The 72,089-nt window shown below is 41.0% G+C and overlaps 1 protein-coding gene across 1 annotated transcript; it reads left to right on the top strand.

Moving 5' to 3' along the window:
* The first annotated feature begins 26,435 nt into the window (after window positions 1-26,435).
* On the top strand, window positions 26,436-59,238 carry LOC120022247 (ubiquinol-cytochrome-c reductase complex assembly factor 1-like). Its single transcript, XM_038966133.1, has 4 exons — window positions 26,436-26,657; window positions 53,576-53,653; window positions 53,932-54,045; window positions 59,104-59,238. The coding sequence occupies exons 1-4, from the start codon at window positions 26,436-26,438 to the stop codon at window positions 59,236-59,238; spliced, it is 549 nt and encodes a 182-aa protein (XP_038822061.1).
* The last annotated feature ends 12,851 nt before the right edge of the window (window positions 59,239-72,089 follow it).

Genomic DNA, 72,089 nt, shown 5'->3' with positions numbered 1-72,089 from the left:
TAAGCCATTTTGCCACAACTTTGGAAGTATGCTTGGTGTCATTGTCCATTTGGAAGACCCATTTGCGACAATGCTTTTAAACTCGTTTTTCAACCACTACACAAATGTCTTGTTAACAAACTATAGTTTTGGCTAGTCGGTTAGGACATCTACTTTGTGCATGACACAAGTCATTTTTCCAACAATTGTTTACAGACAGATTATTTCACTTATAATTCCCTGTATCACAATTCCAGTGGGTCAGAAGTTTACATACACTAAATTGACTGTGCCTTTAAACAGCTTGGAAAATTCCAGAAAATTATGTCATGGCTTTAGAAGCCTCTGATAGGCTAATTGACATCATTTGAGTGAATTGGAGGGGTACCTGTGGATGTATTTCAAGGCCTACCTTCAAACTCAGTGCCTCTTTGCTTGACATCATGGGGAAATCAGCCAAGACCTCAGGAAACAAATTGTATACCTCCAAGTCCGGTTCATCCTTGGGAGCAATTTCCAAACGCCTGAAGGTACCACGTTCATCTGTACAAACAATAGTACGCAAGTATAAACACCATGGGACCACGCGTTATGCCACCTTAACAATCTAATTGGACTGTATTCTATCTACGTCCATGGTCTTGGCTAATGTCATGTCTAGGGCTTTCCTAGTTTGCGGGGTGTTGCTTAGGGTACTATCCTAAGTTGATAACTATATGATAAGTCTACAGCTGTAAGGCACTAGTTTTGGGCAGTCTACAGGGATGACCTATGGACTTCTGAGAAAACTGGTGAGTGCTGTAGCTGTAGAGTTAAAGGCCTCAAAATAAATGTTCAACTTTACTAAGGCTGGTATTTTGCTCGGACCCTTAAGTGATCCTAGCATAAATCCTAATTGGATGTTCCGTTGTGCATGTGCGTTTATGCTTACGCAAGTGCACATGTCAAGGGAAGTAAACCAAGTATCCTGGCAGACTACAACTTGTTCAGAATGAGTCTGACGTAGTCAGGTAATTTTCAGGTCAATGCCTGGAGGTCAGTCAGAATTGGTGTCGAGGGAGTCTGTAGTGGTTTTACTACCAGTCACTGTCTTCCACTATTTTAGTGGCGGTAGGTATGAAGAAGTATACTTCATAGCTATGTTATCCACGGAGGAGCTAACCTCATGACGGAAGTACTCTAAGTATTAGACCAGTCGTACGTGGTGTGATCGTGGTTCATGACTTCTAATAACTTTTCTCCTGAACGGAGGGTTCTATTTATTAGTGGCGTGTGTAACCTTTGAAAGAGTGCAATGGAGATTCCCTTCCGCGTCCTGCACTCTGAGTGACTATGTTGCTATTATCAATAGCAATTTAACTTGTGTGGTTACTAATCCTCTTACTGAGTGTTGCTGGACTGACTGTGGTATTGGTACAAAATCTCTATGTTAACCAAGGGGTTTTCAAATTTCACATCAGTGGGGTAGAGAGAGGAAAAAGGGGGGAAGAGGTATTTATGACTGTCATAAACCTACCCACAGGCCAACGTCATGACACATACAAGTATTAGGCACCATTTTAAAGACAGATTTCTCATTAATCCAGCCACAGTGTCTGATTTCAAAAAGGCTTTACAGCGAAAGCTCCACAAACGATTGTTAGGTCACCACCAAGTCACAGAAAAACACAGCAATTTTTCCAGCCAAAGAGTTGTCAAAAAAAGCAGAAATATAGATAAAATTAATCACTAACCTTTGATGATCTTCATCAGATGACACTCATAGGACTTCATGTTACACAATACATGTATGTTTTGTTCGATAAAGTGAATATTTATATCCAAAAATCTAATTTTACATTGGCGTGTTATGTTCAGTAGTTCCAAAACATGCGGTGATTTTGCAGAGAGCCACATCAATTCACAGAAATACTCATAATAAATATTGCTAATAGATAAAACTATTATACATGGAACTTTAGATACACTTCTCCTTAACTTCTCTAGGATAGGGGGCAGCATTTTCACTTTTGGATATATAGCGTTCCCAATTTCAACTTCCTTCTACTCATCCCCAGAATATAAGATATGCATATTATTAGTAGATTTGGATAGAAAACACTCTGAAGTTTCTAAAACTGTTTGAATCATGTCTGTAAGTATAACAGAATTTATGTAGCAGGCAAAACCCCGAGGACTAACCATTCAGATTATTATTATTTTTATGTCACTGTCTGTTCAATGAGTTTTCATTGGGAAGCCAGATTTCTAATCACCCTGTTCTCAGTTCCTACTGCTTCCACTGGATGTCACCAGTCTTAGGAAATAGGTTGAGGTTATTAATTTGTGCAATGAAGAAGAAGGCCATCAGGAAGCAGTGTAACGTCATGTGTACTGTTTGAGAGTTGCGCAAGCCTAAAAAAAGTAGCGGTAGTTTGTTGCTCTCCTGTACTGAAAACAGATATACCCGTCTTCAATTTGATCGATTATTAACTTTAACAAATACCTTAAGTTGTATTACAAAAGTAGTTTGAAATGTTTTGGCAAAGTTTAGAGGTCATTTTTTAAAATATTTTGTAGTGACGTTGTTCAAAAATGGAGCTGTTTTTTTCTGGATCAAACGCTCCAAATAAATGGACAATTTGGACATATATGGATGGAATTAATCGAACAAAAGGACCATTTGTGATGTTTATGGGACATATTGGAGTGCCAACAAAAGAATCTCGTCAAAGGTAATGCATGTTTTATATTTTATATCTGCGTTTTGAGTAGCGCCGGCAGGGTTGAAATATGCTACTCTCTTTTTGTTGACATTGTGCTATCATCAGATAATAGCATCTTATGCCTTCGCCGAAAAGCCTTTTTGAAATCTGACATGTTGGCTGGATTCACAATAAGTGTAGCTTAAATTTGGTATCTTACATGTGTGATTTAACTTCTACTTGGTCACAATCCCGGATCCGGGAGCACCCCCATCAGTAAAAAAGCTGACTAGCATAGCCTAGCATAGGGTCACAAGTAAATACTAGCATCTAAATATCATTAAATCACAAGTCCAAGACACCAGATGAAAGATACACATCTTGTGAATCCAGCCATCATTTCTGATTTTTAAAATGTTTTACAGGGAAGACACAATATGTAAATCTATTAGCTAACCACGATAGCAAAAGACACAACTTTTTTTCCCACCATTTTTTTCCTGCATAGGTAGCTATCACAATTTCGACCAAATAAAGATATAAATAGTCACTAACCAAGAAACAACTTCATCAGATGACAGTCTGATAACATATGTATTGTATAGCATATGTTTTGTTAGAAAAATGTACATATTTCAGGTATAAATCATAGTTTACCATTGCAACCACCATCACAACTCTCACCAAAGCAACTAGAATAACTACAGAGACCAACGTGAATGACCTAAATACTCATCATAAAACATTTATGAAAAATACACAGCGTACAGCAAATGAAAGACAAAGATCTTGTGAATCCAGCCAATATTTCAGATTTTTTAAGTGTTTTACAGCGAAAACACAATATAGCATTATATTAGCTTACTACAATAGCCAACCACACAACAGCATTGATTCAAGCCAACAATAGCGATAACGAATAAACCAGCAAAAGATATTATTTTTTTCACTAACCTTCTCAAACTTCTTCAGATGACAGTCCTATAACATCATATTACACAATACATATAGAGTTTGTTCGAAAATGTGCATATTTAGCGGCACAAATCGTGGTTATACAATGAGAATAGTAGCCAAAATGCAAACAAAATGTCAGGAGAAATCTTGGGAGAGGCACCTAATCTAATCAGTAACTAATCATAAACTTGACAAAAAAATACAGGTTGGACAGCAAATGAAAGATACATTATTTCTTAATGCAACCGCTGTGTTAGATTTTTAAAATTAACGTTACTACGACATACAGCGTGCGTTAAAGCGAGACCGCACCGAAATTAATGGCGGAACAGTAGTTTCACATTTTTCAACAGAACAACGAATTAACCTGTTTGGGCTGCAGGGGCAGTACTGAGTAGCCGGATAAAAGGTGCCATTTTTCAAACGGCCTCGTACTCAATTCTTGCTCGTACAATATGCATATTATTATTACTATTGGATAGAAAACACTCTAGTTTCTAAAACCGTTTGAATTATATCTGTGAGTAAAACAGAACTCCTTTTGCAGCAAACTTCCTGACAGGAAGTGGAAAATCTGAAATCGATGCTCTCTTCTAGGGCCTGCCTATTAAAGTCCTTGATATTTATTCGTTTAGATGCACTTCATACGTCTTCCACTAGATGTCGACAAGCAGTGAGAGAAGAAATGGAGTGTGTAACTTGATCTGGGCTCGAATAAATGCTCTTTGTATGACATGTCACCAGTTTCCTGTTGTCTGGAGAGCGCGTCAAGGGACCTGGATTTGCCTTCTGATAAGCTGTCGTTATGGACGACTAATATCTCCGGCTTTGATTTTATTTGATACATGTGACAATATCATCGTAAAGTATGTTTTTTCAATATAGTTTAATCAGATTATTGAAATTTTTTCGGGAGTTTTGCCGTGTTCCGTTCTCTTCCGTTTGTTGATGATGGAGAGATTCGCGCCACTTGGCAAGTGTGCTTGCTAAATCGAGAGGGAAAAAGGCCGTTCTAAAACCAAACAACGATTATTCCCGACAAAGGACCCCTTGTACAACATTCTGATGAAAGATCAGCAAAAGTAGGACCCATTTTATGATGTTATTTCATATATCTGTCGTACATGTGAACTAGTCGTTTGCGGCCAGGTTTTGGGTACTCTCTCGCCATAACTTAAACTGCATATCGTAATGAAGTTATTTTTAGAATTCTAACACGGCGATTGCATTAAGAACTAGTGTATCTATCATTTCATATACAACATGTATTTTTTAGTTATGTTTATGAATCGTTATTTGGTCAGAATATGTGTGTCAGAAAAAGTGTCAGAAAAATATCCGGATGTTGTGGGAAAAAGATGCTACATTAGCACAATGTATAACCACTGATTTCAGCTCTAAATATGCACATTTTCGAAAAAAACATAAGTGTATGTATAACCTGATGTTATAGGACTGTCATCTGATGAAGCTTATCAAGGTTAGTCAAAAATTATATATCTTTTGCTGGTTTGTTACGATCGCTAACTTTTGCTACTGGGGAATGGCTTGTGTTTCTGGCTATTGTGGTAAGCTAATATAACGCTATATTGTGTTTTCGCTGTAAAACACTTAAGAAATCGGAAATATTGGCTGGATTCACAAGATGCCTGTCTTTCATTTGCTGTACACTATGTATTTTTCAGAAATGTTTTATGATGAGTATTTAGGTATTTGACGTTGGTGTCTGTAATTATTCTGGCTGCTTTCGGTGCAATTTCTGATTGTAGCTGCAATGTAAACTATGATTTATACCTGAAATATGCACATTTTTCGAACAAAACATAGATTTATTGAATAACATGTTATAAGACTGTCATCTGATGAAGTTGTTTGTTGGTTAGTTTGGTTGGTTCTTGGTTAGTTAGGTTGGCTTTGTGCATGCTACCTGTGCTGTGAAAAATGTCTGTCCTTTTTTGTATTTGGTGGTGAGCTAACATAAATATACGTGCTGTTTTCGCTGTAAAACATTTTAAAAATCGGACATGTTGGCTGGATTCACAAGATGTGTACCTTTCATTTGCTGTATTGGACTTGTTAATGTGTGAAAGTTAAATATTTCAAAAAAATATATTTTGAATTTCGTGCCCTGCACTTGAAGTGGCTGTTGTCATATTGTGGCCGGCCTGGGCTTGCAGCCCAAAGAAGTTAACATCATAAATACTTCTTACTTTTTGATGAGCTCCCATCAGAATCTTGGGCAAGTTGTCCTTTGTCCAGAGGAATCGTTGCTCGGTTGTAGATTGTCGCCTTCAACTTTGGAATTAGCAGTAAACATTAGCCATGTGGCGAAGACGTGTCCAAATCACCATAACGCAGCACAAATAAAATACCGAAAATCGCAATATACTGATATAACTCGGTTTAAAATAACAACATTGATGTCTTTAACACCTATATCGAATAAAATCAGAGCCGGATATATCTAAGGGCTATAACGGGAGCTTTCTAGAACGCCATCCTGAGGTCTGTCTTGCGTCATGGCGAATGAAGGAAAGACTGGACCCCACGTTCCCAGTCCATTTATATGGCCTCAGATCTGCCTAGCAACTCCATTCCAATTCTCACTATTTGCTGACATCCAGGGGAAGGCGTATGCAGTGCATCTCAACCAATAGAAGACATGCAAATTAATAAACTGACCTCAGAACAGCCTGGCTGATTTCAGATCTCTCACTTGCTGACAGGAAGATTGCTCCAACTCGAGTTCTGTTTTACTCACAGATATAATTCAAACGGTTTTAGAAACTAGAGAGTGTTTTCTATCCAATAGTAATAATAATATGAATATTGTACGAGCAAGAATTGAGTACGAGGCAGTTTAATTTGGGAACGAATTTTTTACCAAGTGAAAACAGCACCCCCTATTGAGAAAAGGTTAATGAAAGTTTGATTTTATATCGTTTTTCTGAATTTGGCGCTCTACATTTCCCCTGGATATTGGCCGGTGGGACGCTACCGTCCCACATATCCCAGAGAGGTTAATGCAACCGCTGTGTCAGATTTCAAAAAAACTTTGCGGATAAAGCATAATCTGAGTACGGCGCTCAGAGCCCAAAACAGCCAAAGAAATATCCGCCATAATGTGCAGTCAACATTAGTCAGAAATAGCATTATAAATATTCACTTACCTTTGATTATCTTCATCAGAATGCACTCCCAGGAATCCCAGTTCCGCAATAAATGTTTGATTTGTTCGATAAAGTTCATAATTAATGTCAACACCTCCTTTTGTTAGGGTGTTTAGTAAACAAATCGAAACTCACGAGGCGCGGGCAAGTCCAGCGGAAATGTCGGACGAAAATTCCAAAAAGTTATATTACTGGTCGTAGAAACATATGAAACGATGAATAGAATCAATCTTTAGGATGTTTTTATCATAAATGTTCAATAATGTCCCAACCGGAGAATTCCTTTGTCTGTAGAAAAGCAATGGAACGAGGGGTAACTTTATTATGACCGCGCGTGTCCAGCCCGTGGCTGTTGGCAGACCTCTGACTCCCTCTCCCCCTTCTCCCGAAATCCTCTAGGTTATATCAGCTGTGTTGGTGAACCTCTCCCGCATCTGAACTGCCTGACACAGAGGGCACAGTATGATCATAGGTGAGCGTTCACTTGGTTGGGTCAAAAGGAAGTATTATTAAAGATGCTTTACATTGAAATACAGATAGAGATGTAGTAGTCCCAGAGTTAATGATCCAAGGTCAGTTTTTCATTTCACCTCCTGATGATTATCATGACTGACCGTGTTAGAATAAAAAAACAAGGCATAATCATGCTCTCTCTCTGTTTCTCATCTGCAGGTATGTTTTGATGTGAGAGAAGGAAGCCAGTCCCGTCATCGCAACCTCACACGCTCTTAAAACCTTTTGTCAATAGGGGGGAGCTGTTTTCACTTTGGAAAAAATCGTGCACAAATTAAACTGCCTCGTACTCTATTCTAGCTCGTACAATATGCATATTATTATTACTATTGGATAGAAAACACTCAAGTTTCTAAAACCGTTTGAATTATATCTGTGAGTAAAACAGAACTCATTTTGCAGCAAACTTCCTGACAGGAAGTGAAAAATCTGAAATCGAGGCTCTGTTCCAGGGCCTTCCTATTAATTTGCCTGAAATCTATGGATATACATGCACTTCATACGCCTTCCACTAGATGTCAACAGGCAGTGGGAGGTGGAATGGGGTGTCTAGCTTGATCTGAGGTCGAACAAGAGCTTTTGGAATGACGTGTCTGGAAATTTCATTGTCTTCGAAGGCGCGAGAAGGAACCCCAGATTGCCTTCTGAAAAGCTTTCGGTATACACGGTAGATATCTCCGGCTCTGATTTTATTTGACAGATGTGATAAAAACATCATAAAGTAGTTTTTTTCAACCGAGTTGTATCAGTTTATTGAACGTTTATTGCGAGTTTTGGAATTTTCTTTTCTTTGCGTCAGGTGAAGTTGGGCACGTTTGCGCCACATGGCTAGCTATGGTTGCTAATTCGACAGGAGAAGAGGACATTCTAAAACCAAACAACGATTATTCTGGACCAAGGACTCCTTGTACAAGATTCTGATGGAAGCTCAGCAAAAGTAGGAACCATTTATGATGTTATTTCGTATTTCTGTGGAAAATGTTTAGCCCTTATTGCGGGCGCTGTCTCGCTATAACGTAAGCTGTTTGTTATGGTAAAGTTATTTTTAAAAATCTAACACGGCGATTGCATTAAGAACTAGTGTATCTTTCATTTGCTGTCCAACATGTATTTTTTAGTAAAGTTTATGATGACTTATTTGGTCAGATTAGGTGAGTGTCAGAAATATATCCGGACATTCTGGGAAAAAGTTTCTACATTTTCACAATGTATAACCACGGTTTTCAGCTCTAAATATGCACATTTTCGAACAAAACATAAATGTTTTGTGTAACATGATGTTATAAGACTGTCATCTGATGAAGTTGGTCAAGGTTAGTGATTTATTTTATATTTATTGCTGGTTTTTGCGAATGCTATCTTTGCGGTGAATGAATGCGGTTGTGTGTTTAGCTATTGTGGTAAGCTAATATAATGCTATATTGTGTTTTCGCTGTAAAACACTTTAAAAAAATCGGAAATATTGGCTGGATTCACAAGATGTTTATCTTTCATTTGCTGTACACCATGTATTTTTCATAAATGTTTTATGATGAGTATTTAGGTATTTCACGTTGCTCTCTGTAATTATTCTGGCTGCTTTGGTGATATTTTTTATGGTAGCTGCAATGTAAAACTATGATTTATACCTCAAATATGCACATTTTCGAACAAAACATAGATTTATTGTATAACATGTTATAAGACTGTCATCTGATGAAGTTGTTTCTTGGTTAGTGACTAATTATATCTCTATTTGGTCGGTTTTGTGATAGCTACCTATGCGGTAAAAAAATGGTGAAAATATGCGGTTGAGTCTTTTGCTATTGTGGTTAGCTAATAGAAATACATAGTGTTTTCGCTGTAAAACATTTTAAAAATCGGAAATGATGGCTGGATTCACAAGATGTGTATCTTTCATTTGCTGTATTGGACTTGTGATTTCATGATATTTATATGCTAGTATTTACTTGTGGCGCTATGCTAGGCTATGCTAGTCAGCTTTATACTGATGAGGATGCTCCCGGATCCGGGATGGTGATGAAGTAGAAGTTAATTAACACAGTGTCCAAAGAGAGGCCAGAAGTATACAGAATGGTGTCGTCTGCGTAGAGGTGTATCAGAGAATCACCCGCAGCAAGAGCAACATCATTGATGTATACAGAGAAGAGAGTCGGCCCGAGGATTGAACCCTGTGGCACCCCCATAGAGACTGCCAGAGGTCTGGACAACAGGCCCTTCGATTTAACACACTGAACTCTGTCTGAGAAGTAGTTGGTAAACCAGGCGAGGCAATCATTTGAGGAACCAAGGCTGTCGAGTCAGCCAATAAGAATGTGGTGATTGACAGAGTCGAAAGCCTTGGCCAGGTCGATGAATACGGCTGCATAGTAATGTCTCTTATCGATGGCGGTTATGATGTCGTTTAGAACCTTGAGCGTGGCTGAGGTGCACCCATGACCAGCTCTGAAACCAGATTGCATAGCGGAGAAGGTACGGTGGGATTCGAAATGGTCGGTAATCTGTTTGTTACCTTGGCTTTCGAAGATCTTAGAAAGGCAGGGTAGGATAGATATAGGTCTGTAGCAGTTTGGGTCTAGAGTGTCACCCCCTTTGAAGAGGGGGATGACCGCGGCAGCTTTCCAATCTTTGGGAATCTCAGACGATACGAAAGAGAGGTTGAACAGGCTAGTAATAGGGGTTGCAACAATTTCGGCAGATCATTTTAGAGGGTCCAGATTGTCTAACCCGGCTGATTTGTAGGGGTCCAGATTTTGCAGCTCTTTCAGAACATCAGCTATCTGGATTTGGGTGAAGGAGAAATGGTGGGGGCTTTGGCGGATTGCTGTGGAGGGTGCCAAGCAGTTGACTGGGGTAGGGGTAGCCAGGTGGAAAGCATGGCCAGCCGTAGAGAAATGCTTATTGAAATTCTCAATTATAGTGGATTTATCGGTGGTGACAGTGTTTCCTAGCCTCAGAGCAGTGGGCAGCTGGGAGGAGGTGCTCTTATTCTCCATGGACTTTACAGTGTCACAGAACTTTTTTGAGTTAGTACTACAGGATGCAAATTTCTGTTTGAAAAAGCTATCCTTAGCTTTCCTAACTGCCTGTGTATATTTGTTTCTAACTACCCTGAAAAGTTGCATATCACGGGGGCTATTCGATGCAAATGCAGAACGCCACAGGATGTTTTTGTGCAGGTCAAGGGCAGGTCAGGAGTGAACCAAGGACTATATCTATTCCTAGTTCAATTATTTTTGAATGGGGCATGCTTATTTAAGATGGTGAGGAAGGCACTTTTAAAGAAAAGCCAGGCATCATCTACTGACGGGATGAGGTCAATGTCATTCCAGGATATCCCGGCCAGGTCAATTAGAAAGGCCTGCTCGCAGAAGTGTTTTAAGGAGCGTTTGACAGCGATGAGGGGTGGTCGTTTGGTCGCAGACTCATTACGGATGCAGGCAATGAGGCAGTGATCGCTGAGATCTTGATTGAAAACAGCAGAGGTGTATTTGGAGGGCGAGTTAGTTAGGATGACATCTATGAGGGTGCCCGTGTTTACGGATTTGGAGTTGTACCTGGTAGCTTCATTGATCATTTGTGTGAGATTGAGGGCATCAAGCTTGGATAGTAGGACGGCCGGGGTGTGAAGCATGTCCCAGTTTAGATCACCTAGTAGCACGAGCTCAGAAGATAGATGGGGGGCAATCAATTCACATATGGTATCGAGGGCACAGGTCCCATAGCAAGCGGCAACGGTGAGAGACTTGTTTCTGGAAAGGTGAATTTTTAGAAGTAGAAGCTCGAATTGTTTGGGTACAGACTTGAATAGTAATACAGAACTCTGCAGGCTATCTTTGCAGTAGATTGCAACACCGCCCCCTTTGGCAGTTCTATCTTGGCGGAAAATCTTATAGTTAGCAATGGAGATTTCAGGGTTTTTGGTGGTTTTCCTTAGCCAGGATTCAGACACGGCTAAGATATCCGGGTTGCCGGATGTGAAAAGCAGTGAGTAAAATAAACTTAGGGAGTAGGCTTCTAATGTTAACCTCTCTTGGGTACGTGAGACGTTAGCATCCCACCTCTTCAACAGCCAGTGAAACTGCTGGGCGCCAAATTCAAATACAGAAATACTGTACAGAAATACATTATAGAAATTCAGAAAACAAAACATTTTACATAGGTTTAAAAATGAACTTCTTGTGAATCCAACCACGGTGTCAGATTTAAAAAATGCTTTACGATGAAAGCATACCTTACGATTATTTGAGAACATAGCCCACTAGACAAATCATTACAAACAGTAACCAGCCAAGTAGAACAGTTACACAAGTCAGAAATAGAGATAAAATGAATCCCTTATCTTTGATGATCTTCATATGGTTGCACTCAGCAGACATTAATTTACTCAATAAATGTTCCTTTTGTTCGATAAAGTCTCTTTATATCCAAAAACCTCAGTTTTGTTTGCGCGTTTTCTTCAGTAATCCACAGGCTCAAACGCAGTCAAAACAGGAAGACAAAAAAATCCAAATTGTATCCGTAAAGTTCATAGAAACATGTCAAACGACGTTTATATTCAATCCTCAGGTTGTTTTTAGCCTAAATAATCGATAATATTTAAACCGGACAATAACGTCGTCAACTTAAAAGGTAAAAAAGAAAGGCACGCTCTCGGTCTCGCGCATGAAAAAGCTGTGTGACACTTTAGGGTCCACTCATTCAGACTGATCTTACTTCCTCATTTTTCAGAATACAAGCCTGAAACAATTTCTAAAGACTGTTGACATCTAGTGGAAGGCATAGAAACTGCAAGTTGAGTTTTAAGTCAATGGATACTGTAATGGCATTGAATAGAAAACTACAAAACCAACAAAGAAAACTACTTCCTGAATGGATTTTTCTCAGGTTTTTGCCTACCAAATCAGTTCTGTTATACTCAGACACTATTTTAACAGTTTTGGAAACTTTAGTGTTTTCTATCCAAATATACCAGTTATATGCATATCATATCTTCTGGGCCCGAGAAGCAGGCAGTTTAATTTGGGCATGCATTTCATCCAAAATTCCGAATGCTGCCCCCTACCCTAGAGTAGTTAACATGCATGAAATCAAGGCTTTTACAGTTATAGAAGTCAACAAATGAGAGCACCTGGGGAGTGGGAGTGGAGCTAGGCACTGCAAGACCTGGATTAACCTCTACATCACCAGAGGAACAGTAAGATAAGGGTACGGCTAAATGCTATACGAACTGGCCGTCTAGCACATTCGGAACAGAGAGTAAAAGGAGCAGGTTTCTGGGCATGATAGCATAGATTCAAGGCACAATGTACAGACAAAGGTAAGGTAGGATGTGAGTACATTGGAGGTAAACCTAGGCATTGAGTAGTGATGAGAGATATAGTCTCTAGTGACGTGCAAGCCCGAAGCCGGGCACAATATGACAACAGCCACTTCAAGTGCAGGGCGCGAAATTCAAAATATATTTTTTAGAAATATTTAACTTTCACACATTAACAAGTCCAATACAGCAAATGAAAGGTACACATCTTGTGAATCCAGCCAACATGTCCGATGTTTAAAATGTTTTACAGCGAAAACACCACGTATATTTATGTTAGCTCACCACCAAATACAAAAAAGGACAGACATTTTTCACAGCACAGGTAGCATGCACAAAGCCAACCTAACTAACCAAGAACCAACCAAACTAACCAAGAAACAACTTCATCAGATGACAGTCTTATAACATGTTATTCAATAAATCTATGTTTTGTTCGAAAAATGTGCATATTTGAGCTATAAATCAGTTTTACATTGCAGCTACCATCACAGCTACCGTCAGAAATGGCACCGAAGCAGCCAGAGTAATTAGACACCAACGTCAAATACCTAAATACTCATCATAAAACATTTCTGAAAAATACATGGTGTACAGCAAATGAAAGACAGGCATCTTGTGATTCCAGCCAATATTTCCGATTTCTTAAGTGTTTTACAGCGAAAACACAATATAGCATTATATTAGCTTACCACAATAGCCAGAAACACAAGCCATTCCCCAGCAGCAAAAGTTAGCGATCGTAACAAACCAGCAAAAGATAAATAATTTTTGACTAACCTTGATAAGCTTCATCAGATGACAGTCCTATAACATCAGGTTATACATACACTTATGTTTTGTTCGAAAATTTGCATATTTAGAGCTGAAATCAGTGGTTATACATTGTGCTAACGTAGCATCTTTTTCCCACAACGTCCGGATATTTTTCTGGCACTCACATATTCTGACCAAATAACTATTCATAAACATAACTAAAAAATACATGTTGTATAGGAAATGATAGATACACTAGTTCTTAATGCAATCGCCGTGTTAGAATTCTAAAAATAACTTCATTACGATATGCAGTTTACGTTATGGCGAGAGCGTGCCCAAAACCTGGCCGCAAACTACTAGTACAACATGTTCGACAGATATATGAAATAACATCATAAAATGGGTCCTACTTTTGATGATCTTTCATCAGAATGTTGTACAAGGGGTCCTTTGTCGGGAACAATCGTTGTTTGGATTTAGAATGTCCTCTTCTCCAGTCAATTAGCACGGAAAGCTAGCAAAGTGGCGCTAAGCTCTCCTTCGTGAACAAACGCAGACAAGGCAACACGCCTAACGTCCCGAAAAAATTCCTAAAACTATATTGAAAAAACATACTTTACGATGATATTGTCACATGTATCAAATAAAATCAAAGCTGGAGATATTAGTCGTCTATAACGACAGCTGTACAGAAGGCAAAACCAGGTCCCTTCACACGCTCTCCAGAAAACTGGAAACTGGTGACACGTCATACAAAGAGCATTTATTCGACCCCAGATCAAGTTATACACTCCATTTCTTCTCTCACTGCCTGTCGACATCTAGTGGAAGACGTATGAAGTGCATGTATACTGATATATATCAAGGACATTTATAGGCAGGCCCTAGAACAGAGCATCGATTTCAGATTTTCCACTTCCTGTCAGGAAGTTTGCTGCAAAATGAGTTCTGTTTTACTCACAGATATAATTCAAACGGTTTTAGAAACTAGAGAGTGTTTTCTATCCAATAGTAATAATATGCATATTGTACGAGCAAGAATTGAGTACGAGGCCGTTTGAAATGGGCACCTTTTATCCGGCTACTCAATACTGCCCCTGCAGCCCAAACAGGTTAAACCAGGTGATGTCATCGCATATGCAGGAGGTGGAACAACATGGTTGATTAAGCCATATTGAGCAGGGCTAGAGGCTCTACAGTGAAATAAGACAGTAATCACTAACCAGGACAGTAATGGACGAGGCATATTGATATTAGAGAGAGGCATGCGTTGCCAAGTGAACATATGGGTCCAGTGAGTGGTTGGGCTGACTGGGGACACGACGATTCAGACAGTTAGCAGGCCGATGCTAACACGCTAACAGTTAGTAGGCCGGGGCAGGCAAGCTAGCAGTTAGCAAAACGGGGCAGGCAAGCTAGCAGTTAGTAGGCCGGGGCTAAACAAGCTAGCAGTTAGCAGACGGGTTAGCAAGCAAGCAGTTCGTAGGGGCTAGCAGTTAGCAGACCTGGGCAGGCAAGCTAGCAGTTAGCAGACAGGGGCTAGCAAGTTAGCCTATGGGGGACGTCGCGATGGGGGTAAGTCTGTTTTTGCCTCTTCGTGCGGTGACGTCGATAGACCAGTCGTGGAATTAGTAGGGTTCCAAGTAGCTCTAGGTAGCTAGCAGGTTAACAGAATGGGCCTTCAGCAGGCGTCGCGCCTGAGGGGCCTGTTGGAATCCGAGCAGATTATGTCGGTATTCCAGTCGTAGAGGATCGGCGGGTTCTGTGCCCCGTACTAGCAGTAGAAAGGGTCCGGATATTGTAGCCCAGGAGTGAGCCGGGAGATGGGTCTAGCATGGGCTAGCCCCAGGCTAGTTGGTGCTAGCTCCGGGACGGAAACGTTAGCCAGGAGTAGTCAACCCAGGTTGCGGTTAGCTAGCTGTGATGATCCAGATGAAAAGGTTCAGAGTTTTTGGTAGGAATTCGGGGATATGGAGAGAAAAATAGGTCCGGTAATGCTCTGGTTTGAAACGCGTTGTACGAACTGGCGAGAGCTTTCCGAGCTAAAGGTTAGTTGATGACCACTAGCAGTGGTTAGCTGACTGATAGCTGGTAGCTAGTTAGCTAGCTAGCTTCAGTTGAGGTATTCCAGTTCGGAGGTAAATAGAAATACTTTAGAAAAAAAAAAAAACAGATACACACCACATTGGGTGAGGTGGGTTGCAGGAGAGTATTTTGAAGTTGAGGTTTAGGAAAAATATTAAAAAGATCACGAAGAAAAATATATATACACATGGGACGAGACAAGACAAAGACATCTGACTGCTACGCCATCTTAGGATCCAAAATATTTGATAAACTTCCAAATAATGTTTTACAAAGTAAAACAAGAGAAAGATCCGCTTTTGGCACAACCGCATTGGCCATCCACGGCTAGTGAAATGAAATTTCAGTGAAATTGGAAAGCATTTTTAGGAGAATGAGTTCCACTTCATATTATAGCCTACAATATGAGTCTCCACACATCTAGACAATTGATGGATTCAAGACAAGGTTGTGGTCCCGTGTGGCTCAGTTGGTAGAGCATGGCGCTTGCAACGCCAGGGTTGTGGGTTCAATTCCCACGGGGGGACCAGGGTTCAATTCCCACGGGGGGACCAGGATGAATATGTATGAACTTTCCAATTTGTAAGTCGCTCTGGATAAGAGCGTCTGCTAAATGACTTAAATGTAAATGTAAATGTTTTATTGATCTAAGATTCTCAGTTTGTCAGTTTCAAAGTAGCCTGTCATTTCGATCATTTGTGCAGTATTAAAAACGATTCTGCCAAAGTCTCCAGTCATGTAAAACTATGTAGAATTTATAAAAAGGCACCAAAAAAAACTGAACCCTAGGCTACAAAAAAATATCCCCATGTGGGAAACTTCTGTAAGTGCCTCTACTCTTCTGCTCTATGCAAATGCGATGATATGCATGCAATGCTTATCAAACACAGGCTTCCAGGGTAGGCAATTTTGGAGATTCACCATGTTTCATCGAAATGTACAGCTGTGTGTTGTCCGTGTAGCAATGAAAGTTGACATTGTGTTTCCGAATGACATCACCAAGAGGTAGAATATATAGTGAAAACAATAGTGGCGCTAAAACGGAACCTTGAGGAACGCCGAAAAATATAAATTGATTTGTCAGAGGACAAACCATACACAGAGACGAACTGTCATATTTCTGACAGAGAAGATATAAACCAAGCCAGAACTTGTCCGTGTAGACCAATTAGGGTTTCTAATCTCTTCAAAAGAATGCAGTGATCGATAGTGTCAAAAGCACCGATTAAGCAGGTCTAGGAGCACGAGGACAGATGCAGCCTTGGTCTGACGCCATTAAAAGGTAATTTACCACCTTCACGAGTGCAGTCTCAGCGCTATGATGGGGTCTAATAGCCTACTAAAGTTTCAGCCTCCTGGCAGAGGCAACCAGGCTTTTGGCTAAAATGTCATGGTACTGGGTAAAGTTCAGAGAGGGGTAGCTCGACATTTTCTTTCTCTCTTTTATTGAGTAGGTTACCGTCCGGTTGAAATATTATCGATTATGTATGTTAAAAACAACCTGAGGATTGATTATAAAAAACGTTTGACATGTTTCTACGAACATTAAGGATACTTTTTGCAATTTGTCTGCCTTTCAGGAACGGAGCGAGGCTGTGGTTTTCTGAACATAACGCGCAACCCAAATGGCATTTTTTTGTTATAAAACTAATATTTATCGAACAAAAAGAACATTTATTTTGAACTGGGAGTCTCGTGAGTGCAAACATCCGAAGATTATCAAAGGTAAGCGATTTATTTATTTTATTGCTTTTCTGACTTTCGTGACCAAGCTAAATTAAGGCTAACAGTTCTAGCATTTACTGATACACTCACAAACGCTTGGATTGCTTTCGCTGTAAAGCATATTTTCAAAATCTGACACGATAGGTGGATTAACTAATTTACCGCCTTTTAGAAATAGCCATGGGATGGTTTTTCAATACCGTCAAAACTATTTAATTGAAGTTTAAAAAATATATACATATTTGTAGCTACTCTTTAAGAAAATACCTGCAGTCAACTGCAGTTAGGAGATAAAGCAGATCGCATTCTTCATTTCACTAGTCACAATATTTTACATTATGAAGCTTACCGTAGTTCTCCAGAACAGTTGAGCCAGTCACGTTTGTTTGTAAATAGCACATTGGGAGAAAGCGGGAACAGGTGAGTCCAGATGTCTATTGACAGGGGTTGCGTTTTATACTGAAAGTCAGTGTTTTTTTTGCTTCAATAGAGTGATCAGGGGAGTGCAACTATAGTTTTCGTTCACAGAAAGTGCAACACATTCAGCAGAGAAATTCAGCAGAGAAAAGCTTAATTTTCATCAGATGACAATGAACGCTATTTGGCTGGCAACCACACAAGTAAATGCTTACAATGAAAATGCAAGGTATTTTATGCAAAAACTATGCATGGTCATCATATTTCTAATGTTAATCATAGAAAAATGGAGACAGTATAATTTTCTAATGTTTTGCTTAAAGTTCATTTAGTATTTTATCTGCATGAAAAAAAATATATTCTGGGTTAACGCAGAAGTTTACCTTGCTAGTTTTCTAAGTAAGTGGCTGAATTAATAAGAGGCATCATATAGTGTTAACTTTTTGCCGTGTTTGAGAAATCTGTCCAGCTGCCACTGCTATCTTGATTTGCTTGTGCTTTTTTCTCCTCTCTGTTCTCAGCTAGTCTGCTCCCCCCACCCCTCTGTTCTGAGCAGAGCAGGCAGGCCCGTTACCCAGGCGACTCCAGACTCCACACAGACACAGCATGTACACATGCCGTTCCAGAGCCAGTACGGTTCTTCCTTCATGCTTCAAAATGAAGTTCATTTGCACAATGTATCTCATTAACTTCTTATGGCTGGGGGGCAGTATTGAGTAGCTTGGATGAATAAGGTGCCCAGAGTAAACTGCCTGCTATTCAGGCCCAGAAGCTAAGATATGCATAGTATTAGTAGTATTAGTAGTCGATTTGGATAGAAACCACTCTAAAGTTTCTAAAACTGTTTGAATGATGTCTGTGAGTATAACAGAACTCATATGGCAGGCAAAAACCTGAGAGAAAAATCCAACCAGGAAGTGGGAAATCTGAGGTTTGTAGTTTTTCAACTCTTTGCCTATCCAATATACAGTGGAAATTTGGTGCGATTGCACTTCCTAAGGCTTCCACTAGATGTCAACAGTCTTTAGAACCTTGTTTCAGGCTTCTACTGTAAAGGAGGAGAGAATAAGAGCTGATTGAGTAAGGGGTCTGCCAGAAGGCCATGAGCTCATTCAGGAATTCTCCGGTTGAAACATTATTGAAGATTTGTTAAAAACATCCTAAAGATTGATTCTATACATCGTTGACATGTTTCTACGAACTGTAATGGAATTTTTTTACTTTTCGTCTGGCCTGCGCATCATGAATTTGGATTTTTGACCTAAATGCGCGAACAAAAAGGAGATATTTGGACATCAATTATGGACTTTATCGAACAAAACAAACATTTATTGTGGAACTGGGATTCCTGGGAGTGCATTCTGATGAAGATCATCAAAGGTAAGTGAATATTTATAATGCTATTTCTGACTTCAGTTGACTCTACAACATGGCGGGTGCCTGTATGGTTTTTGTGTCTGAGCGCCGTACTCAGATAATTGCATGGTGTGCTTTTTCCGGAAAGTTTTTTTGAAATCTGACACAGCGGTTACATTAAGGAGAAGTTTATCTAAAGTTCCATGTATAACACCTGTATCTTTTATCAATGTTTATTATGAGTATTTCTGTAAATTGATGTGGCTCTCCTCAAAATCACTGGATGTTTTGGGGGAAAAACATTACTGAACATAACGCGCCAATGTAAACTAAGATGTTTGGATATAAATATGAACTTTATCGAACAAAACATACATGTATTGTGTAACATGAAGTCCTATGAGTGTCATCTGATGAAGATCATCAAAGGTTAGTGATTCATTTTATCTCTATTTCTGCTTTTTGTGACTCCTCTCTTTTGCTGGAAAAATGGCTGTGTTTTTCTGTGACTAGGTACTGACCTAACATAATCAGATGGTGTGCTTTCGTCGTAAAGCCTTTTTGAAATCGGACACTGTGGTGGGATGAACAACAAGTTTATTTTTAAAATGGTGTAAAATACTTGTATGTTTGAGGAATTTTAATTATGAGATTTCTGTTGTTTGAATTTGGCGCCCTGCACTTTCACTGGCTGTTGTCATATTGATCCCGTTAACGGGATCTAGGCCGTAAGAAGTTTGCTTGTACATGTCTAAACTCACCAAAAATGGCATTTGGTAGCTCCTACCTATCGACACTTTGCATTAAAAAAGTATTCAGACCCCTTGACTTTTTCCAAATGTTGATATGTACAGCCTTATTTTAAAATGGATTAAATATATTTAAAAAATCCTCATCAATCTACACACAATACCTCATAATGACAAAGTGAAAACAGGCTTTCAGAATTGTTTGCAAATGTGCTAAAAATAAAAAAACAGAACACCTTATTTACATAAGTATTCAGACCCTTTGCTACGAGACTCGAAATTGAGCTCAGGTGAATACTGTTTCCATTGATCATCCTTGAGATGTTTCTACAACTTGATTGGAGTCCACCAGTGGTAAATTAAATTGATTGGACATAATTTGGAAAAAGCACACACCTGTCTATATAAAGGTCCCACAGCTGACCGTGCATGTCAGAGCAAAAACCAGGTCATGAGGTCGAAGAAATTGTCCATAGAGCTCCGAGACAAGATTGTGTCGAGGCACAGATCTGGGGAAGGGAACCAAAAAATGTATGCAGCATTGATGGTACCCAAGAACACAGTGGCCTCCATCACTCTTAAACGGAAGAAGTTTGGAACCACCAAGACTCTTCCTAGAGTTGGCCGTCCGGCAAAACTGAGCAAAAGGGGGAGAAGGGCCTTGGTCAGGGAGGTGGCCAAAAACCCGATGGTTGCTCTAGAGTTCCTCTGTGGAGATGGGAGAACGTTCCAGAAGAACAACCATCTCTGCAGCACTCCACCATTCAGGCCTTTATGGTAGAATGGCCAGACGGAAGCCACTCCTCAGTAAAAGGCATGACAGCCCGCTTGGAGTTTGCCAAAAGGCACCTAAAGGACTCAGACCACAAGAAACAAGATTCTCTGGTCCGATTAAACCAAGATTGAACTTTTTGGCCTGAATGATGAAAACCTGCTCCAGAGCGCTCAGGACCTCAGAATGGGGTGAAGGTTCACCTTCCAACAGTACAACTTCACTAAGCGCACAGCCATGATAATGCAGGAGTGGCTTCGGGACAAGTCTCTGAATGTCCTTGAGTGGCCCAGCCAGCACCCGGGCTTGAACCCGATCGAACATCTCTGGAGAGACCTGAAAATATCTGTGCAGCCAACCTGATGGAGCTTGAGAGGATCTGCAGAGAAGAATGGGAGAAACTCCCCAAATACAGGTGTGCCAAGCTTGTAGTGTCATACCCAATCAGACTCGAGGCTGTAATCACTGCCAAAGGTGATTCAAAAAAGTACTGAGGAAAGGGTCTGAATGTGATATTTCAAAACATTTCTAAAAACAGTTTTTGCTTTGTCATTATGGGTTATTGTGTGTAGATTGATGAGGAAAACATGTAACGTAACAAAATGTCGAAAAAGTCAAGGGGTCTGAATACTTTCCAAATGCACTGTATATACAAAATTGTGGACAGCACTTTATTTGGCCATTTCAGCCACACCTGTTGCTGACAGGTGTATAAAATTGAAAACACAGCCATTCAATCTCTATAGACAAATATTGGCAGTAGAATGGCCTTATTGAAGAGCTCAGTGACATCCAAAGTGGCACTGTCATAGAATGCCACCTTTCCAACAAGTCAGTTCGTCAAATTTCTGCTCTGCTAGAGCTGCCCCAGATAACTGTAACTGTTATTGTGAAGTGGAAACGTCTAGGAGCAACAACGGCTCAGTTGTGAAGTGGTAGGCCACTCAAGCTCACAGAACGGGACTGCCGAGTGCTGAAGCGTGTAAAAAGAGTCTGTCCTTGTGACTTCCAACGTGGCACCGTCACTACCTCTGGAAGCAACGTCAGCACAATAACTGTTTGTCGGGAGCTTCATGAAATGGGTTTCCATGGCCGAGCAGCCGCACACAAGCCTAAGATCACCGTGCGCAATGCCAAGCGACGGCTGGAGTGGTGTAAAGCTCGCCGCCATTGGAATCTGGAGCAGTTGAAACGTGTTCTCTGGAGTGATAAATCTCGCTTATCTGGCAGTCCAACGGACGAATCTGGGTTTGGCGGATGCCAGGAGAACGCTACCTGCCCCAATGCACAGTGCCAACTGTAAAGTTTGATGGAGAAGGAATAATGGCCTCTGGCTGTTTTTCATGGTTCCGGCTAGGCCCCTAAGTTTCAGTGAAGGGAAATCTTAACGCTACAGCATACAATGACATTCTAGACGATTCTGTGCTCCCAACTTTGTGGCAACAGTTTGGGGAAGGCCCTTTCCTGTTTCAGCATGACAATGTCCCCATGCACAAAGTAAGGTCCATAAAGAAATGGTTTGTCGAGATCAGTGTCGAAAAACTTGACTGGACTGCATAGAGCCCTGACCTCAACCTCATCTAACACCTTTGGGATGAATTGGAATGCCGACTGCGAGCCAGGCCTAATCGCCCAACATCAGTGCCCGACCTCACTAATGCACTTGTGGTTGAATGGAAGCAAATGGAAAGCCTTCCCAGAATAGTGGAGGCTGTTTTAGCAGCAAACGGGGTACTAACTCCATATTAATTGCGCATGATTTTGGAATGAGATGTTCGACGAGCAAGTGTCCACATACTTTTGGTCATGCAGTGTATGTATAACTTTATGAGCTGTATTGCCCGTCTTTGCAATTTGTTTATTTTCGTTTGCACTCGTTAGCATATTTAACTAGCAGTCTCCATGGAACTTCACTATTACTTGTGCCAAATGGGCTTTTTGTTTTTTTGCGCACCATGTGTACTAAGCCGGTAATACCGTGAATCCCGGGATGAGAGAAGGACGGTATGACGATATGAAAATCTGGATACCGCCCAACCCGCTGTCCCTCTCATTGGTACCTTTTCGGCACACTGATTCAATGGAGATATCCAATATGCAATTAATCCCCATTTGTTTTCTGCCAGTAAAAATGTAATGTAGCCTTGATCTGAAATTACTGCATGAGTATTGAGCAAGCAAAATAGTGGAAACTCCATCTAGCCAATCAGAAGGCTAAGTGGAGCCATTATCAGCAGTCCGATTATAGGATCAGTTTAGCCTTTTAGGTCATAATGAATAAGATTACATGGGCAGAGGGCCCTGATCGTAGAGCAGCACTGCTACTTTCAGTCGCTTGATAGATACGGAACCAGATTTTAGACTGCTAAAGACATGAGGTTGGAGTTTAAGGGACATACTCCCATGATCTTGCTCCTCTGCTCCACATCCTCCCACATTGAGTGGACGCTGTAGCAGCACATGTACTTCCTCTCACGGCCTTGTTGCCTCATCCGCACCAGACACATCCTACAGAGGAGAAAACAAAGAGAGTTAACACTATACCTGACAGGGACGGACAGACTCTTGCCCTGAAGGGCCAAATCCCAACTTGAGATACACATCCATACCTAGGAAGTTGAAATCCTCTACTTATGTCATGAATGATTTAAGTTCTAGTCACACGTTTGTATCAAGTTACAATTTGTCATTTGGCATCTTATCTACACAGTGCTGCTGTTACAGTGGTTCCTCCTTTAAAAGTTGTGAGCTTTCACCGTGGAACTTAGGGTACTCAGCGTCACGGCTTCATTGCTCCAGACCACCACAAGGGGGAGTTAGAGCACCCATTATGCATTTGGGTCCCAAGGTTTTTATATGACCAATCATATCGAGTGGTTCCAATGACAAATTTGATGTGAGCCACAAAGATGGCTGACAAAACATTACGGTGGAAGAAAATGTAAGTAATTATAGGAGTCAAGTAAAAAATGTACAATTGAGAGGAATCTGTTAATGTAGATACAATTGTGCATATTTTTGTCAAAGTTAATTCATGAAAATCGCTATTTAGCAAGTTAGCTGACTAGCTAGTGTTATGACATGAGTATGAAATTGTAATTTGTGTTTAATGTTTTAGGGACTCCTGAGAACCAGCAAACCAGGCTGTCGTCTTGTGAAACAGTGTATGTAAAGAATCTAGCTAGGTAAAGCATTTACTGCAAATTGAATGTACAATTGTGTAAGCTTGCCTTGCTTATATTTGCCATACAATGCAGCTGAAGTTACATAGCTAGCTAACTATTTACTTGCTTATTGTATAGTGGAGGATACAAATAACTGTATGCCTATGGATGTGTAGCTAGCTACAGTATGTAGCCGATCTATGTATGGACCCTAAAACGTTTGGTATGAATATTAGTTCAGAACCTATGAACCTCAGCTATCATAGCTGTTGTATCAACTTCAAGTCTGAATGGCATTAATGAAGCCTATGGATTGAGTAGAATATAATAAATGTATTATGCCAAGGATGCAAGTCCTAAATGCATGTTTTTTTACCACACATGAGATACCCACATTGTAGCATGTACATTGAATATATTCACTGATCATGTACTCTTCCTTGACAAATAAAGGTGCGGTTCCATTCTTTGAATGATGCTGGTGTCTACGTGTATGTATTACAATTATACACTTCAACAGTGTTTACCACTCCTGCTCCTGGAACATCAATGATTACACATTGTAACTATGCAAAAGACAAGAAACATGATTTAAGTAAAGGCTGATTTGTAATTCATATATAGAGAAAAAAAAACAGTACACTACACTTCCTATGCATATCTAACTCCCTTCATCTACATTAATCTGAGGACACAGGATAGGTGTAGTATTTCAATGAGATACTTAATTTCAACCAGTGGAAAATGTGAAACACTTTATTGAAAGTTCATTATCCAGGTGTTATAAATACATAATACTTGCATTATAAATACTATAATATTATAAATACAAGTTCAATCTGTACTTCAATGCACATATGCTGTGCACTATAAAAAAAAGAGGAACAAAGAGGTGGGGAGAGAGGTGTAGAAGACAAAGACAAAGGGATAAGAACAGAGGAGCAGGGAAGACGTCATATAATTAACGAATTACAGTGCTACCCTAAAATTCTCTCAGTTCATCACAATTACATAGTGTCCATAGCGGTGTCTCCTAAACAGCCTTGGGCCCCCAGTTAGCCTGAAGCTTAGCTTAATTAACAAACCTCCAGACGAGCTTCAATGCCATACAACTCTCCTTCCGTGGCCTCCAACTGCTCTTAAATGCAAGTAAAACTAAATGCATGCTATTCAACCGATCACTGCCCGCACCTGCTCGCCCGTCCAGCATCACTACTCTGGACGGCTCTGACTTAGAATACGTGGACAACTACAAATACCTAGGTGTCTGGTTAGACTGTAAACTCTCCTTCCAGACTCACATTAAGCATCTCCAATCCAAAATTAAATCTAGAATTGGCTTCCTATGTCGCAACAAAGCATCCTTCACTCATGCTGCCAAACATACCCTCGTAAAACTGACCATCCTACCGATCCTCGACTTCGGTGATGTCATCTATAAAATAGCCCCCAACACTCTGCTCAACAAACTGGATGCAGTCTATCACAGTGCCATCCGTTTTGTCACCATAGCCCCATACACTACCCACCATTGCGACCTGTACGCTCTCGTTGGTTGGCCCTCGCTTCATACTCGTCGCCAAACCCACTGGCTACAGATTATTTACAAGTCTCTGCTAGGTAAAGCCCCGCCTTATCTCAGCTCACTGGTCACCATAGCAGCACCCACTCGTAGCACGCACTCCAGCAGGTATATCTCACTGGTCACCCCCAAAGCCAATTCCTCCTTTGGTCGTCTTTCCTTCCAGTTCTCTGCTGCCAATGACTGGAACGAACTGCAAAAATCTCTGAAGCTGGAGACTCATATCTCCCTCACTAGCTTTAAGCGCCCGCTGTCAGAGCAGCTCACAGATCACTGCACCTGTACATAGCCCATCTGTAAACAGCCCATCTATCTATCTACCTACCTCATCCCCATACTGTATTTATTTATTTATCTTACTCCTTTGCACCCCAGTATCTCTACTTGCACATTCATCTTCTGCACATCTACCATTCCAGTGTGTAATTGCTATATTGTAATTACTTCACCACCATGGCCTATTTATTGCCTTAACTCCCTTATCTTACCTCATTTGCACTCACTGTATATATACTTTTTGTTTTCTTTTGTTCTACTGTATTATTGACTATGTTTTGTTTATTTCATGTGTAACTCTGTTGTTGTATGTGTCGAATTGCTATGCTTTATCTTGGCCAGGTCGCAGTTGCAAATGAGAACTTGTTCTCAACTAGCCTACCTGGTTAAATAAAGGTGGGAAAAAAAAATATATATAAATAAGGCAGACAGATTAGCATTATTATCTGCTTTTTCACAGTACGTTTTTTTGGAGGTACAGCGGAATTAACAAATAGGCCATAATTACAATTATCGAATTAACTTTGATCGTTTTATTAGAATTTTTACATTGCAAAAAGTGAAAATTTGTTTTCATGCCACGAGGTACCAGATCCGGCCAAATAGGTTCTGGAACGAAACAGACAAATGGAGAGTTCCGTCAGGATCCGGCTCAAATTAAGCACTGGGTAACACCTCTCCTTCATAGCGCCATCCTGAAACATGAAGCAGCTTTGTGCGACCTGTGTTTAGGCCTACACTATTGTACATGGAAGTTCCATATCACGCCAGGAACACCTTAAGTCAAAGATCTCCATGCTCCATGCTTTTGTCACCCAAACATGCCTGGTTAAAACCTGTTTTCCGTGGAGGATGTAGACGCCCGTTGACTTGACCTCATTCTTGACGCCAGTGGGGGAATGAGAACTCAAACGGTAAAGATTGAAGATGACTGCAGGAGCTGGGCCCTCGCTGGAAGCTCAGTCCTTGGCCTTCTCCCAGAGCTTAACCACTCCTGAGCCCTGGCTGCCCGAGCCCCGCGTGGCAGTGCCCCAATCTGGCCTCATTTTCCTGGTCTTCCACCCAACAGGCCTGAGGGCACCACAGGGGCAAGCCCATATAACTCCAGAAGAGAGGGTTCCTAGAATGAAGGGACCCCTTGTTAACACTGTGGGGAACATGGCACTGAGCGAATGGCTTTGCCGATGCATATTCTGTTCTTTACCTGGATAATGGAGCTACAGACTAGTACAAGGCTGACACACACAGGCTGTTTTGTAGAAGCAGAGCTTCTTTTTGTTTTGGATTCAGACTTAGGGATGAGCCTACTGCATATGTTTGTAATCATCCACACTGCCAGATATATTACAGCCTCTCACTGCTAAAACCCATGCAGTTGCTTCAGATCTAATGTTACTAAAACAAAGGAAAAACCCTTGCCGGGCTCTCCTCCATATGTGAAGCACCATATGTATAGCACAGCAAAGCTAGTTTCAGGTAGGCTGGTGTTTGGGAGGCGGGAGTTGGGGGATTTATATCTGAGCAATAACAAAGTGAGATATGACACTCATTTCAAGCGAAAGGGCACCGGCAGGGCCTTCCCCTGCGCTCTCTGGGGTGATTAGTGAAGCATATTAAATATCTTGCTTGAAGGGGCTGTGTCAGCCAAAACGGTGTTAGAAAAATGCTGCCAGATGTGGGTGATTATGCGCAGGTCCCCAATTATGCACAGGTGCATGACCTCACGCCATGCTGATAGCCAACACAGACATGGGTGGAAGCCCTTAAACTGATTTTTAATAAAAAAGATCACTTCCCCAAAAATTCTCCAAAAAGACCAGGGCCCGTATCCAGTAAGTGTCTCAGAGTAGGAAATTGGTTATAATTGCATTTTCTGGGTAAAAATGAAAGCTATGCAGTATGAATCCTCTAGTTATTTAGTCCCACCTAGTCGACAGATATTTAGTAGACCTGATGAGCTGTCCTAACCAATTAAGAGTAACCAGCAGGTGTCTAAATAATATAAAAATGCAGTGGTTATTCAAATAATGTTTTGATATTTCTATATGATCAATCCATGCAACGCTAGCTCTTGTGCTTTTGAAAGTGATGAGGCCTGTTTCACATGATATGCCTAAATACTTATAACTATGAGGATAATAAATAATCACGTTTTTCTTTAAATTATTTAGTTACCTACATCATGTTAAAAACTTCTTGCGGATCAGTGGGACGCTAGCGTCCCATTTCGACAACTTCCGGTGAAATTGCAGAGCGCAAAATCCAAATCACAGAATTAGTCATATTTAACATTCTTGAAAATAAAAGTGTCATACATCAGTTAAAAGCTTAACTTCTTGTTAATCCAGCCGCTGTGTCAGATTTCAAAAAGGCTTTACGGCAAAAGCACACAATGCGATTATCTGAGGACAGCGCCCAGCACACAAAAGCATTAAAAACATTTTCCATCCAGACAGATGCGCCACAAAAGTCAGAAATAGCAATAAAACAAATAATTTACCTTTGAAGATCTTCTTCTGTTGGCACTCCAAAAGGTAAAACTTAAAAATAAAGGAGAGCCGCACACTCTAGGAGCTCAGATGCAAAAATATTTAATTTACCAACGCTTCGACAGGCAAGCTGTCTTCATCAGGGTACAATCACAGACACTGCGGGATGACTCGTTTATATATAGTGTCAAGACACACAGGTGTCTGTAATCATGGCCAAGAGTGGCCTAATATCATTGGTTAACCTGTTGAGGACAGAGGGCGCTGTTTTCACTTTGGGGGAAAATCGTGCCCAATTTAAACGGCCTCGTACTCAATTCTTGCTCGTACAATATGCATATTATTATTACTATTGGATAGAAAACACTCTCTAGTTTCTAAAACCGTTTGAATTATATCTGTGAGAGTGGAAAATCTGAAATCGATGCTCTGTTCTAGGGCCTGCCTATAAATGGGCTTCATATATATCAGTATACATGCACTTCATACGTCTGTAATCACGGCCAAGAGTGGCCTAATATCATTGGTTAATTTCTCAAATATTAAAATGGCATAGAAAGAGCAGCATACAATAAATACAAATGGATAGCATACGATCATAGACTCACTTAAGACCACACAAGCCTACAAACAACCACAATGGCAAAGTCACAACAATCACAAGACCTCCAGGGCGCCCTATTGTAGCGGGCATTGATGCAGTAACGGCCCCTATCTACTTTTGTTGACTTTTTTATTAGACCACTCGCAGAACAGCTCCCCTCATTTGTAAAGGACACCAGCAGTATGATCTCTATCATAGAATCTCTTGATCCTCTCCCTGAGAATACCTTGTTAGTTACTTTTGATGTTGAGTCGTTATACACAAATATTCCTCACGAGGGCGGTATTGAAGCTATGGAACATTTTCTTCTGCAACGTGACCCTAATAAACTACCTTCCAGTGAATGCATTATAACATTGGCTGAAATAGTACTTACACACAACTATTTCATGTTTCTAAATGATTTCTTTATTCAGACGAAGGGTACTGCTATGGGATCCCCCATGGCTCCTAACTATGCTAATTTGTATGTGGGTTACATGGAGAAACAGTCTATTTTCAATCCTCTCAAAAATGTTTTCTTGCCTAACATCATTATTTGGAAACGGTATATTGATGATATTTTCGTTCTATGGAGGGGTGATGCAAAACAGCTCGAGGCGTTCCATGCTTTTCTTAACTCCTGTTCTGAGCACCTGAGATTTACTATTCAATCTGATACACGTCAAATCAGTTTTCTTGATCTTGTGTGAAAATACTGTTCTATACACTGATCTTTACAGGAAACCTACTGATCCTAACAGTTTGTTGAGGGCTGATAGCTGTCACCCACTTCCCTTGAAAAATAGTTTGCCCTACAGCCAATTCTGTCGAATCAAAAGAATTTGCAAAAAACAATCAGATTTCGACAGAAATATGGCTGAGTTGCAAAGAAAGTTCAAGGAGAGGGGGTACAAAAATGATCAGATTAATATTGCCATTGAGAAAATTCAAAACAAAACGAGACATGACCTTTTTCAAGGGCAGTCTCGCAAAAAGACGCATTTTTGTATTCTAACTACCCGCTATTCAAAGCGCTCTGAACAAATTAAGGGAATCGTTCACAAACATTGGCACATTCTAAAATCAGATGATAGTCTCGGTAATGTGTTTTCAGACCTTCCCTTGGTCGTGTTTTCGCGGGGCAGAAATCTCAGAGACCAATTGGTACACTCTGATTTGCCACCCCAAGATGTTCCTGAACAACGTCTATTTGCGCCCCTACTGGATGGAAATTATAAGTGTAATGGCTGTGCTCAATGCAATGGCACTTATAAATGCAGATCCTTCAAACACCCACAAACAGGGAAATCGATCCCAATCAAAGGTATTATTACGTGCTCCACTAAGGCAGTTATTTATCTTATAACTTGTCCTTGTGGTAAAAATTATGTGGGTAAAACAAAGCGTGAATTAAAAGTGCGTATCTCAGAGCATCGTAGCACCATTAGGTGCCAAAACTTGACCTACCCAGTTGCGGCCCACTTTTTGGAGGCAGGCCACTCGATTTCGTCTCTGCGTTATATTGGCATCGAACATGTCACCCTCCCTAGGAGAGGGGGTGACCTTGATAATTTATTGTTAAAACGTGAGGCTGCTTGGATCTTTAACTTAAAGACCCTTGCTCCCTTCGGTCTCAACGTGGACTTTGATCTGAAGCCATTCTTGTGATTGTTGTGACTTTGCCATTGTGGTTGTTTGTAGGCTTGTGTGGTCTTAAGTGAGTCTATGATCGTATGCTATCCATTTGTATTTATTGTATGCTGCTCTTTCTATGCCATTTTAATATTTGAGAAACTAACCTGTCTGGCACCGGGGTTCCGCTAGCGGAACTCCTCCCACATTCCACTGAAAAGGCAGAGCGCGAAATTCAAAAGATATTTTTTAGAAATATTTAACTTTCACACATTAACTTCTTCTGGCTGCAAGCCCGAAGCCGGGCACAATATGACAACAGCCACTTCAAGTGCAGGGCGCGAAATTCAAAATATATTTTTTTGAAATATTTAACTTTCACACATTAACAAGTCCAATACAGCATATGAAAGATAAACATCTTGTGAATCCAGCCAACATGTCCGATTTTTAAAATGTTTTACAGCGAAAACACCACATATATTTATGTTAGCTCACCACCAAATACAAAAAAGGACAGACATTTTTCACAGCACAGGTAGCATGCACAAAGCCAACCTAACTAACCAAGAACCAACCAAACTAACCAAGAAACAACTTCATCAGATGACAGTCTTATAACATGTTATACAATAAATCTATGTTTTGTTCGAAAAATGTGCATATTTGAGGTATAAATCAGTTTTACATTGCAGCTACCATCACAGCTACCGTCACAAATAGGACCGAAGCAGCCAGAGTAATTACAGACACCAACGTCAAATACCTAAATACTCATCATAAAACATTTCTGAAAAATCGATGGTGTATAGCAAATTAAAGACAAACATCTTGTGAATCCAGACAATATTTCCGATTTTTTAAGTGTTTTACAGCAAAAACACAATATAGCATTATATTAGCTTACTACAATAGCCTACCACACTACCGCATTCATTCATCAAGGCACGTTAGCGATAGCAATAGGCACGTTAGCGATAGTGAATAAACCAGCAAAAGATATATAATTTTTGACTAACCTTGATAAGCTTCATCAGATGACAGTCCTATAACATCAGGTTATACATACACTTATGTTTTGTTCGAAAATGTGCATATTTAGAGCTGAAATCAGTGGTTATACATTGTGCTAACGTAGCATCTTTTTCCCAGAATGTGCGGATATTTTTATGGCACTCAACTATTCTGACCAAATAACTATACATAAACGTTACTAAAAAATACATGTTGTATAGGAAATGATAGATACACTAGTTCTGAATGCAATCGGCGTGTTAGAATTCTAAAAAATAACTTAATTACGACATCCAGCTTAGGTATAGCGAGAGAGTACCCAAAATCTGGGAGCAAACGACTATTTCACATGTTCGACAGATATATGAAATAGCATCATAAAATGGGTCCTACTTTTGATGATCTTTCATCAGAATGTTGTACAAGGGGTCCTTTGTCGGGAGCAATCGTTGTTTGGATTTAGAATGTCCTCTTCTCCAGTCAATTAGCACGGAAAGCTAGCAAAGTGGCGCTAAGCTCTCCTTCCTGAACAAAGGCACACAACGCAACACACCTAACGTCCCGAATAAATTTCAATAATCTAATAAAACTATATTGAAAAAACATACTTTACGATGATATTGTCACATGTATCAAATAAAATCGAAGCCGGAGATATTAGTCGTCCATAACGACAGCTTATCAGAAGGCAAATCCAGGTCCCTTCACGCGCTCTCCAGAAAACAGGAAACTGGTGACACGTCATACAAAGAGCTTTTATTCGACCCCAGATCAAGTTACACACTCCATTTCTTCTCTCACTCCCTGTCGACATCTAGTGGAAGACGTATGAAGTGCATCTATACTAATAAATATCAAGGACATTAATAGGCAGGCCCTAGAACAGAGCATCGATTTCAGATTTTCCACTTCCTGTCAGGAAGTTTGCTGCAAAATGAGTTCTGTTTTACTCACAGATATAATTCAAACGGTTTTAGAAACTAGAGAGTGTTTTCTATCCAATAGTAATAATAATATGCATATTGTACGAGCAAGAATTGAGTACGAGGCCGTTTAAATTGGGCACGATTTTCCCCCAAAGTGAAAACAGCGCCCTCTGTCCTCAACAGGTTAACCAATGATATTAGGCCACTCTTGGCCATGATTACAGACACCTGTGTGTCTTGACACTATATATAAACGAGTCATCCCGCAGTGTCTGTGATTGTACCCTGATGAAGACAGCTTGCCTGTCGAAGCGTTGGTAAATTAAATATTTTTGCATCTGAGCTCCTAGAGTGTGCGGCTCTCCTTTATTTTTAAGTTTTCTACTCCGCTAGCCAGCACCTCGCCTAAATAGGTGTGCTTTTCTTTTTCTTCTAGATGGTACTCCAAAAGGTCCCAGCTACATCACAAATGGTTGTTTTGTTCGATAACGTCCTTCTTTATATCCCCAAAAACTCAGTTTAGCTGGCGCGCTTCATTCAATAATCCACCGGTTTCCCTCTTTCAAAATGCATACAAAATGAATCCCAAACGTTACTAATAAACTTCTCCAAACAAGTCAAACAATGTTTATAATCAAACATCAGGTACCCTAATATGTAAATAAACGATTAAAAATGAAGGCAGAGAATTGTTATTGTCATTGCAGGAGATAACCACAAAGTACGCACATTCGCCAGTACGGGTAACAAACACTACAGCAAAAATGGGAGCCACTTAGAAAAACTACAAATTCTAGCTCATTTTTCCAAAAACAAGCCTAAAACGCTTTCTAAAGACTGTTGACATCTAGTGGAAGCCCTAGGAACTGCAATCTGGGAGGCTTTCCCTTCATATTAAAAATGACAGCCATTGGAATCAATGGTGGGCTGAATTTTTTTTTTCTGGATGGTTTGTCCTTGGGTTTTCACCTGCCATATCAGTTCTGTTATACTCACAGACATGATTTTAACAGTTTTAGAACCGTTATAGTGTTCTCTATCCAAATCTACCAATTATATGCATATCCTAGCTTCTGGGCTTGAGTAACAGGCAGTTTACTCTGGGCACGCTTGTCATCCAGATGTCAAAATACTGCCCCCTAGCCCAACGAAGTTATTTCAAGTTATCCCTTTGGAGCGCAACATCACGTTGTTAAACAAGATGCCTATATTGGGCATGTCTATAAGTTGGGCAATTTAAGGCATCTATGAGTTTCGATTATAATGATAGATCTTTCAAACGTTGTATGCAACATTATCGGCAAGTGACTTCATGCCTACTCTGCTGCCAAAGTGATTTAGAGTTGTTGACGTGTGTGTAGATATAACGGTAATATTGTCAAATCCACATTTAACAACCATCAGAATTGGTTCAAGAAAAAGTTTATGCATGCCAACATATTAGGAAATAATTAAGTGTAAGCAAAGTGGTCGTGTCAGGTGAAAATGATCTCAAACGTTTTACCATTGCAACAATTGATGTACAGTCACATTCACTATGGTTATCTGAAGCATGCTATAGAGTTCACAGCTGGCGATGTCTCTTCACATTTGGTTATTCCCCATTATTTGCAACAATGTCAATGAGCGTCAGCACTATCTTTCCTTTGCGTTACCTCAAACTGTCATGATTACCAGCTGAAAAACTTTTATGAGTTGATTCTACTCCTGGGCAGTGTCTTAACGCCATCCTAAAACCTACTCTGAGCTGGGAGTTTTTTGTTGTTGTCATAAAACACACTAGTGCAGTACAGCTGTTTTTCACAGCATGGATAATTTGACTTTTTTATATTGTATTATACCAGCATTTCTTTAGAAAGTTTACACACATATTAGTATGTTGAAAGCTATATTTAAAGAAATACACCTTTAATCAAAAAACAAATATGTAATTAGAATTACTCAATAGAATCTGAAACTTAAATTGGTGTCTTATGCTGACTAACGGGTTTGATACAGAGTGCTGGTGACCCCTTACTACACAATCAATCAATCAATCAAGTTTATTTTATATAGCCCTTCGTACATCAGCTAATATCTCGAAGTGCTGTACAGAAACCCAGCCTAAAACCCCAAACAGCAAGCAATGCAGGTGTAGAAGCACGGTGGCTAGGAAAAACTCCCTAGAAAGGCCAAAACCTAGGAAGAAACCTAGAGAGGAACCAGGCTATGAGGGGTGGCCAGTCCTCTTCTGGCTGTGCCGGGTGGAGATTATAACAGAACATGGCCAAGATGTTCAAAATGTTCATAAATGACAAGCATGGTCAAATAATAATCAGGAATAAATGTCAGTTGGCTTTTCATAGCCGATCATTAAGAGTTGAAAACAGCAGGTCTGGGACAGGTAGGGGTTCCAAAACTGCAGGCAGAACAGTTGAAACTGGAACAGCAGCAAGGCCAGGTGGACTGGGGACAGCAAGGAGTCATCATGCCCAGTAGTCCTGACGTATGGTCCTAGGGCTCAGGTCCTCCGAGAGAGAGAAAGAAAGAGAGAAGGAGAGAATTAGAGAGAGCATACTTAAATTCACACAGGACACTGGATAATACAGGAGAAGTACTCCAGATATAACCAACTGGCCCTAGCCCCCCGACACAAACTACTGCAGCATAAATACTGGAGGCTGAGACAGGAGGGGTCAGGAGACACTGTGGCCCCATCCGATGATACCCCCGGACAGGGCCAAACAGGAAGGACATAACCCCACCCACTTTGCCAAAGCACAGCCCCCGCACCACTAGAGGGATATCTTCAGCCACCAACTTACAATCCTGAGACAAGGCCGAGTATAGCCCACAAAGATCTTCACCACAGCACAAACCAAGGGGGGGCGCCAACCCAGACAGGAAGATCACGTCAGTAACTCAACCCACTCAAGTGACGCACCCCTCCTAAGGACGGCATGAAAGAGCACCAGTAAGCCAGTGACTCAGCCCCTGTAATAGGGTTAGAGGTAGAGAATCCCAGTGGAGGGGAACCGGCCAGGCAGAGACAGCAAGGGCGGTTCGTTGCTCCAGAGCCTTTCCGTTCACCTTCACACTCCTGGGCCAGGCTACACTCAATCATATGACCTACTGAAGAGATAAGTCTTCAGTAAAGACTTAAAGGTTGAGACCGAGTCTGCGTCTCTCACATGGGTAGGCAGACCGTTCCATAAAAATGGAGATCTAAAGGAGAAAGCCCTGCCTCCAGCTGTTTGCTTAGAAATTCTAGGGACAATTAGGAGACCTGCGTCTTGTGACCGTAGCGTACGTGTAGGTATGTACGGCAGGACCAACTCGGAAAGATAGGTAGGAGCAAGCCCATGTAACGCTTTATAGGTTAACAGTAAAACCTTGAAATCAGCCCTTGCCTTAACAGGAAGCCAGTGTAGGGAAGCTATCACTGGAGTAATATGATCAAATTTCTTGGTTCTAGTCAGGATTCTAGCAGCCGTATTTAGCACTAACTGAAGTTTATTTAGTGCTTTATCCGGGTAGCCGGAAAGTAGAGCATTGCAGTAGTCTAGCCTAGAAGTAACAAATGCATGGATTAATTTTTCTGCATCATTTTTGGACAGAAAATTTCTGATTTTTGCAATGTTACGTAGATGGAAAAAAGCTGTCCTTGAAACAGTCTTGATATGTTCGTCAAAAGAGAGATCAGGGTCAAGAGTAACGCCGAGGTCCTTCACAGTTTTATTTGAGACGACTTTACAACCATCAAGATTAATTGTCAGATTTAACAGAATATCTCTTTGTTTCTTGGGACCTAGAACAAGCATCTCTGTTTTGTCCGAGTTTAAAAGTAGAAAGTTTTCAGCCATCCACTTCCTTATGTCTGAAACACAGGCTTCTAGCGAGGGCAATTTTGGGGCTTCACCATGTTTCATTGAAATGTACAGCTGTGTGTCATCCGCATAGCAGTGAAAGTTGACATTATGTTTTCGAATAACATCCCCAAGAGGAAAAATATATAGTGAAAACAATAGTGGTCCTAAAACGGAACCTTGAGGAACACCGAAATGTACAGTTGATTTGTCAGAGGACAAACCATTCACAGAGACAAACTGATATCTTTCCGACAGATAAGATCTAAACCAGGCCAGAACTTGTCCGTGTAGACCAATTTGGGTTTCCAGTCTCTCCAAAAGAATGTGGTGATCGACGGTGTCAAAGGCAGCACTAAGGTCTAGTAGCACGAGGACAGATGCAGAGCCTCGGTCTGACGCCATTAAAAGGTAATTTACCACCTTCACAAGTGCAGTCTCAGTGCTATGATGGGGTCTAAAACCAGACTGAAGCATTTCGTATACATTGTTTGTCTTCAGGAAGGCAGTGAGTTGCTGTGCAACAGCTTTTTCAAAACATTTTGAGAGGAATGGAAGATTCGATATAGGCCGATAGTTTTTTATATTTTCCGGGTCAAGGTTTGGCTTTTTCAAGAGAGGCTTTATTACTGCCACTTTTAGTGAGTTTGGTACACATCCGGTGGATAGAGAGCCGTTTATTATGTTCAACATAGGAGGGCCAAGCACAGGAAGCAGCTCTTTCAGTAGTTTAGTAGGAATAGGATCCAGTATGCAGCTTGAAGGTTTAGAGGCCATGATTATTTTCATCATTGTGTCAAGAGATATAGTACTAAAACACTTAAGTGTCTCTCCCGATCCCAGGCCCTGGCAGACCTGTGCAGATCCAGGACAGCTAAGCCCTGGAGGAATACGCAGATTTAAAGAGGAGTCCGTAATTTGCTTTCTAATGATCATGATCTTTTCCTCAAAGAAGTTCATGAATTTATTACTGCTGAAGTGAAAGCCATCCTCTCTTGGGGAATGTTGCTTTTCAGTTAGCTTTGCAACAGTATCAAAAATACATTTTGGATTGTTCTTATTTTCCTCAATTAAGTTGGAAAAGTAGGATGATCGAGCAGCAGTGAGGGCTCTTCGATACTGCACGGTACTGTCTTTCCAAGCTAGTCGGAAGACTTCCAGTTTGGTGTGGCGCCATTTCCGTTCCAATTTTCTGGAAGCTTGCTTCAGAGCTCGGGTATTTTCTGTATACCAGGGAGCTAGTTTCTTATGACAAATGTTTTTCGTTTTTAGGGGTGCAACTGCATCTAGGGTATTGTGCAAGGTTAAATTGAGTTCCTCAGTTAGGTGGTTAACTGATTTTTGTCCTCTGACGTCCTTGGGTAGGCAGAAGGAGTCTGGAAGAGCATCAAGGAATTTTTGTGTTGTCTGAGAATTTATAGCACGACTTTTGATGCTCCTTGGTTGGAGTCTGATCAGATTATTTGTTGCGATTTCAAACGTAATAAAATGGTGGTCCGATAGTCCAGGATTATGAGGAAAAACATTGAGATCTACAACATTTATTCCATGGGACAAAACTAGGTCCAGAGTATGACTGTGGCAGTGAGTTGGACAAAACCCACTGAGTCGATGATGGCTCCGAAAGCCTTTTGGAGTGGGTCTGTGGACTTTTCCATATGAATATTAAAATCACCAAAAATTAGAATATTATCTGCTATGACTACAAGGTCCGATAGGAATTCAGAGATCTCAGAGAGGAACGCTGTATATGGCCCAGGAGGCCTGTAAACAGTAGCTATAAAAAGTGATTGAGTAGGCTGCATAGATTTCATGACTAGAAGCTCAAAAGACGAAAACGTCATTTTCTTTTTTGTAAATTGAAATTTGCTATCGTAAATGTTAGCAACACCTCCGCCTTTGCGGGATGCACGGGGGATATGGTCACTAGTGTAACCAGGAGGTGAGGCCTCATTTAACACAGTAAATTCATCAGGCTTAAGCCATGTTTCAGTCAGGCCAATCACATCAAGATTGTGATCAGTGATTAGTTCATTGACTATAACTGCCTTTGAAGTGAGGGATCTAACATTAAGTAACCCTATTTTGAGATGTGAGGTATCACGATCTCTTTCAATAATGGCAGGAATGGAGGAGGTCTTTATCCTAATGAGATTGCTAAGGCGAACACCGCCATGTTTAGTTTTGCCCAACCTAGGTCGAGGCACAGACACGGTCTCAATGGGGATGGCTGAGCTGACTACACTGACTATGCTAGTGGCAGACTCCACTAAGCTGGTAGGTTGGCTAACAGCCTGCTGCCTGGCCTGCACCCTATTTCATTGTGGAGTTAGAGCCCTGTCTATGTTGGTAGATAAGATGAGAGCACCCCTCCAGCTAGGATGGAGTCCGTCACTCCTCAGCAGGTCAGGCTTGGTCCTGTTTGTGGGTGAGTCCCAGAAACAGGGCCAATTTTCTACAAATTCTATCTTTTGGGAGTGGCAGAAAACAGTTTTCAACCAGCGATTGAGTTGTGAGACTCTGTTGTAGAGCTCGTCACTCCCCCTAACTGGGGGGGGGGGGGGGGGGGGGGGGGGGGGGGGCAGAGACAATTACTCGATGCCGACACATCTTTCTAGCTGATTTACACGCTGAAGCTATGTTGCGCTTGGTGACCTCTGACTGTTTCATCCTAACATCGTTGGTGCCGACGTGGATAACAATATCTCTATACTCTCTACACTCGCCAGTTTTAGCTTTAGCCAGCACCATCTTCAGATTAGCCTTAACGTCGGTAGCCCTGCCCCCTGGTAAACAGTGATCGCTGGGTGATTCGTTTTAAGTCTAATACTGCGGGTAATGGAGTCGCCAATGATTAGGGTTTTCAATTTGTCAGAGCTAATGGTGGGAGCCTTCGGCGTCTCAGACCCAGTAACGGGAGGAGTAGAGACAAGAGAAAACTCGGCCTCAGACTCCGACTCGCTAAATAATGGGGAAAACCGGTTGAAAGTTTCTGTCGGCTGAATGAGCGACACCAGTTGAGCATTCCTACAGCATTTCCCTCCAGAAGCCATGAGAAAGTTGTCCGGCTGCGGGGACTGTGCGGGGGGATTTATACTAACGTTAGTATCTGTACTTACTGGTGGCACAGACGCTGTTTCTTCCTTTCCTACACTGAAATTACCCTTGCCTAACGATTGCGTCTGAAGCTGGGCTTGTAGCACAGCTATCCTCGTCGTAAGGCGATCGTTCTCCTGTATATTATGAGTACAGCGACTGCAATTAAAAGACATCATGTTAATGTTACTACTTAGCTTCGGCTGTTGAAAGTACTGACGAACCATGTCCAGATAAAGCGTCCGGAGTGAAAAAGTTGAATGAGGGAAAAAAGTTGTGATGGAAAAACTAAAAATATAAACGGTAATTCAAAAGTAAAAAGAAAAAAACGTAAAGTTGTCAGCTAGCAAAGTAAGGTTGGCAACAAAACGCACAGCAACAAAACGCACAGCAACACGTCTGCAAATTCAAGAGGAAGTGACGTCAACCCAGAGTCAATAACCCACCATATTCACTGCAATATACTATATGAATTACATATTGGCTTGTAGAGGAAAAAAATATTTTATATGCTGAGGTAAAAGTGATGTTGAGAATACTCACTAGGGACTGTAGAATCTATATATGGTGTTATTTATTGGGGGACTTAGGTCTAAATACCCAGCAGCACTTTCTACCCCACCCACTCCATTGGTCCCAATGCAATACACTGTGGGCCTATAAATGACGTACAGTGCTTTCGGAAAGCATTCAGACCCATTGACTTTTTCCACGTTTTGTTACGTTACAGCCTTCTTCTAAAATGGATTAAATAAATAAAAATCCTCAGCAATCTACACACAATACCCAGTAATGACAAAACGAAAACAGGTTTTAAGAAATGTTTGCAAATTTATAAAAAATTAAATACAGAAATACCTTATGTAAATAAGTATTCAGCCCCTTTGCTATGAGACTCCGAAATTGAGCTCAGGTGAATCCTGTTTCCATTGATCATCCTTGAGATGTTTCTACAACATGATTAGAATCCACCAGTGGTAAATCAATTTGATTGGACATGATTTGGAAAGGCACACACCTGTCTATATAAATAAGGTCCCACTGTTGACAGAGCATGTCAGAGCAAAAACCAGGCCATGAGGTCGAAGGAATTGTCCTTTGATCTCCGAGACAGGATTGTGTCGAGGCACAGATCTGGGGAAGGGAACCACATTTCAAGAACACAGTGGCCTCCATCATTCTTATATGGAAGATGTTTTGAACCTCCAAGACTTTTCCTAGAGCTGGCCAAACTGAGCAATCTGGGGAGAAGGGCCTTGGTCAAGGAGGTGACCAAGAACGTAATGGCACTCTAACAGAGCTCTAGAGTTCCTCTGTGGAGATGGGAGAACCTTCCAGAAGGACAACCATCTCTGCAGCACTCCACCAATCAAGCCTTAATTGTAGAGTGGCCAGACAGAAGCAACTCCTGAGTAAAAGGCACTTGACAGCCCGCTTGGAGTTTGCCAAAAGGCACCTAAAGACTCTCAGACCATGAGAAAGAAGATTCTCTGGTCTGATGACACCAAAATTGAACTCTTTAGCCTGAATGCCAAGCGTCACGTCTGGAGGAAACCTGGCACCATCCCTACGGTGAAGCATGGTGGTGGCAGCATCATGCTGTGGGGATGTTTTTCAACGGCGGAGACTGGGAGACTAGTCAGGATCGAGGCTTGAACCCGATCGAACATCTCTCGAGAGACCTGAAAATAGCTGTGCAGCCACACCTCCATCCAACCTGACAGCTTGAAAGGATCTGCAGAGAAGAATGGGAGAAACTCCCCAAATACATGTGTGCCAAGCTTGTAGCGTCATACCCAAGAAGACCTGATGCTGTAATCACTGCCGAAGGTGCTTCAACCAAGTACTGAGTAAAGGGTCTGAATACTTATGTAAATGTGATATTTCAGTTTTTTATTTGTAATAAATTAGCAGAAATTTCTAAAACTGTTTTTGCTTTGTTGTTATGGGGTATTGTTTATAGATTGATTGGGGCGATGATTTAATAAATTTTAGAAGAAGGCTGTAACGTAACAAAATGTGGAAAATGTCTGTGCCAAAGTAAAATGGGGGTTGGGATAATTCAGTAGGGTCTGTAGAATCTATACAGTGCCTTCAGAAAGTATTCACACCCCTTGACCTTTTTCACATTTTGTTTTGTGTTGCAGCCTGAATTTAAAGTGGATTAAATTGGGATTAATTGGAGTCGGCTATGAACTTTACTTCAGTAAAATGTCCTTCTAATGTACATAGACAAGTTCAACAATATAGGCCACCTACTGCTGTGCAATGGTAGCAACGTTATCTGCTTGATCTCTTGCCATACAGACACACACAATCGACCCTCGGCCACTATAGGGTTGAATTATAAAATACATTTGCGATCAAAAGTTTAATAGTAAACTCAAAGTCCAAGAGGAAAACAATTATCAACTCCACCAAAGTTTGCAAGTATATGAATGTTTATTTGGCTGTAAGCTAATCACCCACCAGTAGGCTATGTACATTTGCAAGCAATGCATATGTGGATCCATCTGTTTATTAGCCAGCTGGATTAGCTAGCTTGCTTCACTTACCAGTAGTAGAGAGAGCTGGCATTTGTGATTATTATTCATAGTGCACAGCATGCTGGTACTGGTCGTGCTAAGGAGTCTAAAATGTGGTCCAACTAGCAAGAAAGTATTCTCAACCACTTGCTGAATGAAAATCACCCACAATTCCAGTTTTGATAGCAACATCAAAACAACTTTGACCCGCCAGTGTTTTCAAAATCTGCCCTCCTGTGCATCTTCGGCTGGTGCACAGACAGGAGCCAATATTACCCCCCTTCTTTTTTCAAACCACTTGAGCATGCTGTGTCTGACCAATTATCTTGTTAGCTCTCTCAGAACAATCTTGACCCTAACCAGTCAGGCCTCAAGGGGGCTCACTCAACTGAGACCGCTTTCCTCTGTTTTCATCCTCCTATATCTATCCACTGCCTTGGACACCATCAGATCCTCCTCTCCACCCTCTCAGGACGTCTCAGGCTCTGCACACTCCTAGATTGCAGCCTACCTGGCAGGTTGCTCCTACCAGGTGGCGTGGAGAGGATCTATGTCTGCACCACATTCTCTCACTACTGGTGTTCCCCAGGACTCAGTTCTAGGCCCTATCCTCTTTTGTCTTTACACCAAGTCACTTGGCTCTGTCTTATCCTCTCCTATTATTGCTATGCGGATGACATTCAACTACTCTTCTCCTTCACCGTTTCTGACACCCAGGTGGCAACATCTCACCGTTTTGTCGAGCTTAACCTCGACAAAACGGAGCTGCTCTTCCTCCCGGAGAAGGTTTACTCCCTCCAATACCTCTCCATCATGGTTGACTACTTAATGGTGTCACCCTCCCAGAGTGCAAAAAACCTTGACGTGATCCTGGACAACACCCTGTCGTTCTCTGCAAACATCAAAGCAGCTCCTGCAGGTTCATGTTCTACAATATCCGTAGAGTACGACCTTTCCTCACACTAAACCAGCCACAACAATGCATTTCTATCCCCCCAAAATATTATGGGTGACATTTTAGTCACTCAAAAGGCTATTTTACATGGGAATCAGAATTACTGTTCGGGACCTTTTTAAGATAAATGCACTAATTGTAAGTTGCTCTGGATAAGAGTGTCTGCTAAATGACAAAAATATATATATTAACCTTTACGACATGCATTTTTCAGCTAAGTTAAAATTGTATTCTCTATAACGCAACTCTCATTTATAATAAGTATTGTTTGTAATGAGAGGGATATACAGTGGCAAGAAAAAGTATGTGAACCCTATGGAAATACCTGGATTTCTGCATAAACAATAGAAATACAGTAATACAGTATACAGTCTGCTTAAACTAATAATACACCAACAATTATACGTTTTCATGTCTTTATTGAACACACCGTGTAAACATTCGCAGTGTAGGGTGTAAAAACTATGCGAACCCTTGGGTTTAATAACTGGTCGACCCTCCTTTGGCAGCAATAACCTCAACCAAACGTTTTCTGTAATTGCGGATGAGACCTGCACAACAGTCAGGAGGAATTCTGGACGATTCCTCTTTACAAAACTGGTTCAGTTCAGCAATATTCTTGGGATGTCTGGTGTGAACTGTTCTCTTGAGGTCATGCCACACCTGCGTCAATACTACATTGCTCCAGACCAGTACAAGGGGGGAGTTAGAGCACTGATTTATGCTTTTGGGTCCCAAGGCGCTACTGTGTCTCTAACTGACAATGAATGGGCGACATAAACCAAATTGAAACTGATAATTGTACACGACTTCAAAATGTAATTTCAATTAACTGAATGATGAAGATGAAGGTGATTGAATTTAGAACAATAGTGTAAGAATTGCTATTCTTCTGTCCTGCAGCGCACATATCTTTTGTTACTACTCGTCAGTATTACTTACTAAAATTGTTGTTACACTAAGATTTTTATTCTAAGAGAAACTTAGACTACAATTAGGGTGTGGAAACGTTAGGATTATTTTGCTCTTACTGTAGTACTGTAGCCTAAACCTGACCGTTCACATTGTACAGCGCCCTTGTGGCGCTGCGTTCTAAGACACTGCAGTGGAAACTGCTTTGCTGCAGATGCTGGTTCAATACCTACACGTTCCAGGGTTAGGACTTGAAAATGAGCCGAAGCTGAGAGGATCACCAACACTTAAGGTATTTTGGTTTCAGTGGATTTTCTTAAAAAATATATATATAGCCTATCAATGTGTAGGCATACAGTTGTGGCCAAAAGTTTTGAGAATGACACAAATATTAATTTTCACAAAGTTTGCTGCCTCAGTTTGCATAATGGCAATTTGCATATACTCCAGAATGTTACGAAGAGTGATCAGATGAATTGCAATTAATTGCAAAGTCCCTCTTTGCCATGCAAATGAACTGAATCCCCCAAAAACATTTCCACTGTATTTCAGCCCTGCCACAAAAAGGACCAGGTGACATCATGTCAGTGATTCTCTCGTTAACACAGGTGTGAGTGTTGACGAGGACAAGGCTGGAGATCACTCTGTCATGCTGAGTTCGAATAACAGACTGGAAGCTTCAAAAGGAGGGTGGTGCTTGGAATCATTGTTCTTCCTCTGTCAACCATGGCTACCTGCAAGGAAACACGTGCCGTCATCATTGCTTGCACAAAAACAGACTCTTGCTTCACAGGCAAGGATATTGCTGCCAGTAAGATTGCACCTAAATCAACCATTTATCGGATCATCAAGAACTTCAAGGAGAGCGGTTCAATTGTTGTGAAGAAGGCTTCAGGGCGCCCAAGAAAGTCCAGCAAGCGCCAGGATCGGGGCACCACCAGTTCAGAGCTTGCTCAGGAATGGCAGCAGGCAGGTGTGAGTGCATCTGCACCTGCACGCACAGTGAGGCGAAGACTTTTGGAGGATGGCCTGGTGTCAAGAAGGGCAGCAAAGAAGCCATTTCTCTCCAGGAAAAACATCAGGGACAGACTGATGTTCTGCAAAAGGTACAGGGGTTGGACTGCTGAGGACTGGGGTAAAGTAATTTTCTCTGATGAATCCCCTTTCCGATTGTTTGGGGCATCCGGCAAAAAGCTTGTCCGGAAAAGACAAGGTGAGCCCTACCATCAGTCCTGTGTCATGCCAACAGTAAAGCATCCTGAGACCATTCATGTGTGGGGTTGCTTCTCAGCCAAGGGAGTGGGCTCACTCACAAATTTGCCTAAGAACACAGCCATGAATAAGGAATGGTACCAACACATCCTCCGAGAGCAACTTCTCCCAACCATCCAGGAACAGTTTGGTGACGAACAATGCCTTTTCCAGCATGATGGAGCACCTTGCCATAAGGCAAAAGTGATAACTAAGTAGCTCAGGGAACAAAACATTGATATTTTGGGTCCATGGCCAGGAAACTCCCCAGACCTTAATCGCATTGAGAACTTGTGGTCAATCCTCAAGAGGCGGGTGGACAAACAAAAACCCACAAATTCTGACAAACTCCAAGAATTTATTATGCAAGAATGAGCTGCCATCAGTCAGCATGTGGCCCAGAAGTTAATTGACAGCATGCCAGGGCAGATTGCAGAGGTCTTGAAAAAGAAGGGTCAACACAGCAAATATTCACTCTTTGCATCAACTTCATGTAATTGTCAATGGAAGCCTTTGACACTTATGAAATGCTTGTAATTATACTTCAGTATTCCATAGTAACATCTGACAAAAATATCTAAAGACACTGAAGCAGCAAACTTTGTGGAAATTAATATTTGAGTCATTCTCAAAACTTTTGGCCACGACTGCAATGTGTAATACAATCGATAATTAAATAAAGGTTTATTTAAAAAATCAAAACATAAGTGTACTAAAAACGTGAAGGTGTTTTTATAGAGCATACAACCATGTCGACAACCAGCTGTGTAGATCAGTGGACAAAGGGCTGGACAGCGGGCCACACCGAAGAAAAAAACGCATGGTTGCCAAGAAAGCGGTTTGTTTTGCTAGATTCTTATAATGTGTAAGCAGCATTTGTGTGTTGGAGTCGCATTTAATTCTTAATTGATCTACTGTTTCTATCATAGGCCACTATAATCGATGGGGGGTCGGGGCGGTACCATTCTGCTCATCTATTGAAGGTGCACATAGATCAGATTCAAACTTTGAAGACCGAGATTGAGTCATTGAAGGCAGAGAAAGAGAAACATTATCTGAGGGTAGAGATACAGGCGACAGCTAATGCATTGGTCCAGAGTCAGGCGATATTGGCAGAGAGTCACTCGATATTGGCAGAGTGTCAGGTGGCATTGGCGCAGAGTCAGGTGGAGAATGATGCGTTGAAGAGGGCAAGGATCGAGATGGAGTCAAAATCCATCCACCTGTGAGCTCTGGAACTCCACCTCTGACAGGCAGAGTCAACATACCTGGCGGGGTCATCGGTTCACCCTGACATTTACATTCCTCTTCTGACAACAGAACTTGACCAACTGCTCACCAGGCATAGCAAGGGCCGTCCGGACCATTATGCTGTTCTGCTATTGCAAGATGTATAACCGAAGAGAGATACCACGAGTGAACACAGAATACCAACTGGGATGGATCCCGAGGCAAATGTGGCTTAACAGTGAACCTCCGGATGTTCATCATTAATACTGTGTCTCAGTGTTTCTGTCCATGACTGATGCAACCTGAAAAAGCATTAAAGACCGAGTTAATGAGTACTTGACGTCACCGAGAAAGTCTGGACATGGCCTGCTCTCCCTTATGTAAGGAATTAGGCACTTTCCCATGTTTACTACAGTATGTACTGTAGGCTATGTTTACTTGTCAAACTGCACAGTAGCCTGATAAACTATCTTCAAATGCTTTAAATTCTTTGTTATCCAAATGTTTAAAATACGCGTGGGCGCAACCGCAAAAAAAATCAGATAAAGCATATACTGTACAGTACTGTATTTCTTCATCAGCATCGTTATGCTTTCCTTAATAAAATAATGATAAAAGTACTCTTTTCAAAATTTCAATGTTTATTTAGTTATGTATCCATAACGAATTAGTATGGGAATAAATATCACTGAATAACAGAAATATTGGAACAAAGTAGGCTAATGAAGTTAAATATATTGTTGCTGACTGGAAAATACCATCTCTAACACACACGGTCATGTTTTACAGCGCCATTATGGCTATTAGCAGGGCTATTAGCAGGACAACAGAACAGAATTCTATCGCCAAATGTATTTCTTAGTTAGGTTGGCTGTATCACAACCGGCCGTGATTGGTTGCAATTTCAGTTTAATCCACCAGAAAAGACAGAACAAATAATACAACAAATATTGTGGTTAAATTTAAATATACTAATTGATTAAAAAACATGATCAATTGGAACCTTTAACATGTGGATGGGGGGGGAAAGTGTTATTATTATTAACCCTGTTTTTCACAAGCGTAGCAGGCTATGATTTCTGCAAACAACGTTTCTAGGACGGGCTTTTAGCAGGTCATGGCTCCCGAGTGGCGCAGTGGTCTAAGGCACTACATCTCAGTGCAAGATGCATGACTACAGTCCCTGGTTCAAATCCAGGCTGTATCACATCCGTCCATGATTGGGAGTACCATAGGGCGGCGCACAATTGCCCCAGCGTCATCTGGGTTAGGGGAGGGTTTGGCTGAACGGGATGTCCTTGGTTTCTCTCCCTCTAAAAACATAAATATTTTGGCCTTTATAAATATTATTTTGGCCTTTATTCAGATTACAATAGTACACTTTCACCTTAAAAAAAATAAGAATCTCCAAAATATCGTTATATATAGCCTACCCGCTGTGGTCAACTATTTCAGCACCGTTTCGTGCTGCTCTGAGACAAGCATGGAGAAACGAAAATGTTCAATTATATTCCATGATATTCTTATGATATATGTGTTGACTGAATATAAGCAAGTGATGTCTGCTAAATAATCGAGTTGATGGCACAGTCATATAGCCTCGGCACCTACATAAAGCTGAGTGACTCACTCATTCATGGCTTTGGATCAAAATAAATATGTACCAACATTCTTTCTGATAGTCTCTAAAGAAATATTTTGGTTATGATGACCTGGACACCATGTACAGTATTACAATAGCCAATTATGGCTATTAGCAGGAAAATATACGCTTACCAACACCTCTCTGTATTTTGATACTTTGTGCAAGGCATTTGATCAGCATTAAAAACTTTGGATGTGGTCACGTTATAAAAAAAAATATTATTAGATATACTGTAGGCCCACCGTAGGTGAAATGAGTCTCACTAGTGTTGATTAATGTGCTGTTAAAAGTGATGTAGGTCTTATTTATTTAAAAAGCATATTAAAGTTACAAGCAATAGGATTTAAAGCAATAACTTTTTCAGCATCGTTTCGCGCTGCTCTGAGACGAGCATGGGGACTGGTCTTGATAAATCAATGAGATTTTGATTTTCGCTGAATCTCCATTTGGGCTATTGGTTACACTACAATTAGGGTGTGGAAATGTTATGCTCTTAGTACTGTAGCCTACTCCCGACCGTCACATTGTACAGCGCCATATTTTCCTAACGTAGTGGTGCATCGATCTAAGACGCTGCATCGCAGTGCAAACTGCTTTGCTACAGAGGCTGGTTCGATACCCGTGCTGGCCGCAACCGGGATACCCATGAGGCGGCTTTTGGTTTCTCTCCCTCTAAAACCAGAAATGAATCATTATAAATAATAAACTGGCTTTATTTACAAATTAGTGAGAATGTCCCACCCCATGTTCAAGAATGGCCTTTATCTCGCTCACTCGAGGTTAAATGAAAACGAAATAATCTCCAAAATATTTTTTTTTTAAACAAAGTTATTAATATTATTAATTCATTTAGAATTGTCTAAAAGCCCCTTAGATATTCTCACAGATCAGATTTGCCCTAACAAAAAATGCCCCTTAGATATTAATTTAGAATCCTCCAATCCTGTTATGCTCTTAGTACTGTAGCCTACTCCCGACCGTCACGTACAGCGCCATATTTTACGCTCCATCCTAACGGAAACCCTGGTTTGATTTTTAGTTTTTTTCGGAATAGAATAGAATAGATATTAATCAAATTAATGAAGCTACATTTCTTAAAATCAATCCCATATACTATGTTCTTACAAAAAGGTTTTAAATTCTCTAGTAATGCCAATATTGAGGACTATCAAATGCTTGTCAAAGATGCCCTCTGGTGGTCAAACTAGCATTAATGGTAAAAATGGAAAAGCTATAGAATTCTGCAGCAAGCCCGCAAGGTGTGCTGTAGTATGACGCAACTTTTAAAGGAGGAACCACTGAGGCCTAACATTCTGCAAAATGTCTTGATGAACTTGGGAATTCATTTTTCCGTCGATGATCGCAAGCTGTCAAGGCCCTGAGACAGCAAAGCAGCCCCAAACCATGATGCTCCCTCCACCATACTTTACAGTTGGGATGAGGTTTTGATGTTGGTGTGCTGTGCCTTTTTTCCTCCACACAGTGTTATGTGTTCCTTCCAAACAACTCCACTGTAGTTTTATCTGTCCACAGAATATTTTGCCAGTACCACTGGAGCATCCAGGTGCACTTTTGCAAACTTCAGACTTGCAGTAATGGTTTTTTTGGACAGCAGTGGCTTCTTCTGTGGTGTTCTCCCATGAACATCATTCTTGTTTAGTGTTTTACGTATTGTAGACTCGTCAACAGAGATATTTTCATGTTCCAGAGATTTCTGTAAGTCTTTAGCTGACACTCTAGGATTCTTCTTAACCTCATTGAGCATTCTGTGCTGTGCTCTTGCAGTCATCTTTGCAGGACGGCCACACCTAGGGAGAGTAGCAATAGTGCTGAACTTTCTCAATTTATAGACAATTTGTCTTACCGTGGACTGATGAACATCAAGGCTTTTAGAGATACTTTTGTAACCCTTTCCAGCCATATGCAAGTCAACACTTCTTAATCTAACAGGCTGACTACACCTCCCGTGTCGCGTGCGCGTGCGCGAGCGTTGCAAAAGGAATTTAGAAATCTATATTATTCAATTGTTGCACCCACACAGCTCGCACGTGCCAACAAGCGTCTGCGTTGCCAAGGGCTAAAATAGAAGTCAGTTCTATTTGTGACACAGATCGCTCTGCAAGTCCTGCTTCTCCCATCTCCTCATTGGTTTATAGAAGCAGGTACCCACGTGCCATCTCCTCATTGGTTATACCCACGTGGGTGACTGAAAGACGAATGTGGTCGGTGGCGCTAATGTACCTAATATATGAAAGTTGCCAATCGAAATATAAAGTCAAGAGAAGAAAAGGCCTGGGAGGAGAGATGACTAGAAACGATTCGGTTGACCGTTTTATGTGTGGAGTAGAGGTCCTTGTGCATTTCAGGTAAAATAACAACTAAATGTTTATATCCCAGGACAAATTAGCTAGCAACAGCAAGCTAGCTAAATAGGACAAATTTGCTAGCAAGTGCAAGCTAGCTAGCTAAATTGCCATAAATGTTTAATGCTTTTCGGCCTGTCCCCAAATTAATATAATTGGTTCAGAGTTTGTTTTGATATTTTAACCTGCGTATCGTGTTTGGTGTGGGGGGACAAAATACATTTATGCACGATGGTGCACGTGCACAGCTGGTTTGGGTTCAGTGTTAGGTCTTCTGAGATCTATTTTGTTTGAGGCATGGTTCACATAAGGCAATGCTTCTTGTGAATAGCAAACTCAAATTGTGTGGGTTTTTTTATAGGGCAAGGCAGCTCTAACCAACATCTCCAATCTCGTTTCATTGATTGGACTCCAGGTTAGCTGACTCCAATTAGCTTTTGGAGAAGTCATTAGCCTAAGGGTTCACATACTTTTTCTTGCCACTGTAGCTAGATATATGTATTGTTGATGTGTTGCTGTATTCCTGGATGGATCAGAGGAATAGATAGAATGTGCACAAGAGAAATTATCAATAAGCATATTCCTACAATTATCTGGAGAAATCTGACCTGCAATTTGTAAACAAGCTGCTGTACTTATTTGTAAAACCTTCATTTTTATCACTCATTTTTTGTTTTGCGATGTACTTAACCAGAATGTTTTTATTTGGGACTAACTGTCTCTGGCTTTAAGGGACTGGTACTTGTATTTTAAGGCCCTCTTGTTATTGTTCTAGGAGGGAGTTCTACTTCTCACTATCGCCCCTGCTCGAAATTGGCATATTTTCTATGCATTTGTGTCTCATCACTCTAGAAATGTGACATGGGGTGTGTTAAACAGGTAAAACATAGGTGCTCATCAGTGGTGTTTACACAGGCAGCCCAATTCTTAGTTTTTTTCACAAATTGGTATTTTGACCAATCAGACCAGCTCTGAAAAAGATCTGATGTGAAAATACCAATTAGTGGACAAATATCAGAATTGGGCTGCCATCATGAGTTCTCAAACAGCTTCCAGGTCACATGATTTTTATGCTGCTGAGTTTGTATGGAAGATTTCTCAAGAGGCGATCTCTGATTCGTTCTTGTCGTAGCTTATTTTGTTCCGTGCTTCTACACCCCCTAGTCTATTATCGGGCATTCCTTATCGAAACCCCATGAGTCTTATTACTGACCTTGGTGTACGTAATACAGTATTGTATCTAAGTATGAGTGCTGTACCTGTGTATTTAAGTAAGGATAGTCTACTCAGTCTGCTGGACACACTCTTTGAGTGGCCACTAAAGCCTTCTTCACACTGGCAGTTTGAAGTGACTCCAATTTTTAAAATGTGCCTGTCCAATTTGAATCTGTTCTTTTTCCTGCAGTCTGAACATCCAAACAGCACATGGAATCAGATGTTTGATTCCTGGCTATGTGACATGACTGAACGGTTAAATCTAATTTATTTGCCCTCGAGTGGTTTTTAGGCTATTATTTTGCATATCTTGTTGCTTGCTAGCTACACAGTTGACCGTTTTCCAAGAACTGTGCTAGATAGCTAGCTTGGTAATTGTTTACAAACAAATTAGTAAATGTGCTAGAAAGCTAAACAGCTACCTAGCTAGCTAGTTGACTGCTGTGGCTATCCAAAAAATAATTGTTTTGAAAGTTGGACCATCATATCCTTTTGAGGCTTTAAAAGTGTTCTTAAACTATGATTATGAACATTCAAATCAGCTGGGAAACATCCCTGGCAGGCATTGTCACCGTAGCTATCTACACAACTTCTGAGTGATAGGAAGCAGGAGCACCACCACTAATCAGCCTTCACCACTGCGCACACACCTGTTGTTACTAAGGCAACGAACGTAGCCATGTCAGCAAATGACTTGTCTGAACACACACATCCGATTTGGTCACTTGTAACTTGGACAGTCAGTATTCTAAAACTGATTTGAGCATTTAGGCCTGCAGTATGAACAAGGCTAAAGATCCCCTGCTCTCAGCCTAATCAGGTACTATAAACTGGCTCCAACAGCCCAAGGAAATTGTACAGTGTATTCGCGAAGAAATTCAGACTCCATGACTTTTTTCACATTTTGTTACGTTACAGCCTTATTCTAAAATGTATTAAATTGTTTTTTCCCCTCATCAATCTACACACAATACACCATAATGACAAAGCAAAAACAGGATTTTAGAAATTGCAAATGTATTAAATATAAAAACATAAAAATAAAAAAGTATTCAGACCCTTTACTCAGTACTTTGTTGAAGCACCTTTGGCAGCGATTACAGATGTTCGATCAGGTTCAAGTCCAGGCTCTGGCTGGGCCACTCAAGGATATTATGAGACTTGTCCTGAAGCCACTCCCGCGTTGTCTTGGCTGTATGCTTAGGGTCGTTGTCCTGTTGGAAGGTGAACCTTCGCCCCCAGTCTGAGGTCCTGAGTGCTCTGGAGCAGGTTTTCATCAAGGATCTCTCTGTACTTTGCTCTGTTCATCTTTGCCTCAATCCTGACTAGTCTCCCAGTCCCTGCCTCTGAAAAACATCCCAACAGCATGATGCTGCCACAACCATGCTTCACCGTAGGGATGGTGCCAGGTTTCTTCCAGACATGACGCTTGGCATTCAGGCTTTGTTCAGGTTTGTTTCATCAGACCAGATAATCCTTTTTCTCGTGGTCTGAGAGTCTTTAGGTGCCTTTTGGTAAACTCCAAGCGGGCTGTCATGTGCCTTTTTACTGAGGAGTGGCTTCCATCTGGCCACTTTACCATAAAGACCTGATTGGTGGAGTGCTGCAGAGATGGTTGTTCTCCCATCTCCACAGAGGAACTCTGTGAGCTCTGTCAGAGTGACCATTGGGTTCTTGGTCACCTCCCTGACCAAGGCCCATCTCCCCGATTGCTCAGTTTGGCCGGACTGCCAGCTCTAGTAAGAGTCTTGGTTGTTCCAAACCTCTCCCATTTAAGAATGATGGAGGCCACTGTGTTCTTGGCTACCTTCAATGCTGCATAAATATTTTGGTACCCTTCCCCAGATCTGTGCCTCTACACAATCCTATCTCGGAGCTCTGACATGCACTGTCAACTGTGGTGGGACCTTATATCGACAGGTGTGTGTGCCTTTCCAAATCATGTCCAATCAATTGAATTTACCACAGGTGGACTCTAATCAAGTTGTAGAAACATCTCAAAGTATGATCAATGGAAACAGGATGCACCTAAGCTCACTTTCGAGTCTCATAGCAAAGGGTCTGAATACTTATGTAAATAAGGTATTTCTGTTTTTTATATGTAATACATTTCCAAATGTTTCTAAAAACCTGTTTTTGCATTGTCAATATGGGGTATTGTGTGTAGATTGAGGATTTCTTTTATTTAATCCATTTTAGAATAAGGCTGTAACGTAACAAAATGTGGAAAAAGTCAAGTGGTCTAAATACTTTCTGAAGGCACTGTATTTGTGTGTGCGCTCAATGTGGTAAATGTGAGAAACTCAAGTTTTGGGAAAATAGTGTTGTAACCAACTTGGGTCCTTGCTCTCTCCTTCCCCCATCCTCTTTTTCACCCTTCTAGATTGATGCCATTCACCGGAAGGAAAGCGTGAGGGCTATGACAGAGACTTTATACGCTGCTATTTTTGGATATGATGAGGTAAGACCCTGCTATAACCATTATGCTTATCTTTGCTTCGACTATGCCAGGTAGTGTAAAACACAACACACACTGGACAAGATGACTGGGAAGTGAAGGGCCCCAGAGACCCAGCCTGCTTGGGAACGGGTCAAGAGCTAGCATGTCGTGGTTCTGTCCTAGGCCTGGCTGACGGAACTGTCCGTCGGGAACCAGTGTCTCTTGTTCGTTCTGGTCCAGTCCTTAGTGCTATTAGACTAGGCAGTGATTCATGATTCACCTCTGTGTTGCTTTTGAAGGGAATCTTGTCGGACGATGGGGTGCTGGCGGCCGCCCTGTGGAGGAACATGTTCAACCGTCAGTGCGAGGACCCCAGGCAACTGGAGCTCATGCTGGATTATGTCCACAAACAGGTGAGAGAGGAAGACAACACTCCATATCACCAAATAAAGAAAAATGTTTCTGGCCACAAAGTGTTCAGCGTGCACCTAAAAAGAGTCAGCCCTGACTTATCATGTGAGGAAAGACCTGAGGGACATTTCACAATTTTGTTGTAGCTCTGAACTAGCTCACTTGATTCACCTAGTCAAGGCCTTTATGGTTAGTTGACACGTTAAATCAGATGTGCTACAGTGGTTCCTCATTTAAAAGTTGCGAGCTTACACTGCGGGACTTAGAGGTACCCAGCGTCACGGCTTCATTGCTCCAGACCACCACAGCGGGGAGTTAGAGCACTCATTATGCATTTGGTTCCCAAGGATATTATATGACCAATCATATCGAGTGGTTCCAATGACGAATATGACGTGAGCCACCCGTCCCTGGTGACTTTCTTCAGCAAAGATGGCTAACAAAACATTACGGGGGAAGCAAATGTAAGTAATTATAACGTCATAACGAGTCAAGATAAAAATATACAATGGAGAGACAAACAATTGTGTATATTTTTTTTGTCATAAAGTTAATTTATGAAAATCGCGATTTAGCAAGTTGACTGACTAGCTAACATTAGCCAGCTAGCTATTTATTTATCCTTTATTTAACTAGGCATGTCAGTTAAGAACAAATTCTTATTGACAATGACGGGCTAGGAACAGTGGGTTAACTGCCTTGTTAAGGGGCAGAATGACAGGTTTTTACCTTGTCAGCTCGGGGATTCGATCGAGCAACCTTTCGGTTACTGGCCCAACGCTCTAACCACTTGCCGCCCCCGAGCTAGCTGGCGTTATGATACGAGTATGACATTGTAATTCATGTTGTTTAATGTTTTAGGGACTCCTGAGAAATCCAGCAAACCAGGCTGTCGTCTTGGGAAACAGTGGATGTAAAGAATTTATCTAGCTAAAGCATTTACGGCAGATTGAATGTACAATTGTGTAAGCTTGCCTTGCCGTGCAACGCAGCTGAAGTAACATAGCTAGCTAACTATTTACTTGCTTTTTGTGTAGTGGAGGATAAAAATAACTGTATGCTTATGGGTGTGTAGCTAGCTACAATATATAGCCGATCTTTGTATGGACCCTAAAACGCTATGTTCTGAACCAATCTATGAACCTCAGCTATCATAGTTGTTGTATCAACTTCAAGTCCGAATGGCATTAATGAAGCCTATGGATAGAGTAGAATATAACAACTTTATTGTGCTAAGGACGCAAGTCCTATATACATGTACTGTAGTTATTACCACGCATGAGTTCCCCACATTGTAGCCTGTACATTGAATATATTCACTGATCACGTACTCTTCCTAGCAAATAAAGGTGCGGTTCAGGTATGAATCTCTGTGAGACATAATTTTTCAGTCATATCCAATACCAGGTGTATCAAACCCCATTCTTTGAATTATGCTGTATCTGCATGTATGTATTACAATTATACACTTCAACAGTGTTTACCGCTCCTGGGACATCAATGATTACACATTGTAACTATGCAATAGACTAGAAACATGATTTAAGTAAAGGCTGATATTTAATTCATATATACAGAAAAAAACTATGCTTATCTAACTCCACCTGCATTAATCTGAGGACACAGGATAGTATTTCAATGAGATACTTAATTTCAACCAGTGGAGAATGTGAAACTCTTTATTGAAAGAAGTTCATTATCCAGGTGTTATAAATACATAATACATGCATTATGATAATTGTAATATTATATTATAAATACAAGTTCAATCTGTACTTCAATGCACATATGGTGTGCATTATAAAACGAGGAAGAAAGACGAGGTGGGGAGAGAGGTGTAGAAGACAGAAAGGGAAAGAGGTAAGAACAAAGGCAGACAGCCTATGATTAATGAATTACAGTGCTACCCTAATATTCTCTCAGTTCATCACAATTACAGTGTCTCTAGCCAGCCTTGGGCCCCCAGTTGGCCCGAAGGTTATCTTAAGAGCGGGTGAGGTGGCGATGACGGCACTGGCTTCCTCTCACATCAAAACATACCTGCAGACGAGAGACAGATAGATAGAGAGAGAGCATGATTATGCCTTGTTTTTTTGGTCAGTCATCATAATCATCAGGAGGTGAAATGCAAAACTGACCTTGGATCATTAGCTCTGGGACTACTACATCTTTATCTGTATTTCAATGTAAAGCATCTCTTTAATAATACTTCCTGTTGACCCGACCAAGTGACCTCTCACCTATGAGCATGCTGTGCCCTCTGTGTCAGCCAGTTCAGATGCGGGAGAGATTCACCAACACAGCTGATATAACCTAGAGGATTTAGGGAGAAGGGGGAGAGGGATGACGTGAAGGAGAGAGACTGTTGTTGTGTGTGTGTGTGTGTGTGTGTGGTCTCACCTGGTGTCCACATTATGTTGCTACAGAGTAATTTATGCTGAAAAACAGACACATGAGGACAAACAGAAGAAAATGTAATTATTAGACATAAATACCACTTGAAGCTTGTAAAACAAAAGGTAACCGTTACACTGTCATGAAATATGATTATATACTGTATCGACTTTGAAACAAATAGCACATGGCCTGCTTATGAGTTGCCATGAAAGAAAGTTAGATTAATTCAACTGAAAAAGTTGAATTATGTAAAAGTATGTAAAAGGTGGATGGAAGAACGCCCAGTGCTGCTTACCTGAGATGCCATCATCACACAGTCCTTCTTCGTAGGTGTCCGCTGTGTCTGAAAAAAGTAGCTTTCAGAAGAATTATTTTTTATTGAAAATAAAAAGTTTTGCTCTCGACAAAAAGACACAAATGTACCTCCATAGCATAGAACAATTTGCCTTTGAATAACCACACCTTCATACAAACTTGATACTGTATGCAGAATTCTTGATGCACAACCGAAGGTGCTGCCATATCCTGCCAGCACTTCCACTAGCGAGCAACTCAGGCGCAGAATGATGACGCGTGGAAGAAGGCGAGGAACGAGGGAGGGGCTAATAGCTGAACAATAGACTAAGGTTAAATAAAATAAATACAAAATAAAGGAGTGCAAAGCTGCTCTAGGGTGTCCTCTCAAACAGGTCAGTCCTGGGTCATATTTGTTGTGAACAATTTTTTTCAAATTCTACCCTCGAGCACCTAGTTCTTTTAGTTACACACTTAAGATTTTTAGAACCAGAATAGCTGAGCGGTGTAACGCAAGCTTTGAACCAAATTATTTTAGATGTCAGCAGCCCAAAAGTTTGAAGCGACTATACTTAAACATTGCATTCTTGTGTGTCCTTACAGCCTTAATAGTCTCTTACAGTAGCTCTTGGTTAGGTGCTGGAGAATGGTGCTTTTGACCTTTTTAGTTGGTTTGTCACTGCAACACTGCGCACCTCACGGTCAGCCGTTGGGCTCCATATTAGATTGGCTCATTGTGACTCTCACTGCCATTTTTTCAGGCCATACTCTATGCAACCTCCCTGTTATTAGAGTGATAAGAGGAGAGTAGCTAGTCACCCAGTCCCACCCTCCTCTCCCTTCCCGCCCCCTTGGGCTCTGCCACAGCTACCAGTGAAGCCCCCTCTATATATTTTCCTGCCCTCTGTGGTTGAAAACACACCTGCTTGGAGAAACACCTGCAGGCTGTGTCTGCAAGGGCCATATGTTCTATAAGAATGCGCTCCTCACTTCTTGCTCTCTCTATCATCTATAGCCCCCTACAAACCAAAAGGCAGCACACATTGGGGAAACGAGCTACAATGCATCAGTCTGCTATTCAGGTTCTTGATCCTTCCCTGTTCCCCGGCACACAGTATCTTGCATCAAGCTTGGGCAATAGCTGTTAAAGGTGGCGGATTTACGGTCAAACTCAATCAAGTGTTTCACCGTTTTCTCGACCCAAGCCAGTGCTGCAACAGTGAAAAACGAATGAAAGTGGCTTTGGGGAACGTGTGACTGGGCCACTCCACTGGCACCCCCTGTTGTGTGTTACTGGTGTGTACGTAGTCCAAGGCCTGCCCCACTCTCCTGCCTGCTTCCATTAAAGGTGTCCTCCATCACTGCACACTGAGACATGGCCCTGCCACAGGTTCCAGCCAGCTGCAAGCGCACATTACAAGCATCACCAAGAATTTATGAGACAAGGGGGGACTTTTCAAGAGAAAAACAAATGGGATACTGTTTCTCTGAGCTCGCAGGGATTGCAAGAGCATAGTCGAGCTCTTGGAAGAAGGCGGGGGTCAAGGGGGCCAGAACTGTTTCATCACAGGTGCAGCACATAAAACCTGGCCGTGCCTGATGACACACTATAGGAGAGGAAATTACAAGCCCCTGCGATGAAGTCACGTACAGTGGTCACGCGCTGCTCTGGCACCGTCACGGCATTATTACTCACACTAATTACTTTCATCAAATGCTCCTTCCATGAGCTCAGGCCACTGGTTTAATTAAGACACCGGGTCGAGGTGAACTCGCCTTGCCATATTAAGAAATAAATCCATCTCTATGCAGCCTCCCAAACTGTAGCGTGACCATGGTCACTGCACTGTCCCCAGTGTAAGCTATAATAACTGCACTCTGGTGGCTAACTCTGTAATAGAGCTGTTGTTGAGCTTTTGAACAACACAAAATACCATGTTAAGAAAAATACTGTGTTTAGTAGGTTGCTTTTGTCAATGTTCTACACACTTATCATTGACTATTCAGTACATAGTGGTAGCCTAGTGGTCCGAGCGTTGGGCCAGTAACCTAAAGATTGCTGGATCGAATCCCCGAGCTGACAAGGTAAAAATCTGTTGTTCTGACCCTGAGCAAGGCAGTTAACACACTGTTCCCCAGGTGCTGAAGACTTGGATGTTGATTAAGGCAGCCTCCAGCACCTCTCTGATTCAGAGGGGTTGGGTTAAATGTGGAAGACACATTTCATTTGAAGCCATTCAGTTGTACAACTCACTAGGTATGCCCCTTCACATAAGAAAAATATGAAGCATCATTTGCTTCCTCTGTAATAGATGTCCTTGAACCAGTCTTAATGGTACTTTCTTTATGTGTCTGCTTGTTCCACACAGATGCAGTTCATCGATACTCTGGACGGGGAGGACCTGTTACTGACAGGGGAGGTAAAGTGGCGTCCCCTCCTGGAGGAGAATGCACAGAGCATCCTAAAGGTCCCCAGCTCCACCTACAATGACGCTGGGCTCTGAGATGCCCATCCCTACCACCCTGCTCCGCCTTGTTATCTACCTATATTCCTCTGTTTCTGAACACACTGTACTATAGGCAGGATAGCCAATCAGGGACTCTCACACTTGATCTACACACACTCTTTCTCTCTTCACCCCAACAATATATGTAAAATGTAAATAACATGAGTAAGTCTACCTCTGATAAGCTTCCCAGTAAAGCATTAAAAACAATCAAACAACCCAGAAAAGTGCTACAAATAGCCTATATTAACATATGTAGCCTAATAAACAGTCAAGTCAATAACTTGCTTGTAACAGATGACATTCATATTCTGTCTATCTCTGAAACTCACTTAGATAATACCTTTGATACAGTGTTAGCAATACATGGTTATAACATCTACCAAAAAGACAGAAATGCCAACGGAGGCGGTGTTACGGTCTACAGTCGTGGCCAAAAGTTTTGAGAATGACACAAATATTAATTTCCACAAAGTTTGCTGCTTCAGTATCTTTAGATATTTTTGTCAGATATTACTATGAATACTGAAGTATAATTACAAGCATTTCATAAGTGTCAAAGGCTTTTATTGACAATAACATGAAGTTGCTGCAAAGAGTCAATATTTGCAGTGTTGACCCTTCTTTTTCAAGACCTCTGCAATCTGCCCTGGCATGCGTCAATTAACTTCTGGGCCACATCCTGACTGCCCATTCTTGCATAATTAAGGTCTGGGGAGTTTCCTGACCATGGAACCAAAATATCGATGTTTTGTTCCCCGAGCCACTTAGTTATCACTTTTGCCTTTTGGCAAGGTGCTCCATCATGCTGCAAAAGGCATTGTTTGTCACCAAACTGTTCCTGGATGTTTGGGAGAAGTTGCTCTCGGAGGATGTGTTGGTACCATTCTTTATTCATGGCTGTGTTCTTAGGCAAAATTGCCCACTCCCTTGGCTGAGAAGCAACCCCACACATGAATGGTCTCAGGATGCTTTACTTTTGGCATGACCCAGGACTGATGGTAGCGCTCACCTTGTCTTCTCCGTACAAGCTTTTTTTCTGGATGCCCCAAACAATCGGAAAGGGGATTCATCAGAGAAAATCACTTTACCCCAGTCCTCAGCAGTCCAATCCCTGTACCTTTTGCAGAATATCAGTCTGTCCCTGATGTTTTTCCTGGAGAGAAGTGGCGTCTTTGCTGCCCTTCTTGACACCAGGCCATCCTCCAAAAGTCTTCGCCTCACTGTAGGTGCAGATGCACTCACACCTGCCTATTGCCATTCCTGAGCAAGGTCTATACTGGTGGTGCCCCGATCCCGCAGCTGAATCAACTAACAGTCAGTATCTGGATAATATTTTTATTTGATTTGATTTAACCTTAATTTAACTAGGCAAGTTAGTTAAGAACAAATTCGTATTTACAATGACGGCTTACCAAAAGGCAAAAGGCCTCCTGCGGGGACGGGGGCCTGGGATTTAAATAAGTTTACATACACCTTTGCCAAATACATTTAAACTCAGTTTTTCACAATTCCTGACATTTAATCCCAGTAAAAATTCCCTGTTTTAGGTCAGTTAGGATCACCACTTTATTTTAAGAATGTGAAATGACAGAATAAAAGGAGAGAATGATTTTCTTCAGCTTTAATGTTTTTTCATCACATTCCCAGTGGGTCAGAAGTTTACATACACTCAATTAGTATTTGGTAGCATTGCCTTTAAATTGTTGTTGAACTTTGATCAAATGTTTCAGGTAGCCTTCTACAAGCTTCCCACAATAAGTTGGGTGAATTTTTGCCCATTCCTCCTGACAGAGCTGGTGTAACTGAGTCAGGTTTGTAGGCCTCCTTGCTCGCACATGCTTTTTCAGTTCTGCACACAATTTCTCTATAGGATTGAGGTCAGGGCTTTGTGATGGCCACTCCAATACCGTGACTTTGTTGTCCTTAAGCCATTTTGCCACAACTTTGGAAGTATGCTTGGGGTCATTGTCCATTTTGAAGACCCATTTGCGACCAAGCTTTAACTTCCTGACTGATGTCTTGATGCTGCTTCAATATATCCACATAATTTTCCAGCCTCATGATGCCATCTATTTGGTGAAGTGCACCAGTCCCTCCTGCAAAAAAGCACCCCCACAAGATGATGCTGCCACCCCCGTGCTTCACGGTTGGGATTGTGTTCTTTGGCTTGCAAGCCTCACCCTTTTTCCTCCAATCATAACGATGGTCATTATGGCCAAACAGTTCTATTTCTGTTTCATCAGACCAGAGGACATTTCTCCAAAACGTACAATCTTTGTCCCCATGTGCAAACCATAGTCTGGCTTTTTATGGCGGTTTTGGAGCAGTGGCTTCTTCCTTGCTCAGCGGCCTTTCAGGTTATGTCGATATAGAACTCGTTTTACTGTGGATATAGATACTTTTGTACCTGTTTCCTCCAGCATCTTCACAAGGTCCTTTGCTGTTGTTCTGGGATTGATTTGCACATTTTGCACCAAAATACGTTCATCTCTAGGAGACAGAACGCGTCTCCTTCCTGAGCGGTATGACGGCTGCGTGGTTCCATGCTGTTTATACTTATGTACTATTGTTTGTACAGATGAACGTGGTCCCTTCAGGCGTTTGGAAATTGCTCCCAAGGATGAACCAGACTTGTGGAGGTATACAATTTTTTTCTGAGGTCTTGGCTGACTTCTTTTGATTTTCCCATGATTTCAAGCAAAGAAGCACTGAGTTTGAACGTAGGCCTTAAAATACATCCACAGGTACACCTCCAATTGACTCAAATTATGTCAATTAGCCTATCAGAAGCTTCTAAAGCCATGACATCATTTTCTGGAATTTTCCAAGCTGTTTAAATGCACAGTCAACTTTGTGTATGTAAACTTCTGACCCACTGGAATTGTGATACAGTGAATTATAAACAATTGTTGGAAGATTTACTTGTGTCATGCACAAAGTAGATGTCCTAACCGACTTGCCAAAACTATAGTTTGTTAACAAGAAATTTGTGGAGTGGTTGAAAAACTACTTTTAATGACTCCATCCTAAGTGTATGTAAACTTGCGACTTCAACTGTAGCTTGGTCAACAGGTGGGGCAATGGCATACTTAAGTGTCCTCTGAATACAGATAAACTTGTTGGAAGGTATTGGCCTTATGCTATGTGGGGCATCCTTGACTTATATCACTTTAGCTGAGCGTTTGCTGGAACTAGCTCAAATCGAGTCACATGCTCTTCATAATACCTGAGAGGTTCCAAAACCTGAGAAGGTTCGAAAGGTGTCAGATTTCTCTGGGTAGATCAACAACACTATGGCAGTTCTCCAACTTCCAGTGTTTTTTTTCACTAGAATAATGGGTGGGGGCATATTAGTCTTGGTGAGATATTTATGTATACCTTAATAAATAAGGCTGGCAAGAAGAATATGGAGACCATTTATTATTATGTTTTCCATATGACCAATTTAGTAAAGTCAGATTTTGTAGTTCTGAGAATATATTATGCCCACTCAAACTCAGCAAGGTTATCCTGCTGTGTATCATTGATTGTGATTTTTAAGTGATCAGCCGAAAAAAAAAGTTGAGGTCAAATCAAATGTTATTGGTTGCGTACACATATTTTGCAGATGTTATCGCAGGTGCAGCGAAATGCTTATGTTTTTAGCTCCAAAAGTGCAGTAATACCTAACAATACAAAACAATACACACAAATCCAAACAGAAAACTAAAATAATTAAGAAATATCAGAACAAGCAATGTCAGAGTACGGAATATAAATATATACACTGAGTGTACAAAACTTTATCAACACCTGCTCTTTCCAAGACATAGACATAACAGGTGAATCCAGGTGAAAGCTATGATTCCTTAATGATGTCACCTGTTAAATCCACTTCAAACAGTTCAGGTGAAGGGTAGGAGTAAGGTTAAAGAAGGATTTTTAAGCCTTGAAACAATTGAGACATGGATTGTGTATATGTGCCATTCAGAGGGTGAATGGGCAAGACTAAAGATTTAAGTGCCTTTGAATGGGGTATATTAGTAGGTGCCAGGTGTGTCAACTGCAACACTGCTGGGTTTTTCACGCTCCACAGTTTCCAGTGTGTACTGTATCAAGAATGGTCCACCACCCAAAGGACATCCAGCCAACTGTGGGAAGCATTGGAGTCAACATGGGCCAGAATCCCTGTGGAATCCTTTCGACATCTTGCAAAATCCCTGCCCCGATGAATTGAGACTGTTCTGAGGGCAAAAGGGGGTGCAACTCAATTTTAGGAAAGTGTCCTAGTGTTTTATATAGTCAGTGTATGTACAGTATACTGTATGATGGTGGTTATAGACCTTATTGACAGTATATGAATAGAAAAGATGTTTACAGCAGAAGTTATATAGGATGAGCCTTGGCTAGAATACAGTATATGCGTACAGTATGACGTGGGTAAAACAGTATGTAAACATTATTAAAGTGACCAGTGTTCAATGACTATGTACATAGGACAGCAGTCTCTAAGGTGCAGGGTAGAATACCGGGTGGTAGCCGGCTAGTAACAGTAACTAAATTCAGGGTAGGATACTGGGCGGAGGCCAGCTAGTGGTGACTAACAGGCTGATGGCCTGGAAATAAAGCTGTTTTTCAGTTTCTCGGTCCCAGGTTTGATGCATCTAAACTGTCTCCACCTTCTAGATCAGACCTGGGCAATTATTTTCCATGGAGGGGCCACATTAGAATATATTTTTGAGAATTATATTACAGGATTATACATGTGTATTACTGTATTGACAGATATCTACTGTAAATCACATCCAGATATGCTACTCATTTTACTTTTTAACATGCACAGAAATAAACCACATCCATGTTCTCCTTTTATTAAACATGCAATGAACTACACGCAGGGTAAAGTACACTGTGCATTCAGCACCACGGACAGAACTCAAGGTAAAGGGTATGCACAAAAACACACGAAAGAGAACTCAGCATTACATTTAAACTACTCAATCAGTGTGAGGAGTGAAGTCTGATGGGCATTGACTAGAGCAGTGAAGTCGGGTATAGTTTCTGACGTCGCTATGCGCAGGATTGCTGAGAGTCAGTAAGAGATCATCTGTACCTTGACTTGTTATATTTCATCACTGAAAATGTTTGTTCACATACATAGGTTGAACCAAACAGTACAAACATCTTCTGAGCATGACTCCTAATCTTTGGAAAGTTTTGTTCATTGAGAGATGCATGGAACTTCATCAGTGACATTGTTTTGAATAGTTCTCCAATCACTGCATCAGACTGAAGATCGATAAGCTCAAGATGCAGGTCAGTGAGAGCGTTATCCACATTGAAGGTGAAAGGAGAGGAAACCAACAGCATGTCATTTTCCAACACTTTGAAATCCTCAAAACAACGAGAAAAGTCACGTTCAAAGCACGCAGCAGTGATAGGGAACAGACCAGTAGTGTCGGAAGGTGGTTGAGATTGTTGGCTTCTACTTGGCGGGTCAGGAGGAGTAATTTTCCCTTGAAGGCTTTGACAAGGCTGTACATCTGATGTGCAAAAAGGCCCTTCCCTTGTAGTTTGGAATTCAGTTAATTCATGAGGGCCATGATGTCCACGGTGAAGGCAAAATCAGCCAACCGTTCTTTATCTTGCAGCAGAGGGAAATCCACATATTTTCCTTTAATTTGCAAAAACTCAGCAATCTCTGACTTCAGGTCCCCCACCCTTTTAAAACCTCTCTGGGATATGTGGGACAGTAGCGTCCCACCTCGCCAACAGCCAGTGAAAGTGCAGGGCGCCAAATTCAAAACAACAAAAATCTCATAATTAAAATTCCTCAAGCATACAAGTATTTTACACCATTTTAAAGATAAAATTCTCGTTAATCCAGCCACAGTGTCTACGACGAGGAGCCACCTATTCTGGAACTAGGATGGCTAGAAAACTCCCAATGATACGGACCCTCAGAAACACAGATCTATTTCCGAAGGGACAAGACTCACAACGTGAAAGACCTCATACGGTCATTAATAAATAAAGCAAAAAATGTAAGTCATTGAATTAAATATATTTAAAAAATTGACCCATCATTTAAACGGCCAATGACTAATATGGTCCCTAAAAGGCACGGGTTATTTTCCGACCTCTATCTACTCCTGTGGCATTGTTAGAGTTATGGCCTATTTTGCTGACCAACAGTTGAACTATTTGACGTCATGTCTAAACATGCCCATGTATGCATGTTTTACAATCTTATCTGGAAAATCAGTGTGTAGTCACTAGTCACATTAATTGAAAGGAAATGGGGGGGGCATACACATTTTGTTTTGGAGCAAGAGGCATCACCATACGGACAGTAGCCAATACGCCTAGGCTATTATTTTGTTTGTTTCTTAAGGTCCTCTAAGTTTCATACATTCATTGAAGCCTGTTTTATGTGTAGCCTTGTGAGAAAAGGTAGCTTAGTGACATAGCAAGAAGTTTTACACCAGTCTTTACAGAGGCACACAGGACTGCAGCTCATGTTTGCCTTGGCAAAAAGCCATATAGGCCTGTGTTAGATACGATTGTTAACATTTTCTATGAATACCCTCTTCATAATGCATTATAAGCACATTTATAACGCCTAATGAGCCCACTCTACATAATGCATTATAAGGCACAACATAGGTGCTATAAACGGCTCTTAATCATCTATGACTATAATGCCTTATGAAGCAAAGTGTTGTAATGCCCTAAATGTTAAGCTCATTAGGAGAGTATTATATTGTGCTCATCAAGGGACATATTACTCTTTCTTTCAATAGGCTAAAAAGGGGGGGGGGGGGCATATGCCTATTCTCCTGCACACCTTCTATTACACCTAGCTGTCAAAATTTTCCAATGAGCTATTAAAAATGGTGCTATTGATCCTAGCCAAAATGGTGCTCTTGATGATCTTAGCACCATTTTATAGCACCATTTTACAAAGTAAATATAAATGTACTTAGTGAATAAAGGTGATAATGATTTGTATTTATTGTTCATACCTGGCTGGTACATATAAACATACAAAATACATATGTGATGAACAACAATTATTATAGGGATATAAATAAAGTGAACAAACTGAAAATAACAGCATCGCACCCTGCTGTCAACTTTTCCTTGTGCGTGCAGGTCATAGCGTTGGTCATGGACCTCTTCACAGATGTTGATCTGCTATGTGACTTGATGGAGGCCTCGAACAAACGCAAGGTCCCTGTGTACATTCTCCTGGAAGAGAAGAATCTCAACTACTTTGTTGACACATGTGCAGCCCTGGACATCCTGAACTCTCACCTGGGTGTAAGTCATGGTGGAAGGGTGTGACGTGGTGGGTGCATGGGTTCAGCTGGTTGGCTTACACCAAGGGTGTCAAACTCAAGCCATGGAGGGCCTAGTGTCTGCAGGTTTTTGGTTTTTCTTTTCAGTTAAACCCTAGACAACCAGGTGTGGGGAGTGCCTTACTAATTAGTGACCTTAATTAATCAATCAAGTACAAGGGAGGAGCGAAAACCCACAGACACTTGGCCCTCCGTGGAATGAGTTTGACACGTGTGGCGCACACTGTAAGAATGCACAGTAAACCACAGAAAATGTGTTTGGGAAAATGTTGTTTGTGAAAGAGTCTCTGGCTCATTAACATATTTTAAAACATGCCTTGTAAAAGGCTATATTTGTTGCACCCGTGAGTTAGAATGCTGTACCCCCACAGCCTTGTACTGTAATTATACAGTAATTTACTGGCCAATTGCTGCCAGTAATTTACTGTAATTCAGAGCACCAAAAATATTTTGAAATATTGTTGTTTCTGACTCATTAACATGTTTTGAGGTGTGTATTTTAAGATGCTCTATTTATTGGACATGTTAGTAAGAATGCTGTATGAATTTAACTGATATGTGGAAGTGGTTCCTTAACAATTGAATTTATGTAGGGGACAGATCAGAATAAAAAAAAATATTTTACTATGCAAGTCAGTTAAGAACAAATTCTTATTTTTAATGACGGCCTAGGAACAGTGGGTTAACTGCCTTGTTCAGGGGCAGAACAACAGATTTTTACCTTGTCAGCTCAGGATTCGATCCAGCAACCTTTTGGTTACTGGCCCAACGCTCTAACCACTAAGCTACCTGCCGCCCTAATTAAATGTATATAGGGGACATATCAGATTGGCCGCAGGTCTTAAACCTTTTAATGGTTGAATATTTAACTGAGTCCATGTTTGGAAGCCTTTCTTTAGGCCTCTAAAAGTGCAAGTGATATAAAACATATAGTATTCATTATAAGCTGTAATATACAAAAAAAACTGTAGGAATCCTATATATACAGCCAACCTTCTTGCTCCAATCCCTTATTATTACTGTAAAATATAATTTTCTTACAGTTTATTCGTCAGTTTTACAGTATTGGACTGTGTTTAATTGCTTTGACATTATCGTTATTGACAGTAAACTGTCATTAAGTTACCATGAACATCTCAGAAATGTATTGGCACTATCCAGAGATAATTATAGATATATCATAATATATCTTGTTGTAATTACAATTATTTTGAAGACCAACTTAACTACAATTATATTTTCACTAACAGTTACAGAAACCTTTTACTTGCAATGACTGTGATATGTGTTTTTTTTAATCAACCTTGGTTGAACGCACTGACTGTAAGTTGCTAAGGACAAGAGCGCCCACTAAATGAGTAAAGAACACTGGGTAAGATATCACTGGGTAATTGAAGTCATAATGCAGTAATTAGTACTGTGCATTTGATTACAGTTTCTGACTTGGTAATGTCAAATAGATTACAGTAGCTGTACTGTAAAATGAATTACAGTAATTTACTGGCCAATTTGCTGCCAGTAAGTTACTGTACATTTTACAGGAAATGTTTTACACTGTACATACATTTTCCTGATGGTGTTGATGGATGGTTTTCTGAATAGAATGTACTGTGTATTTCTCTCTCTGTCTCTCTGTCTCTGTCTCTGTCTCTCTCTCTCACTCTCTAAATCTCTCCCCCTCACTCTCACCCACTCACTCTCTCCTTCTCTCTCTAGCCCCATTTATACCTGGTTCGAACTTGTCCTGATCTTGTCAAAATTCTGATTGATCCCATATTTTTAAACAGGTTTAGACATCAAAAGACACATTGTGATCTGATCATCCTGCCCACCTCCGGAGGTAGTCAAACACGCATTGTGTCTGGATATCTCACAAGTGTAGACAGATCTGGACAGAGAAACCATTTGAATCATCATTATTCCGCCCTCTAAAATCACTGGCAGGTGGCACTATTGACTGATTTCATCAATATGTGTCTTAATCAATATTATTTTGAAAGAATAGCTTTGAAATTATTTGCATAGAGGAAGGGATCAGGAAATCTGGTCACAATGCAGACAAAGTTGATGGATAACATCCACATTTTAAAACCGTGTAGACACATTTCTGGAAAGTGGGCCCAATCAGAATGTAGACAAGATCAGGACAAAGGACCCATATCAGCACAAGGTATAAACAGGACTTGTATCTGTATGTCTGTCTCTCTTTATCTTTCATTGTGTTTGTGTGTGTGTGCATGTGCATGTGCATGCATTCAATATACAATGTGCAGTATGGAAACTGTGTGAAAACTGAGACAACTATAAGAGACAAACATACAGGACATCATAATAGACTTAAAGACATGATAGACTTAAAGATGAAAATGAATGTTTGCAACATTTACATAATTTCATATAGACAGACTTTGTTACACCAATAAGATGTTGTTAATCTTATTGGTGTTATTATTTCCACGAGGAAGAGGAGGAGGAGTAGTAAGAAGGATCGGAGGACCAATGCGCAGCGTGATGGGAATACATTGTTACTTTTAATTAACGAATAACACTGAATAAACTTACAAAACAATAAACGGACAAACGAACGAAAACGCAACAGTCCCGTATGGTGACATACAAAAAGAAACAGGAACAATCACCCACAACCCACAATACAAAACAGGCTACCTAAATATGGTTCCCAATCAGAGACAACGACTAACACCTCCCTCTGATTGAGAACCATATCAGGCCAAACACATAGAAATAGACAAACTAGACATACAACATAGAATGCCCACTCAGATCACACCCTGACCAAACAAAACATAGAAACATACAAAGCAAACTATGGTCAGGGCGTGACACCACTAAATCGTTCATTTTCATTGCCTTTTCAGAACATGAGAATACGCAGAGTGTGTGGAGATACGTATTGCACTGAAAGTGGGAAAAAGTTCACCGGGCAGGACCAGGAAAGTTTATGATTATAGGCTGTGAGGAAGTCATTGCTGGGTCATACAGGTAAGGACTGTACCCTTGTGTCTTGGGAAAATACATACCATTTATTTATCTGTTCATGACCAGTAAATGTAAAGCAATTTTGTGGATCCCAGGAAGAATAGCTGCTGCTTCAGTAACAGCTAATGGTGATCCTAATAAAATACAAAAGATAAGCTGGAACTGAGAATTCATATATTGCTGCTTCTGCTAAATGCTAGCCCTGCTCTGGACATTGTCTATCCACCAACATTGGGTGACACTCTGAATTTCTTAGTACGGTGACTCAGGCAAACACAATTTTAATTTTAGTCATTAGGTAAACATCCCATTACTAAGTGCTTTGTGCTGTCCCAAACTTGAGCCTTGGTACCTTGTACCGGCTTCCAGAAGCCAATAGGTCGAACTCTTTGGAGAGTGGATGGGACAGGTCCTCTAGGATGAAGGTCACCTTGTACTGCAAGTGTTTGTTGTGTCAGGCAAGGCTGGGTAGCTATGATCCCATTAAATAGAGAGCAGACTTTGATGGTTGTCTGTAAGCAGTTTTTACTGATAAATGGTTAATAAGGAAAACGTTATCATGATAGCATCGGGGGAAATTTTGTAATTTTCACTATTTAACCGTTATAACAGCTGAATAACCACTGCATTTATCGCTCTATCTTTGATGCAGATTAAATGTATCCCAAAGCTAGTGGCCTACAGTGGTTCTTCCTGTAAAAGTTGCGTCATACTGCAGCACACCTTGAGGGCTGCAGCAGAATTCTATGGCACGTTATTTAATTGTTGCCATTAATGCTAGTTAGTGCAAGTTTGACCAGCAGATGGCATCTTTGAGAAGCATTTAACTTCTTATGGCTGGGGGGCAGTATTGAGTAGCTTGGATGAAGAAGGTGCCCAGAGTAAATTGCCTGTTACTCAGTCCTAAAAGCTAGAATATGCATATTATTAGTAGATTTGGATAGAAAACACTCTGAAGTTTCTAAAACTGTTTGAATGATGTCTGAGAGTATAACAGAACTCATATGGCAGGCAAAAACCTGAGGAAGTGGGAAATCTGAGGTTTGTAGTTTTTCAACTCTTTGCCTATCCAAGATACAGTGGAAATTTGGTCCGATTGCACTTCCTAAGGCTTCCACTAGATGTCAACAGTCTTTGGAACCTTGTTTCAGTCTTCTACTGTAAAGGAGGAGAGAATGATTGAGTAAGGGGTCTGCCGGAAGGCCATGAGCTCATTCAGGCGTGCTCCCGTGAGAGGTAGCTGCATTCCATTGCATTTCTAAAGACAAAGGAATTCTCCGGTTGAAACACTATTGAAGATTTATGTTAAAAACATCCTAAAGATTGATTCTATACATCGTTTGACATGTTGCTACGAACTGTAATGGATTTTTTTTACTTTTCGTCTGGCCTCTGCGTCATGAATTTGGATTTTTGAACTAAACGCACGAACAAAAAGGAGGTATTTGGACATCAATTATGGACTTTATCGAACAAAACAAACATTTATTGTGGAACTGGGATTCCTGGGAGTGCATTCTGATGAAGATCATCAAAGGTAAGTGAATATTTATAATGCTATTTCTGACTTCTGTTGACTCCACAACATGGCGGGTGCCTGTATGGCTTGTTTTTGTGTCTGAGCGCCGTACTCAGATTATTGCATGGTGTGCTTTTTCTGTAAAGTTTTCTTGAAATCTGACACAGCAGTTGCATTAAGGAGAAGTTTTTTCTAAAGTTCCATGTATAACACTTGCATCTTTTATCAATGTTTATTATGAGTATTTCTGTAAATTGATGTGGCTCTCTGCAAAATCACCGGATGTTTTGGGGGCAAAACATTACTGAACATAACGCGCCAATGTAAACTAAGATTTTTGGATATAAATATGAACTTTATCGAACAAAACATACATGTATTGTGTAACATGAAGTCCTATGAGTGTCATCTGATGAAGATCATCAAAGGTTAGTGATTAATTTTATCTCTATTTCTGCTTTTTGTGACTCCTCTCTTTTGCTGGAAAAATGGCTGTGTTTTTCTGTGACTAGTTGCTGACCTAACATAATGATATGTTCTGCTTTCGCCGTAAAGCCTTTTTGAAATCGGACACTGCGTTTGGATTAACGATAATTTTATCTTTAAAATGGTGTCTAATACTTGTATGTTTGAGAAATTTGAATTATGAGATTTCTGTTGATTGAATTTGGCGCCCTGCACTTTCACTGGCTGTTGGCGAGGGGTTCCTAGGCAGGTTAACTACCACGAATCATTTCGGACCCGTCCCCTTGTTTCCCCGATCTGTTACCAAGTGTCACCAACACTAACATAGATACTTTTGTATTTAAACTTTCTCTACATTAGATTATATGGACGATACAAATCAATACTGTTAGTTTTACAGCTAAAATCCTCCCTCACATTTATCTTGACCAATGAAGTCAATTTTAGTAAGTTTAGAATTGAACGCCAAACTACTGAATAAAGATTACTGACCTTATCCTTGCAGCTGAGATTCAATTTGC

This window comes from Salvelinus namaycush, chromosome 2 (assembly GCF_016432855.1).
Source record: "Salvelinus namaycush isolate Seneca chromosome 2, SaNama_1.0, whole genome shotgun sequence".
NCBI classification, from domain to species: Eukaryota; Metazoa; Chordata; class Actinopteri; order Salmoniformes; family Salmonidae; genus Salvelinus; species Salvelinus namaycush.
This window is presented reverse-complemented; position numbering and strand designations above follow the sequence as displayed.

What these genes read in the sequence shown, in the direction of transcription:
- LOC120022247 (XM_038966133.1), top strand. Translation starts at nt 26,436, where the DNA reads ATGACTGCAGGAGCTGGGCCCTCGCTGGAAGCTCAGTCCTTGGCCTTC. An exon ending in CTATTTTTGGATATGATGAG is followed by an intron (nt 53,654 to 53,931) that starts GTAAGACCCTGC and finishes TTGCTTTTGAAG; the next exon opens with GGAATCTTGTCGGACGATGG. An exon ending in TGGATTATGTCCACAAACAG is followed by an intron (nt 54,046 to 59,103) that starts GTGAGAGAGGAA and finishes TGTTCCACACAG; the next exon opens with ATGCAGTTCATCGATACTCT.